Source organism: Borostomias antarcticus, assembly GCF_949987555.1.
Source record: "Borostomias antarcticus genome assembly, chromosome: 15".
Taxonomy (NCBI): Eukaryota; Metazoa; Chordata; class Actinopteri; order Stomiiformes; family Stomiidae; genus Borostomias; species Borostomias antarcticus.
In genome coordinates this window covers 1359341-1431429 of record NC_140248.1, presented here as the reverse complement: position 1 = coordinate 1431429, position 72089 = coordinate 1359341, and positions in this window count along the sequence as shown.

The following is a 72089-nucleotide window of genomic DNA, read 5'->3' as shown; positions in this document are numbered from 1 at the left end:
TTATGAGGACTTCGTGTTTTATGGCGAAATGTCAAACTTTGGCAGGGCGCCACGGCAAGGGTGTTTGGTGAAAACTCAATTTTTTTGATAACTTTTGATCACAAAGGTCTTAAGATGAAGCTGACCCGATATGAAGTTGATCGGATGAAATCTGTAGGAGGAGTTCGTCGAAGTACGAGGCATGGAAATGGTCAAAACAAGGACAAAATGGCACATTAAGAGCAAAATGGCGGACTTCCTGTTGCATGTTGGGTATAGCTCCAAGAGACATTTAAGTGTGGCTCGATGAAATACATATGCCCACCGAATTTCGTTAGCCTACATCAAACTGAAAGGTGGGGCTCGCCATTTTAAACTTTCCAGGGGGCGCTCTTGAGCCGTTTTGCCACGCCCATTTCCGTCACCCATGAATTATCAAATTTTTCACCGGGACTGACGTATCTGCAAAGTTTCATCCGTTTTCATCGATGTTCAGGCCGCCTAAAAGGCATTTGTTTGGAGTAAAGGAGAAGAAGAAGGAGAAGAAGAATAATAATAATCCTTCGAGTTTCAATAGGGCCTCGCACCGCCAGTGCTCGGGCCCTAATAATAATCCTTCGAGTTTCAATAGGGCCTCGCACCGCCAGTGCTCGGGCCCTAATAATAATAATCCTTCGAAATTCAATAGGGCCTCGCACCGCCAGTGCTCGGGCCCTAACTAGTGCTGCGAGCAGCAGTGAGCGGGCCCTCGCACCCCACGCGGGTCGGGGTGCGGCGCCGTTAAAGGGTGTGCTATTTCGGTGTCCAGTACTGACAGAAACTTCCTGTCACCAGTAGGTGGCGCTCTAAGCGTGACTCAATACCGACGCATAGATGTGTTCAGGACAGTACCTTGATGAAGCGTGAGAAATGTTGTGTAAATCGGACAAAGTATGTAGGAGTTATGAGGACTTCCTGTAAGCAGTAGGTGGCGCTGTAGGTATGACGCAATACTGACCTACAGATGTGTTCAAGATGCGACCTTCATCAAGCATGAGCAATTTGGAGTAAATCGGATAATGTATGTAGGAGTTATGAGTACTTCCTGTTTCACCAGTAGGTGGCGCTGTAAGTGTAACTCAATACCGACGCATAGATGTGTTCAGAAGGTGACCTTCATGAAGCGTCAGCAATTTGGTGCAAATCGGATGATGTATGCAGGAGTTATGAGGAATTCCTGTTTCACCAATAGGTGGCGCTATAAGTATGAAGCAATACTGACACATAGATGTGTTCAGGACAGAACCGTCATGAAGCGTGAGATAAATCGGACAAATCGGATAATGTATGGAGGAGTTATGAGGACTCCCTGTTTCACCAATAGGTGGCGCTATAAGTATGACGCAATACTGACACATAGATGTGTTCAGGACAGAACCGTCATGAAGCGTGAGATATATCGGACAAATCGTATAATGTATGGAGGAGTTATGAGGACTTCCTGTTTTACCAATAGGTGGCGCTATAAGTATGACGCAATACTGACACATAGATGTGTTCAGGACAGAACCGTCATGAAGCGTGAGATATATCGGACAAATTGGATAATGTATGGAGGAGTTATGAGGACTTCGTGTTTTATGGCGAAATGTCAAACTTTGGCGGGGCGCCACGGCAAGGGTGTTTGGTGAAAACTCAATTTTTTTGATAAATTTTGATCACAAAGGTCTTAAGATGAAGCTGACCCGATATGAAGTTGATCGGATGAAATCTGTAGGAGGAGTTCGTCGAAGTACGAGGCATGGACATGGTCAAAACAAGGACAAAATGGCACATTAAAAGCAAAATGGCGGACTTCCTGTTGCATGTTGGGTATAGCTCCAAGAGACATTTTAGTGTGGCTCGATGAAATACATATGCCCACCGAATTTCGTTCGCCTACATCAAACTGAAAGGTGGGGCTCGCCATTTTAAACTTTCCAGGGGGCGCTCTTGAGCCGTTTTGCCACGCCCAATTCCGTCACCCATGAAATATCCGATTTACACCGGGACTGATGTATCTGCAAAGTTTCATCCGTTTTCATCGATGTTTAGGCCGCCAAAAAGGCATTTGTTTGGGGAGAAGAAGAAGGTAGAATAAGGAGAATAATAATAACTAGGGCTGCGAGCAGCAGTGAGCGGGCCCTCGCACCCCATGCGTGTCGGGGTGCTGCGCCGTTAAAGGCTGTGCTATTTCGGTGTGCAGTACTGAGAGAAACTTCCTTTCACCAGTAGGTGGCGCTCTAGGCGTGACTCAATACCGAAGCATAGATGTGTTCAGGACGGTACCTTGATGAAGCGTAAGAAATGTTGAGTAAATCGGATAACGTATGTAGGAGTTATGAGGACTTCCTGTAAGCAGTAGGTGGCGCTGTAAGTATGACGCAATACTGACCTACAGATGTGTTCAAGATGCGACCTTCATCAAGCATGAGCAATTTGGAGTAAATCGGATAATGTACGTAGGAGTTATGAGTACTTCCTGTTTCACCAGTAGGTGGCGCTGTAAGTGTTACTCAATACCGACGCATAGATGTGTTCAGAAGGTGACCTTCATGAAGCGTCAGCAATTTGGTGCAAATCGGATGATGTATGCAGGAGTTATGAGGACTTCCTGTTTCGCCAATAGGTGGCGCTATAAGTATGACGCAATACTGACACATAGATGTGTTCAGGACAGAACCGTCATGAAGCGTGAGATATATCGGACAAATTGGATAATGTATGTAGTAGTTATGAGGACTTCCTGTTTCACCAATAGGTGGCGCTATAAGTATGATGCAATACTGACACATAGATGTGTTCAGGACAGAACCGTCATGAAGCGTGAGATAAATCGGACAAATTGGATAATGTATGGAGGAGTTATGAGGACTTCCTGTTTCACCAATAGGTGGCGCTATAAGTATGACGCAATACTGACACATAGATCTGTTCAGGACAGAACCGTCATGAAGCGTGAGATAAATCGGACAAATCGGATAATGTATGGAGGAGTTATGAGGACTTCCTGTTTCACCAATAGGTGGCGCTATAAGTATGACGCAATACTGACACATAGATGTGTTCAGGACAGAACCGTCATGAAGCGTGAGCTATATCGGACAAATTGGTTATTGTATGGAGGAGTTATGAGGACTTCCTGTTTCACCAATAGGTGGCGCTATAAGTATGACGCAATACTGAAACATAGATGTGTTCAGGACAGAACCGTCATGAAGCGTGAGATATATCGGACAAATTGGATAATGTATGGAGGAGTTATGATGACTTCGTGTTTTATGGCGAAATGTCAAACTTTGGCGGGGCGCCACGGCAAGGGTGTTTGGTGAAAACTCAATTTTTTTGATAACTTTTGATCACAAAGGTCTTTAGATTAAGCTGACCCGATATGAAGTTGATCGGATGAAATCTGTAGGAGGAGTTCGTCGAAGTACGAGGCATGGAAATGGTCAAAACAAGGACAAAATGGCACATTAAAAGCAAAATGGCGGCCTTCCTGTTGCATGTTGGGTATAGCTCCAAGAGACATTTTAGTGCGTCTCGATGAACTACATATGCCCTCCGAATTTCGTTCGCCTACATCAAACTGAAAGGTGGGGCTCGCCATTTTAAATTTTCCAGGGGGCGCTCTTGAGCCGTTTTGCCACGCCTATTTCCGTCACCCATGAATTATCAAATTTTTCACCGGGACTGACGTATATGCAAAGTTTCATCCGTTTTCATCGATGTTTAGACCGCCAAAAAGGCATTTGTTTGGGGAGAAGAAGAACAAGAATAATAATAATAATCCTTCGAAATACAATAGGGCCTCGCACCGCCAGTGCTCGGGCCCTAATAATCCTTCGAGTTTCAATAGGGCCTCGCACCGCCAGTGCTCGGGCCCTAACTAGGGCTGCGAGCAGCAGTGAGCGGGCCCTCGCACCCCACGCGTATCGGGGTGCTGCGCCGTTAAAGGCTGTGCTTTTTCGGTGTGCAGTACTGAGAGAAACTTCCTGTCACCAGTAGGTGGCGCTCTAGGCGTGACTCAATACCGAAGCATAGATGTGTTCAGGACGGTACCTTGATGAAGCGTGAGAAATGTTGAGTAAATCGGATAACGTATGTAGGAGTTATGAAGACTTCCTGTTTCACCAGTAGGTGGCGCTGTAGGTATGACGCAATACTGACTTACAGAAGTGTTCAAGATGCGACCTTCATCAAGCATGAGCAATTTGGAGTAAATCGGATAACATATGTAGGAGTTATGAGTACTTCCTGTTTCACCAGTAGGTGGCGCTGTAAGTGTGACTCGAAACCGACGCATAGATGTGTTCAGAAGGTGACCTTCATGAAGCATCAGCAATTTGGTGCAAATCGGATGATGTATGCAGGAGTTATGAGGACTCCCTGTTTCACCAATAGGTGGCGCTATATGTATGATGCAATACTGACACATAGATGTGTTCAGGACAGAACCTTCATGAAGCGTGAGATATATCGGACAAATGGGATAATGTATGGAGGAGTTATGAGGACTTCCTGTTTCACCAATAGGTGGCGCTATAAGTATGACGCAATACTGACACATAGATGTGTTCAGGACCGAACCGTCATGAAGCGTGAGATATATCGGACAAATCGGATAATGTATGGAGGAGTTATGAGTACTTCCTGTTTCACCAATAGGTGGCGCTATAAGTATGACGCAATACTGACACATAGATGTGTTCAGGACAGAACCGTCATGAAGCGTGAGATATATCGGACAAATCCGATAATGTATGGAGGAGTTATGGGGACTTCCTGTTTCACCAATAGGTGGCGCTATAAGTATGATGCAATACTGACACATAGATGTGTTCAGGACAGAACCGTCATGAAGCGTGAGATATATCGGACAAATTGGATAATGTATGGAGGAGTTATGAGGACTTCATGTTTTATGGCGAAATGTCAAACTTTGGCGGGGCGCCACGGCAAGGGTGTTTGGTGAAAACTCAATTTTTTTGATAACTTTTGATCACAAAGGTCTTAAGATGAAGCTGACCCGATATGAAGTTGATCGGATGAAATCTGTAGGAGAAGTTCGTCGAAGTACGAGGCATGGAAATGGTCAAAACAAGGACAAAATGGCACATTAAGAGCAAAATGGCGGACTTCCTGTTGCATGTTGGGTATAGCTCCAAGAGACATTTAAGTGTGGCTCGATGAAATACATATGCCCACCGAATTTCGTTCGCCTACATCAAACTGAAAGGTGGGGCTCGCCATTTTAAACTTTCCAGGGGGCGCTCTTGAGCCGTTTTGCCACGCCCATTTCCGTCACCAATGAATTATCAAATTTTTCACCGGGACTGACGTATCTGCAAAGTTTCATCCGTTTTCATCGATGTTTAGGCTGTCAAAAAGGCATTTGTTTGGGGAAAAGAAGAAGGTAAAAGAAGAACTAGTGCTGCGAGCAGCAGTGAGCGGGCCCTCGCACCCCACGCGTGTCAGGGTGCGGCGCCGTTAAAGGGTGTGCTATTTCGGTGTCCTGTGCTGAGAGAAACTTCCTGTCACCAGTAGGTGGCGCTCTAAGCGTGACTCAATACCGAAGCATAGATGTGTTCAGGACGGTACCTTGATGAAGCGTGAGACATGTTGAGTAAATCGGATAATGTATGGAGGAGTTATGAGGACTTCCTGTTTCACCAGTAGGTGGCGCTGTAGGTATGACGCAATACTGACTTACAGAAGTGTTCAAGATGCGACCTTCATCAAGCATGAGCAATTTGGAGTAAATCGGATAACGTATGTAGGAGTTATGAGTACTTCCTGTTTCACCAGTAGGTGGCGCTGTAAGTGTGACTCAATACCGACGCATAGATGCGTTCAGAAGGTGACCTTCATGAAGCGTCAGCAATTTGGTGCAAATCGGATGATGTATGCAGTAGTTCAGAGGACTTCCTGTTTCACCAACAGGTGGCGCTATAAGTATGACGCAGTACTGACACATAGATGTGTTCAGGACTGAACCGTCATGAAGCGCGAGATATATCGGACAAATTGGATAATGTATGGAGGAGTTATGAGGACTTCCTGTTTCACCAATAGGTGGCGCTATAAGTATGACGCAATACTGACACATAGATGTGTTCAGGACAGAACCGTCATGAAGCGTGAGATATATCGGACAAATTGGGTAATGTATGTAGGAGTTATGAGGACTTCCTGTTTCACCAATAGGTGGCGCTATAAGTATCATGCAATACTGACACATAGATGTGTTCAGGACAGAACCGTCATGAAGCGTGAGATATATCGTACAAATCGGATAATGTATGGAGGAGTTATGAGGACTTCCTGTTTCACCAATAGGTGGCGCTATAAGTATGACGCAATACTGACACATAGATGTGTTCAGGACAGAACCGTCATGAAGCGTGAGATATATCGGACAAATCCGATAATGTATGGAGGAGTTATGGGGACTTCCTGTTTCACCAATAGGTGGCGCTATACGTACGACGCAATACTGACACATAGATGTGTTCAGGACAGAACCGTCATGAAGCGTGAGCTATATCGGACAAATTGGATAATGTATGGAGGAGTTATGAGGACTTCCTGTTTCACCAATAGGTGGCGCTATAAGTATGACGCAATACTGACACATAGATGTGTTCAGGACAGAACCGTCATGAAGCGTGAGATATATCGGACAAATCGGATAATGTATGGAGGAGTTATGAGGACTTCCTGTTTCACCAATAGGTGGCGCTATAAGTATGACGCAATACTGACACACAGATGTGTTCAGGACAGAACCGTCATGAAGCGTGAGATATATCGGACAAATCGGATAATGTATGGAGGAGTTATGAGGACTTCCTGTTTCACCAATAGGTGGCGCTATAAGTATGACGCAATACTGACACATAGATGTGTTCAGGACAGAACCGTCATGAAGCGTGAGATATATCGGACAAATCGGATAATGTATGGAGGAGTTATGAGGACATCGTGTTTTATGGCGAAATGTCAAACTTTGGCGGGGCGCCGCGGCAAGGGTGTTTGGTGAAAACTCAATTTTTTTGATAACTTTTGATCACAAAGGTCTTAAGATGAAGCTGACCCGATATGAAGTTGATCGGATGAAATCTGTAGGAGGAGTTCGTCGAAGTACGAGGCATGGAAATGGTCAAAACAAGGACAAAATGGCACATTAAGAGCAAAATGGCGGACTTCCTGTTGCATGTTGGGTATAGCTCCAAGAGACATTTAAGTGTGGCTCGATGAAATACATATGCCCTCCGAATTTCGTTCGCCTACATCAAACTGAAAGGTGGGGCTCGCCATTTTAAATTTTCCAGGGGGCGCTCTTGAGCCGTTTTGCCACGCCTATTTCCGGCACCCATGAATTATCAAATTTTTCACCGGGACTGACGTATCTGCAAAGTTTCATCCGTTTTCATCGATGTTTAGGCCGCCAAAAAGGCATTTGTTTGGGGAGAAGAAGAACAAGAATAATAATAATTAAAGCTGCAAGCAGCGTTGTGGGGGCCAAGCTGACCACGCAAAAGATGAAGCAAATACGACTGATGTTTTGAAGGCTTTAGAGATATGTTTGTCAGACTGCAACTACACTGCAGACTTGGTAAACACAGCAAACGTTATAACCACTGTAAACTTCAACCACTGCAAACTATGAAAATCATTCAGCTCAATAAAACAAGAAAAGTAGGCTGGTCTAATACTCAACACTCGTGGGCAGCGGATGAGAGCTAAAGTCTTTCCCACACCCGTGTGGCCAGCCCGTTCGTGGAAATTCTGCCACACCTTCTCTTTCAAGGCTGTAGGGAGGACCAGCTGAAAGATGGAGTTTGCGGTGTTGGGGTCCCTCACACACTGATGCAAGACTCCCTCCCTCAGAGTCAGCCTCTATCTCTCCTTGAGGATCTGCCGAGTGTCACGTTGCAGGGCGATCCTTTCTGTTGCACTGGGCGGTTTCCCTGTCTGCAAGGATAACAGCATGTGGCGAATCATGTCATCTTTTTTGCTGGGCGTCCTTCCATTCTCCAGGGGGTTCGGCCCAGCTGCACTTCTTCTAGGTCAACTTGGACAGGAGAGTTAAGCATTTCTGGGCATGGGTTTTCCACCCCGGTGAGAAAAGTCTTCAGGGCCAGGATCTCCTCCTCTTCACCATCCTCTCCTCCATCCACAGGTACACGAGATAGGGCATCAGCATTAACATTGGTTTTGTCAGGCTGGAACTTGATGTTGAAGTGGTAGTTGTAGAGTCTGGCTGCCCACTGTTGCTCCAAGCTTCTCAGGTTCACCTCCTGTAAGTTTGCGAGAATGTTGTTGTCAGTGAACACTACAAAATGGGAGCCTAGAGTGGAATTTCTTGCTGCACCAGCGAAAGACGGCCTACCTTCTGATAGCAATGAAGGTAAACAGGAGTCTGGCCAGTGTTCTTCACTTCTTCACTTGCACCTTCCCATTCAGACAAACTAGACTCCATTGAATCTTCAAAACCTTCCCCTACTCCACAGAAGTCTACACCCACTCACTGCATTTCCTTTACCCACTTTGACTATTTGTACACGGCCATGAACATGGCAAACAATACGCAACCAAGTTCCGTCTGCTGCATTTTACACAAGAGGAGCGCATTACTGTACTATATGTGATTGTCTGTACTGTATGTGCTTGTGTCTATGTAATTGTGTCTATTGTATGTTATGTTCTCTGCTGTACTGTATGTCTGTGATTGTCTACTGTATGTGCTTCCGTCTGATTGTCTCTACTGTATGCAATTGTCTATGTGATTATCTTTACTGTATGAGCTTGTCTATGTGATTGTCTCTACTGTATGTGCTTGTCTGGATAATCGTCTCTACAACAAAACCCATGAATATGATGTACCGTACTGTAAGATGCCTCCCCCACATGGCAAACATTTGTAATACACACATATTACTTACTCTAAACAATAGGCACACGAGTCCCTGGTCTGTGAGCCAAATTTCACAACTTTTAACTGGCAGGAGCGACCTACAATGATTCTGTTGTCTGCCATTGACTTCCACAGCAGCATATTACAATAATTATAAGAATGCACTTTGGATGAACGGGAATCGAACCCTGAACTCGCTGCTTGCGAGACTGACGCGCTACCCGCTATGCCACAACGGATCTTACAAAGTGCGTCGCAGATTTGAGTGGATAATGTCAGCTTCTGCTTCCTCTTGGTAGAGTGAGTCCTGAGCCCTTAATTAATGTCACCTGGTAGGGTTGCTTCCTCTCGGTAGAGTGAGAGGGGGGGGTGTCTTTGTTTAAATTGGCACACAGCGAAAAGTATACATAGCATAGCTCAACTATTTACTTCTTCAGAATCCAGACAATCACGCGAACATTTCCATGTATAAAATGTCCTTCGGTCTTCAGAAGTGTAGGAGAGGTGAAGAGTTAGAAACAGTTAGAGATTCTAGAGCGAAGAGAGATTTTCTAGAGTGTGGCTCCATTGATTTCAATGGAGGGGGGGGGGTCATTATTCGAACTGTCACAGAGTGAAAAATATACATCGAAGAGCTTAGCCTTTTTGATTTTATGAATCCCAAGAGTCGTGTGAACGTTTTGATATATAAAATGTGTATGAGCTGTGAGAATTGGAAGAGGGATGGCAGTTTAGAAAATGTGTGACTTTTTCCAAAATGCGCCTTTCAGCACTCTGAAACTGGGGAAATTGTGCAGAAGACAAAAAGTGTTCCTTTCATTCTGCAATCAAACAAATGAAGTAATAATGACACCATGGGGTGTTTTGAACTCAACATGAGCCAGGGAATCCATTGTTACCATAATTTTGAAGATTGGACATACAGTTCAAAAGTTACTGGCATAAACGCAACTCCAACTTTGACACGCTGGTGGCGCTAGAGTGCACGAGATGTCAACATGAGGCTTGGTGACAGATGTCATGGGTATGTCCCGAATGAGTGTGCCAAATGTGGTTTTGATAGATTAAAACATTACTGAGATATGACCCCAGTTCCTGTTTTGCAGCTTTTCTGCCAATTTTGATTGGCTGTCACATGCGAACACAATGGATAATCAAAAATCCCTGTACATCCTTTGTAGACATTGGTGTATAGATGACATCCACCGATGTTCATGCAAATTGGTGAAAGTTCCTAGGAGGAGATACATTTTAAGGGTTTTGCACATCATTCAAAATGGCGGAGAAGCCAAGATGGCCACAATGACGTCATAGAGTGCGTTGAATCCGGCTTGAGCCAAGGAATTGAAGGACACCTGAAGTTTGAAAATTGGACTTGCTGAAGAAAAGCTGCATGCATAAATGCACCTCCAACTTTGACACGTTGGTGGCGCTAGAGAGGGTGAGGTGTGGACATGAGACTTGGTGAGGAGGGTCAGGGCACTGTCCCGAATGAGTGTGCCATTTTTCATAACTTTCTACCATAAGCTTCTATGGGCTGCCATAGACTACAATGGCAGAGGAATAATAATAATAATAAATATAGCTGCAAGCAGCGATGTGGGGGCCAAGCGGGACGCACGACCAGCGCATCAAAGACAACAAGCAAAACATGTCAAAAGCCAGACATGGTTGAACAGGATTCGATCTCTGTACCTGCTGCTTGAAAGGCCGACACGCTAACCACTGTGCTACGCAGGATGTTGCGAAAGTGAGCCACCCTAGTCCACAAGGCATGTGAGCCTTCCCTAACCCCGTGAGTCTGAGTCCTGAGCACTTAATTAATATCACCTGGCAGGGTTGCTTCCTCTCGGTAGAGTGAGAGGGGGGGGTGTCGTTGTTTAAATTGGTACACAGCGAAAAGTATACATAGCATAGCTCAACTATTTACTTCTTCAGAATCCAGACAATCACGCGAACATTTCCATGTATAAAATGTCCTTCGGTCTTCAGAAGTGTAGGAGAGGTGAAGAGTTAGAAACAGTTAGAGATTCTAGAGCGAAGAGAGATTTTCTAGAGCGTGGCTCCATTGATTTCAATGGAGGGGGGGGAGTCATTATTCGAACTGTCCCAGAGTGAAAAATATACATCGAAGAGCTTAGCTTTTTTGATTTTATGAATCCCAAGAGTCGTGTGAACGTTTTGATATATAAAATGTGTATGAGCTGTGAGAATTAGAAGAGGGATGGCAGTTTAGAAAATGTGTGACTTTTTCCAAAAACCTCTGAAACTGGTGAAATTGTGCAGAGGACAAAAAGTGTTCCTTTCATTCTGCAATCAAACAAATGAAGTAATAATGAAACCATGGGGTGTTTTGAACTCGGCATGAGCCAGGGAATCCATTGCTACCATCATTTTGAAGATTGGACATACAGTTCAAAAGTTACTGGCATAAACGCAACTCCAACTTTGACACGCTGGTGGCGCTAGAGTGCACGAGATGTCAACGTAAGGCTTGGTGACAGATGTCATGGGTGTGTCCCGGATGAGTGTGCCAAATGTGGTTTTGATAGATTAAAACATTACAGAGATATGACCCCAGTTCCTGTTTTGCAGCTTTTCGGCCAATTTTGATTGGCTGTCACGAGGGAACGCAATGGACAATCAAAAATCCCTGTAAGACTTTTGTGGACATCGGTCTATAGATTGTGCATACTGCGTGTGGTGCAGATTGGTGAAAAAACCTAGGAGGAGATACATTTTGAGTGTTTTACACTAAATCCAATATGGCGGGAAATCCAATATGGTGGAAAATGATGTCATAGGGTGCGTTGAACTTGGCTTGAGCGAAGGAATCCAACGCTGCCTCGTTTTTGAAAATCAGGCTTACAGGTCAAAAGTTGCATGCACAAATGCACCTCCAACTTTGACAGGTTGGTGGCGCTAGAGCGTTCAAGCTGTGGACATGGGTCTTGGTGAGAAGACTTTGGGGACTGTCATGAATGAGTGTGCCAATTTTCCCAACTTTTTACCATACGGTTCTATGGGCTGCCATAGACTCCAATGGCAGAAGAATAAATAATAATAAATAATAAGAAAAGGTACAAGAACAATGGGTGCCAGCGCTTAGCGCTTCGCTGCTTGGCCCCCAATAATCCTTCGAAATACAATAGGGCCTCGCACCGCCAGTGCTCGGGCCCTAATAATAATCCTTCGAAATACAATAGGGCCTCGCACCGCCAGTGCTCGGGCCCTAGTAATAATCCTTCGAAATACAATAGGGCCTCGCACCGCCAGTGCTCGGGCCCTAATAATCCTTCGAGTTTCAATAGGGCCTCGCACCGCCAGTGCTCGGGCCCTAACTAGTGCTGCGAGCAGCAGTGAGCGGGCCCTCGCACCCCACGCGGGTCGGGGTGTGGCGCCGTTAAAGGGTGTGCTATTTCGGTGTCCAGTACTGACAGAAACTTCCTGTCACCAGTAGGTGGCGCTCTAAGCGTGACTCAATACCGACGCATAGATGTGTTCAGGACAGTACTTAGATGAAGCGTGAGAAATGTTGTGTAAATCGGACAAAGTATGTAGGAGTTATGAGGACTTCCTGTAAGCAGTAGGTGGCGCTGTAGGTATGACGCAATACTGACCAACAGATGTGTTCAAGATGCGACCTTCATCAAGCATGAGCAATTTGGAGTAAATCGGATAATGTATGTAGGAGTTATGAGTACTTCCTGTTTCACCAGTAGGTGGCGCTGTAAGTGTAACTCAATACCGATGCATAGATGTGTTCAGAAGGTGACCTTCATGAAGCGTCAGCAATTTGGTGCAAATCGGATGATGTATGCAGGAGTTATGAGGACTTCCTGTTTCACCAATAGGTGGTGCTATAAGTATGACGCAATACTGACACATAGATGTGTTCAGGACAGAACCGTCATGAAGCGTGAGATAAATCGGACAAATCGGATAATGTATGGAGGAGTTATGAGGACTTCCTGTTTCACCAATAGGTGGCGCTATAAGTATGACGCAATACTGACACATAGATGTGTTCAGGACAGAACCGTCATGAAGCGTGAGATATATCGGACAAATCGGATAATGTATGGAGGAGTTATGAGGACTTCCTGTTTGACCAATAGGTGGCGCTATAAGTATGACGCAATACTGACACATAGATGTCTTCAGGACAGAACCGTCATGAAGCGTGAGACATATCGGACAAATCGGATAATGTATGGAGGAGTTATGAGGACGTACTGTTTCACCAATAGGTGGCGCTATAAGTATGACGCAATACTTACACATAGATGTGTTCAGGACAGAACCGTAATGAAGCGTGAGATATATCGGACAAATTGGATAATGTATGGAGGAGTTATGAGGACTTCCTGTTTCACCAATAGGTGGCGCTATAAGTATGATGCAATACTGACACATAGATGTGTTCAGGACAGAACCGTCATGAAGCGTGAGATATATCGGACAAATCTGATAATGTATGGAGGAGTTATGAGGACTTCATGTTTCACCAATAGGTGGCGCTATAAGTATGAAGCAATACTGACACATAGATGTGTTCAGGACAGAACCGTCATGAAGCGTGAGATATATCGGACAAATTGGATAATGTATGGAGGAGTTATGAGGACTTCCTGTTTCACCAATAGGTGGCGCTATAAGTATGACGCAATACTGACACATAGATGTGTTCAGGACAGAACCGTCATGAAGCGTGAGATATATCGGACAAATTGGATAATGTATGGAGGAGTTATGAGGACTTCGTGTTTTATGGCGAAATGTCAAACTTTGGCGGGGCGCCACGGCAAGGGTGTTTGGTGAAAACTAAATTTTTTTGATAACTTTTGATCACAAAGGTCTTAAGATGAAGCTGACCCGATATGAAGTTGATCGGATGAAATCTGTAGGAGGAGTTCGTCGAAGTACGAGGCATGGAAATGGTCAAAACAAGGACAAAATGGCACATTAAAAGCAAAATGGCGGACTTCCTGTTGCATGTTGGGTATAGCTCCAAGAGACATTTAAGTGTGGCTCGATGAAATACATGTGCCCACCGAATTTCGTTCGCCTACATCAAACTGAAAGGTGGGGCTCGCCATTTTAGATTTTCCAGGGGGCGCTCTTGAGCCGTTTTGCCACGCCCATTTCCGTCACCCATGAATTATCAAATTTTTCACCGGGACTGACGTATCTGCAAAGTTTCATCCGTTTTCATCGATGTTTAGGCCGCCAAAAAGGCATTTGTTTGGGGAGAAGAAGAACAAGAAGAAGAAAAAGGAGAATAATAATAATCCTTCGAGTTTCAATAGGGCCTCGCACCGCCAGTGCTCGGGCCCTAATAATCCTTCGAGTTTCAATAGGGCCTCGCACCGCCAGTGCTCGGGCCCTAATTAAACGTTATTTGTAGCACCTTTCATACAGATAAATTCAGCTCAAAGTGCTTTACAGCAGAGCATTCAAATTAAAGAATGTGAAATTTAGCCTAATAAAGCTTCATTCTTAGACTATAGGAGAAAAACACTGAGCCCAGCCTGCTAAATCTGTTCAAAGACGCCACCTGGCGGTGGTGCATCTCTAAAACGAAATAACACCCGTCTGAAATCCCACAAGATTTCCAACAGGATTTCCCTGCCAAATACCGTGAAGGTGAAATGCTGCAGCAAGTGACATTTCTATCTTCCCACATCTGTGGATAAGATTATCCTGCTAAACTAGATGGACAGCCTTTGGTGAGATAGTTTCTTCCTTTCAAATGATTGAAAGGGGTAAGGGACAGCTAGCATCATTTGGAGACAGATGCCATTTACATTTAAATTTAATCACTTTATTCGGAGTGGGGTTTTTGTTTTGGAGGGGCTCCAGTTTGGAATCACAGACACCATGGCTCATGTCCTGGTGGTGAGTGATGCTGCTGGGACAGATTCAATGTTACAGGCATTCAAGGTTGTTCAGTGACAGCAGCCTTCCATTTTTTCGAGGCAAAATACATTAATTCAGCAACAGCATCCTACACCTGCATTACACATCTCCACTGCACGCAAGATTGAAAAGTAGATGGTCACTTGATAATTATTGACAACATAGAGATTCGCAAAGATAACTACATCACCTTGAATGTCAGATGTGTACTCCCACACACCCAGAGCTGCGAGGCGCAGTGGGGGTACTGGCCTGCTTATCTCTCCAAAATGGAAATATTCTCTCTTCCCTCTTTCGAATTTCATGCTGTCTGTCACTTATTCAGTCCAAGCTCACCATTGCTGTCGTGTATCATCCACCAGGTCACCTTGGTGAGTTCCTGGAGGCGCTTGATACACTTGTCTTGCAGATTCCTGCTCTACAACATCAGGAGGATTTGCCCCTTCCTCACTGATGAAACGGTGCAGGTGCTCATCCAGGCTCTGGTCATCTCCCGCCTGGACTACTGCAACTCCCTCCTTGCTGAGGCCCCGGCGTCAGCCATTAAACCCCTGGACCTTGTCCAGAAAACTGCTGCTCTCCTGGTGTTAGACCACCCTAAGTTCTGCCACACAACTTCCCTTCTCCGTTCTCTATACTGGCTCCCTGGTCCTGCAGTGGTGGAATGAACTGCCCACTGACATCAGGACAGCAGTCGCTGCCCATCTTTTGCCACAGGCTCAAAACTAACCTCTTCAAGAAGTACTAGCAGGATTCTCCCTCTTAAACACCTATTGTATTTTTTGATTGCTATTCTTGCACTTTGCTTCCAGCTCTAAATTATGCTTTTTGTCACTGGTTTTAGAAAGGAGATGCACTTGTGACTTCTGGCAAGTAGTAGTACACTGACTTTTCCTATGTTAAATGCAATTATTAAGTCACTTTGGATAAAAGTCAGCTAAATGACTAATGTAATGGCACTCAACCCACTCCAAAGGCCTCAAAAAGATGGGCATCTCTACCTGTAAATAAGGGACACAAAAGGTAGCCTATATAGCTCTCAATCTTTCATCCATGTTGTCACAATTGTTATACTAACTAGCTTGAACACAGACGAGAAAGGTTTTCACTAACAGCAGGCAGGCATTCATTTCAAGGTCTGTCCATAAACACGATGGCTTGATAAGATTAGAGTAAATATGTCTGTGCATTACAGATAGATAAGAGGAAACAAATTCCTTGTTTTCTTTTCTTTCGCACCTCCTCTGGCGTCCCAATGGGCTGACATGTAACAGATGCTCTTAGATAGCTAGTATGAAAACTAGTGGTTAATACTAATCAAAGATGCTAACCCAGCTAGACTGATGCAGATGCACTTACTGAATGGCATACACAGACAGACAGACAGACAGACAGACACAGACAGACGCGCGCACGCACGCACGCACGCACACACAGAGAGAGTAGGCATGGCCTGCTTTTTACATGTCAATGTCATTTCTGATCATAACAGCACTACAACCCCCAGACACAGCACATGTATTTCTAACTAGCCTGAGTGTGGAGACTTGGATCGGGATCTGCTTTGCAGAGCTGACTCTGGATCTGATGCTGTGTAGAGGTGGAGGCAAGATGACAGGAGATCTCCCAAGAGCGCATGGCATGGGGGTGTGGCTCACTGCTGGTGATCAGGCTCAGGCAGCACACACACACACCTGCAGTTTGAAGGGATGCTGGGAACCAGAGGGTACGTTTCATCTGAGGGCTGGTACAAACTCTTGGACCATCAATGGGGCGGCAACAAACATAAAACAGACAAATGTCCAGCCAATTCGAGTATCTGATTTTATATCCGTTGTGCTTAAAGGACCAAACACCGGAAACCGCCCAAACAGTGACAAGTGCAGAGCTGATCATCCCTGGTGCATGGATCTGCTAAAAAATAAGTTATTTTTCACTTCAGGTGCACAGAGTTCTAGAGATATGTTTCCCCAAATTCACTACCAAAGTAGATTTCTTGTGTTACCTTTGAAATCCTGTGCCCTATGGGGCTTGAGGCCAAGGTAAAACATACTCGCTGAAGTACAAAAGCAAACATTGACAAACAATGCCATTCTCTATAAAGACAAAGTCCCCAGTATGCATTGTTCAATAAGCTTTGACAAGATGTCCTTTTGTGTGAGGTGGGAAAGTTCCAATCTCTTCTGTATTTACATCTCTCTTTGGGAGAAGAGTTCTCTTGTGAAATGGCGGGGGATGTGTCAAGTTGGTATTATCCCTGACAACTGTGTCCCTGTCTCTTGACATTGCTGTTATTTTTCACAGAATGAACAATGCTTGAATGCTTTATCATGCGTAATATAAAACAGTGTATACTAATGCATAATGCAACAGCCCTATTCAGCATTGTGTTAGTATTCCCACACGTTTCACATATGATGCAGATTCCAAGCTACCGGTGGGCACGGCTACATTTTGCATGAAGCAAATGATTCGCTTTGAAATCAAAGTATGCTACCTGCAAAACTATACACACCAACAACGGAAAAAGTCACTGTACCCTGGCAGTTGTTTATCTACTTTTCCAACTCAAATTAATAGGAGGCATGTTTGCGCTCCTGAAAAATTTGCATAAAAATAAACACCAGATTCAGGAGCTGTCAGACACTTTCATTGCAGTTTTTGCCCTGCACAGCATCTTCATTCTCTTTCATGTGGAACTAACCTCCTCTGAGGTGGAAAATTGAAATTTTAACAGTAGCAAATCACTGTCTCCACTTCTCCTTTCTCTCTCTCTCTCTTTTCTTGTCCTTGTATATTCCTTGACAGCCATTGCTGGCTGAATGCGCGTGGACGAGGGACTACGCTGCAGTGTAGGATAAATAACAGCAATAGGTTATAGATTATTTCACACTGATTAACATTCTGTGAAAACCACTATTAATTGAAAAGGGCCAACACATCCTAGCCATTCTTTGTCATAAGGGGCTGAGATTCCTTTATGATATGGGCCACATTCCTTACAGCAGCCCTAAGGCAAAGAATGCTTTAACTGTAGCGCAGAGCTTAACACCAGGGGCCTCATTTATCATTGAGGTACGCCTTCTTTTACACGGTCTTTTCCGCGATTTCAGGCGTACACCCTCTCCCCCCCCCCCCCCCACAGCGCGATCTATCAAGCAAAAATGGCGGATATTTAGTCGCCTTTCTACGCGCTTTTGTAGGACACCTCTCAACTTGGCGTACCGATTTAGACCCTTTTTGAACACAGGGGAAACTGGCGACGCAGGTGGTGCATCGGTGAATTACAATGTTTGATGGAGAGAGGAAGAGCGAGAGTTTATGAACACACAATCATGTAGGCTAATAGCCCAATTCAGCACAAACATATATCGCAATGCAAGATCGTGTCCTCTAACCGGCTCATTAATGGTCCGATATGGATTTGTTCCCCAAACTTAACCTATGCGCAATATGTCCTCACACACCTAATGCAGGCACTCCATCAAACGGCAATAATTGACCAATTAGATTGTCATTAATATGTGATGTGGACATGTTTGCTGTTTGGTAAGCATATAAATGACAGTCCTCCTGTGCGTAATGCGAGCCTAAATGAATCCGGCGCTACTTGGCCTACTGGCCGAGATAGAACTCCAAAGAGGTGGGTGATGGCGACTGCACCCACATATTGATAAGGGCACCATCAGAATGAATGAATGAATACGTCTATGTGAATCACAAAAATGTGCACACTATAAATACCCAAATCATATGTGATGCCGACATGCTCATCACAAGTGTAGTGGCATGGTGGCCTGGCTCCACGCATGACTCATTCATCCTGGCGCACAGCAGGGTAGGGGCTAGACTGGAGGCAGGCGCTGCGCGTGACGGCTGGCTTGTTGGTGTGTGCATCGCCAAGATTCTTTTTCTTTTTTACTTTAATCTTTATTTGCATTTTCCATCCATACAACGACAATACAATAAAACATAAAAACTAACAATAATGGCTTATGGGTACTTCCATCCATGCAGCTTTTTTCTCTTACTCAAATATTACAATTTCAATATTAGTGGTATCATCACACTTCCTTCTATAATCCATCAATTTTTCCCATCTTTCTTCAAACTTTCCTTCCTGCATCCTCAATGCATGCGTGAACTTCTCCATAACATAAATCTCCTCCACAACACCCAGCCACTGCTCCTTGGTTGGGGGTTCCAACTTATACCAAGCCCGCGTTATTGTCTTTTTACTAGCAACCAATAGTACTTTCACTAGGTATCTGTCCCCTCCTTGTACATCATCCTGTGTTATGTTTGCCAAGATATATATTCAAAGCTGACAAGAATGAGAACCAGTCAAGACCCCACCACAAAATGAGGACCCAAGCCCTCAGCCCCCTCCCTGTCATGAGGGTTACCAGCGGGGCCAAAGGGCACTGAGGTCATGCGCCAGCTATGAAGACACAAACAAGTAAGGTTCACATTGTTACCATTTTATTGTCTGATGGTGGGTGACTGTGTGAGGTGTGTGAGTGTGTTTGTGAGTGAATGTGTGAGGTCCGTGAGTGTGGTAGTGAGTGACTGTGTGAGGTCCGTGACAGCATGTGTGAGGGAATGAAGTGCAGTGAGGATGTCCTGTTGGCTCTGGTGGTGTAGTGTGTTGACCTCCACCAACTGCTGCACAACTGCCCCACAACTGCCCAAATCCCTTCTGCCATGTCCCTCTGGGCCTCTAGGGTCATGAGCCTCCAGCACAGTGTCTGAGAGGAAGCCCAGCCCTCAGGGACCCTTGAGGCAGGGACGCTGGCAGCCGGAGGTGGAGGCGTGGGCGGTGGAGAGGGAGGCGCTGGAGATGGCACTGGAGGTGGAGGCCGGCACGCTGGAGGTGGAGGCACTGGAGGTCGTGGCGCTGAAGGTGGAGGCTACAACCGGCGGGGGCTTGACCGTCAGGTCAAGGACCACTGCAGACTCCCCCTCCTCTGATTCCCACCCCACGTCAGAGTCTGGTGAAACAATTTCATTCATTTTCTTTGAGTTTGTCTGTAAACTTTATTATGCATTAAACATTTCATTGTGTAGCCATAATTATTTGATATGTGTTTCTGTTGGCAGCCACATAAATGCTTAAGTGCTTAAGCCCCTTTAATTGCTGAGCACATATCACATATTTTTAATCTGTCTATGTCTTCTTGTGTTGTCCCTAGAGTTTGGAAAACTGCGCAGGTTCTCCCATTGCATAAAAGCGGTGAAAAGAATGACCCTAATAATTATAGGCCAATATCTAGGCTGTCTTGTTTGGCTAAAATGCTGGAGTCAGTTGTAAATTGTCAACTCAAAGATTTTCTCTCACACCACTCCATTTTATCTTTGCACCAATCTGGTTTTAGATCCAACCATAGCACTATCTCAGCCATCACTTTGGTTACAGATAACATAGTTTCTTCCTTAGATAAAAGAAAACATTGTGCTGCCCTGTTTATTGATCTGTCTAAGGCCTTTGACACTGTTGACCATCCTTTACTGTTAAATCGATTATGTAGCATTGGCCTAGATGGAAATACATGTAACTGGTTCCAGAATTATTTATCTGATATATCTCAATGTGTGAAGTTAGGGGGTGCCCAGTCGGACCTTTTGCCTATAACTAAAGGTGTTCCTCAGGGGTCAATTTTAGGTCCTGTGCTATTTACCATTTACATCAATGATATTGTATCCTCGGTTAGTGGTTGTCAATTTCATCTTTATGCTGATGATACCATTCTGTATTGTGTTGCTGACTCTGCGGAATTAGCTATTGAAAAATTGCAACTTTCTTTTAATGCTGTTCAAGATGCTCTTGTGTCTCTCAAGTTAGTTCTTAACAAGAACAAAACCAAATATATGTTGTTCTCTAGGGCAAGAGATCTTGACCATAATAGTCTGCGCATAACTGCTGCAAATGGATCCTTTATCGAGAGTTTCAGAATATAAATATCTGGGCATTTGGCTCGATGATAAATTAACATTCAAATTTCATATTGATAATCTTGTGACCAAACTACGACAGAAAATTGGCTTCTTATATAGGAACAGAACTAGCTTTCCAATGCTTTGTAGAAAGAGGATTATCGAAGCAGTCTTTTTATCTGTCCTGGACTATGGTGATGTAGTCTATAGACATGCCTCTGCTTCTACTCTCAGATCTTTAGACACTGTCTACCACTCAGCTCTTAGATTCATTACAGGAGATAGCTATAACACGCATCATTGCTCCCTGTATGAAAAGGTTGGCTGGCCGTCCCTTTCTATGAGACGTGAGAAACATTGGTTTTTATTTATTTTTAAAGCTCTTAAAGTAACCTTATATTACTTTTATGCTGGATTGGAACTCTGGGTCTTATCTAACCCGTTCCAGTGAGGTGCTCCTGCTCAAGGTTCCCAGAGCTCGTTCCAACCTAGGAATGACTGCTTTTACTGTCAGTGCTCCAAACTCCTGGAATGCCCTCCAAAGCACTTTTAAAATGGCTACCTTCCCTTCGTTTGGTCATTTTAGAACTATGGTTTCTGAATTTTGCACATCTTACTGTAATTGTTTTTAGCTGTATTTCTTGTTCTGTTCTTATTTATTTTAACTTATTTTACTCTATTTTCATGTTGTGCTTTTAGTGTTATTATTGCCTTACCTATGTTTTATTCATGTTTATCTTTATACTATTTTATCTCTTTTACTCGTCGTCACTGTAAATGAGGGCAACCTCAGTGTCCTTCGAGTTTAAATAAAGGTTATTGAATTGAATTGAATTGTGTGATTTACCGGGTGATTTAGATGCGAGTCTTAATTTCCCAGAGGGGAAAATGTTTAATGTGGTCCAACATTATGAAGTGATCATCTGTGTTATCGTTCCCTGTTTTTGGTCCTAAATCAATCATAGCCTACCACAGAATGTTTGGAATGTTTGCTTTCCTCACAGCCACATAATACAGAATGTCCGTGTAGCCTACACCAAATACATGATGCACGAAACGTACAGTAGGCTACCTACACTGTAGGAGCAATCAGACAAAGGTAAGCTAGTACAAATACCTTCCGAAGATTTTTTTTTTTTTCCTCGCGTGGACCTCACCAACAAGCACATGCACCTCCGTCTCCGAAAAGTTTCTATTCTTTCCGCGTTTTTCCATAAACGTAATTGTCTTGCCTTTGCTCCACGCTATATTATGTCGGTTCCTTCCGGTAAACCGGGTAGTTTTGACCATATATGGTTGAATTTGGGCGTGGAGAGGGCGGAACACGAGGCGCGTGCACGTCCGCTGTCTGCTACGACACCGTGGGATTTATCATTGAGAAATTGGCGCAGCAGCGTGTACGCCATGTTTGATAGATCCGAAAAGCGTGTGAATATTCTCGTTGTACGCGGCAGTCCGCCCTTTTCTCGTTTTCGTCGTACGCCCTCTTTTACACCTGAATTTACACGCTCTTTGATAAATGAGGCCCCGGGGCAAAGCACAGTAAACAACTGGCATTTCTACTTCTAGATCAAACACTAGGGGGGCTGTAGATACTTTGAAAAAGTCCACAAGACATGACAATCAAAGTGGGTATCACCCAGCACTTATCCCTGCACAGCAGTTCACCATCACAGTATTTCACAGGGAAATCCAGCAGGATTTCAGCCTGAATTATTTAATTTCAGCGATGAACCACCACCAGGGGGCATCTCTGAGCAGATTTAGCAGGCTTAGTTCACAGTGTATTTCTCTAATAGTCTACGAATGAAGACAAATCTGATCATTGGATCGTTACATTTCACACATTCTATGAAGGCCAAGATACACGGCACGCAATTAGATGAGTACCTTATTCTCAAGCTCATCCTTGTTCTCCATGTGGATGAGTTTGAGAATGGTGGTGAATTTAATTATTACAAATGTATCTATAATCCACCAATTCAACATTGGGACAAGACACCCTTTATCCGTCAACTCAATAGGAATGAGGTAACATTCAGGTCAATGCATATTCAATAGCTCAGTTGGTTAGGAGCATGTCTCCAACATGATAGGTTCCTGGTTCATTCATTCATTCAATCTTTATTTAACCTCGAGAGTCAATGGAGAGCAAGCTCTCATTTACAATGACGTCGAGAATACAGTATATCACATAAAAGTGCCGAGCGCAGGGCAACAATAACACAATAACAAAGGAAAGCAAAACAAAACTAACAAGCATTCAATAATTCTGAACAATTTGCAAGTACAAGCAATACAATAACTAAAAGTGATTTTAAAAACAGTTGCAGATTGTGTTATGGTTATTGGTGATTAAAGACCTAAATTCACTAGCGGATACCAGTGTGTTGAGTTTAAGGGTGGTTTTGTAGATTGTTCCATGCGTTGGGGGCAGAGAAAATAAAAGTGGTCTTCCCAAGCTCAGTGCAAGTTCTAGGGACCTGTAGAGTGAGCCAGTCTTTGGAACGAGTGTGATGGGATCCGACCGACCAGTTCAGTAGTGTGGAGAGGTATTGTGGGAGTTCACCAATAATAGCCTTGTATATGAACAGATGCCAGTGCAAATTACGTCTCTCCATCAGGGAGGGCCACCCAACCTTATTGTAAAGGACACAATGGTGGGTGCTGTAGCTATCCCCAGTAATGAACCTGATGGCAGAGTGGTAATCAGCATCTAGAGGTTTAAGGACAGAAGGAGTAGCATGTCTATAGATTACATCTCCATAGTCTAAGACGTAAATAATATATATATATATATATATATATATATATATATATATATATATATATATATATAGACATATAATGTGTACGTTTAAAGTAAGGGGGGAAAAAAACATTTTTACAGCTTTAATTACTAGGCATGTGAGGCAAGATAGTAGGATTAACATATTTAAAATCTCATGTAACAGTAACAGAAATATAGAAAGAGGTCATAATTAACTTTTTTTTTATTATACCATTAAAACAAGGATTATTAAGCAATTACAATCCAATCAAAGCAATACAAGCTCTAAAGAAAGAGCTTGTGAATAACCCAGGAGGAATGTATTCATCTTGAATGATCACTGTTCAAATATGTTGCTCAAGTAGACCACAACAAACTTGCGACTTGATGGGAAGACAGGCCGAGACAATAAAATCAACACAGAAACTAGAAAATGTACTAATAAGGTTTCACAATATGCTGCTTTTTTCCGGCTACAGCCAAGACAACCATGGAGTAAAAACACCCTTGCTATGAGAAAGAGTTCTCATCTGAAAATAAGTTCCTACAGCAGTTCCTTACCATCCTCAACAAGTGTTTTACCATCGTGAATAGATTTCAACTTGCAAGCTCTAAAGCACCAGCTTGTGAATGAGTCAGGAAGACTTTTCAAACTGGCGAGATCTGTTTAGATCTGTTGACCTCCAATGTCACCAAGGAGGCGAGACACAAGGTCAGCAGTGTTGGCCTTATTTTCGGCCTCATGCTCCATATGGCAACTGCACTCTGCCATTTAATCAATCCCTGGCCTTTCATACGGTTATACTTGTAAGCCTTGTTCCACTGAAGACCTGAGGCAGAGTCTGGATTTGGGAAGCAAATCTTCCCCCGATCTAGTGCCTGAGCATCGATCTAAGGCTAGTTTTCATGCAAATCTCTTTTAGGTTAAAAGCTTTCAGCCACCTGTGTTGGCTTTGGTGGTTATTCAGATATAACCTTTTGCATTGCTTGTGGGAATACATTATATATATATATATATATATATATATATATATATATATATAAAGTACCATTCTGTCTAGCGTCTTTCCAAGTGTAATGAGTGCCAGGGGGGTGTAAAACCAGGAGTGAAATATCACCATGCTCTGCACACCATTGCCAGAGAGAATTGCTAATTGTGTTGAGATTAAAATAACGCAGCTATGACAAATCAGAAATGAGGCATGGGCAGCAAGCGTGTGGTGAGAATGAAGGTGCCAGAGAGAGAGAGTGAAAGATGGAAGTGGGCAAGAGCTAGGGAGAGAGACTGAAAGAGTGCAATAAATCGAGTACAAGCACTGACTGCAGGGTGGGGAGAGAGAGAGAGAGGAAAGGGAGCAGGAAAGAAGCTGGCTCATCCTGCCTCTAAAATGCTGGCGCCTGGCAGCCAGTCTGAGCCCCGAGATTTCAGATTATTACACAAAAGCATGATATCTGCCAGTCTATAGGTGTCCAATCCATAAAAAAGGCTACCCATTTGAGCAAAAATACCACAGGTAAAGGGGGCTGTGGTGGTGTAGCGGTATAAGCATCAGGTTCCAGTGCAGCTGCCCACCGGGGACTGGGGTTTACGTCCTATAGTTGCTGTATAAATTGACTTAGTAGTCTCACCAGATCTGAATATGGCCGGATCCCATGCAGAACTGGCATATTTGGGCGCCACTCCTGAGGTTAGTATTTTCGGCAAAAGGTTCCGCCAGTTCACGGTCACAGGCTTGAGAGAGTTAGTTAGCTGGCAGATCACCGACCGTGGGGTTGTGTGATGGACCCTCCACCGAAGCGATGGCACAATCGCCCAATAATTCGGGTGTGATTGTCTTCCAAATGGGATAAAATCTTCTTTTTGTAGGCACTCTTTATATTTTCATCCATAAAGGGTACCTCATTAATCCACAGCAAATAACTTTTCATAAAATGTCCGAATAACAGAAAATGAATAGAACAAGTGGCAGCAATTGGCCTACAGTATACTAAAGACATAAACGTTGGCTGTGTTTTATAATAAAAGAACAAGTCTAGCAATTGCACCACTCCTAAGTCAAATCCATTTACAAGCTATTGTGATCAAACAATGCCTTAGATCACCACAAAGCAAATAGACAAGATTCAGTGCAGAGGGAGGCCGATTAACGAAGCACTGGTTTTTGAGATTAAAAAAAAAAACTTTCATAATTCTGTGTACGTGGCCACCTTCTGCTATTATATTAATTAGTGAAAGATTGTCAGGGGATGCTAGTGTGCAAGTAGCCTACAAGCCTTTGCCTTGTGAGTAATGGCAAAAAAGCAGATTTGCAAAAACAACAGAAAGATCAGGCTCACTCCCTGAGGAGGGACCTCTATTAGCATATCAACAGAGGGAAGAGCACCAGCCAGTTCATCATTTTAAACTCCCAGGCCTAGTCACACACAGGCCTACTGCAAGTCATTTAAAAAGCTACTGACTCAACAGCTAATTCCCAGGTGTCAAGTTCAAACTCCTGTGGATTAACTAAAATATCTGGGAGGTTTTTGGCATGCCATCAAGTGGAGAAACGAAATGCCATCAAGTCAACAAATGGCCGAGCATTCCGTCACCTACAGGTATGCATGTAGCAACGGAAAAGACGGATGCACCACAGCATGGTCGGCACTGGATGCTTTCTGGTGTACCCGGCTATTGACAGAGCCTTCCCTCACCTATGCATGTAGTGACAGAAGGCTCTGTCAACTGCTGACAGAGCATCCAACACAGAGCGAGCTGCTGTGTTTTTAGAACATGTCTACAACCGACACCTCTCGCCGTCACACCAAGAGGAAGAAAGATGAACACAGGAAGCCAGCGTGGGAAGAGTTAGAAAGTATACAATAAAATTCAACACAAAAAGGAGAACATGTACTAATGACAAACTTTAAAGATAGCTCCAGCCATTGACAGCCATAGAGTAAGAAACACCCTTGTTATGAGGATGCCTGAGATAACATCTGAATTAAGTTCATACAACGTCTTACCATCCCCAGTAAGTGTTTTACCATCGTAAAGAAAGAGATTCACTGCTGGATCTTGAAGCCCATCAAGTATATAACAGGAAATGATGAAGCACCTGTGTGAGATAATTAGAACTGACGGCATCAAACCCAGGTGAAGCAATTACCACTTAAACTGAATAACCTGGTTCCCTGATCTTAACATGCATAAGGGAGATTAACTTCCTGTTGATCACAGTTACTCAGACTGAACAACATTTTATTACTCATTTATTTAAACACAGTCATATAGCCTACAACAAACTGTGACACGGAAAACAAAAGTAGCCCACACACCTTTCATTTTTCACAACAGCCGAGCGATCAGTGAAGAAATTAAAAAGAAAGGGGAGCTACATGAGAACTCAATTTTCTGAGGTCAGAAGCCAAACGAAAATGTAGCTGGCCTATTATAGGCTATACGCACATTTCTTAATAAGAGGCCGAAGAATGAGAACGATGAATCGAATTAGGCCTACGTTGGCTTCTCGCCAGGCCCGGCCTGTGCATTTCTGCCGCTCTAGGCGAAAAGCAATTATGCTGCTCTCTATTAGCAACGTAGGCCTACCATACCGACAACAACACAAAGGCCAATATAAAGCGAAAACCAGCAACAATACACAAACACCAATATGCCATACATATGCCTTATAGGTGCTCGGTGTCAACAATATTAGCTTCAGTATGCATGACGCAATATCCATACAAATAACACCAATGTCTACATAATAAATATAACCTGTTTACAAATTATTTACAGCAGAGATAACAGCACATCTATTTTCCAAATAATCCAATTTCAGCTCCTCAAGCTAAATACCAGTGCAAACCTCTCCTATGTGCGTAAAACAAACACATACACGCACACACACGAAATGTGCGCATTTGCGCAAGCACATTATATCAGCAAATTCTCCAACTAAATAATAAATCTCAGTCCTATGCCACTTTATCATGTACGTAAAACACACACGCATGAATGTGCGCATTTGCGCAAGCAGTTTAAACGACTAGAGAGCAAATGAAGATTAGCTTCATATTTATGATTAGCCTACCTTTCAGAAGCGGCACGACGTGCCTTCATCGCAGCGAAGGTCAATTGCATCCTCGACTTCGATTCTCTGTGCCAGTTCGTGTTCTATGGAGAGCGTTGCAAGACCATTTCAGTGTGTCCTTTGTCATTGTACTACGAAGGTAGTTTTTCATTAGTTTCAACTTTGAGAAACTGCGTTCTCCAGAAGCCGGAGTCCACTCCGCAAAAAGTTGCTTGTGAACTTGACGGTAGATCTGGTCCTGCAGGCAGGCTAACGTTAGCATCTGCTCTCGTCATGGTGCTGCTAGTGCTACAGCTAGCATGCTGTTTCTTCTTGTGGACAAATGCCTGTTGTTGGTAGTATGGCAATCTCCTGACATTGTGGGCTTGACGGTAGATTTGAAGGCGGCCTGTCTGCTCTGATGCTGCTAAAGCTAGCACCTGCTGCTTCTTCTAGAGCAGGGGTCTCAAACTCGCGGCCCGCGGGCCATTTGCGGCCCGCCACACCACTCCATCCGGCCCGCGACTTGATGTCAGAAATATAATGTAATCCGGCCGCAAAATAATTTCTTGTAAACGGCGCCGGCAGGCAGGCATATAATGCGAAATTCAAGTCACTCAAATGTGGGCCGAAATTGTTATTGTGCGCAGCACGCAAGGTGAATGTTGCATACAGTCACAGGTGCAATCAATCCCCATGCGACTATGAACTATGAACGGAATGCAGCTCGCCACTGAGAGGCTGTTTTCATGGTTATGATTACGTTAGGAACACAGACGGTTTCAAGAAAGATGGACATTGCAGTATTTTTTGTGGAGTTCAATGGAAATGCTACCTGCCTGATATGCAAGAATAAAGTCGCCGTTCTAAAGGAATATACAGTAATGTCAAGAGCTATTCATTACTAAACATGGGGAACAGTGTCATAGGGAGACGAGAGGAAAAAACGAGCCACACAGCTGAGAGGGCTAATGTCTCAGTCTTTCAAGATATGTCCAGCAAGAAATAGAGTAGTAGCCTACAAATGTATTCATGTGTCTGGTAAGAAATGGAAACAAACTTGAACTTTAATAAATGCAGGTCCATGGCAGGCTTACAGTAGTGATGCATCTTGCAAGTACAAATGTAGGCTATTCAAGATAAAATAAAAGTAAGGAAAAAAGATTTGCAGCACTAACTGTTAACATAGAAAATGAATGGAAACCGGTTTCAATTTGTATGATGAAAATGTTAGTTATGGAATAGTCTTGCAACATTTAAAGACTGAGTTGTGAGTCTAGTTATGGAAATGAAAAATGACATTTTCAGAAATATTGCACTTTCTTATAGTTAGTAGTAGTTGAAGTTGACATTGAAGTGGCCCTCCTATGAGTTGACGATACCAGCAGTGGCCCCAAGCCAATTTGAGTTTGAGACCCCTGTTCTAGAGCAACGGAGGTAGTTGTGCTAATGTTACTAGCGCTAGCAGTCTCTTGGTTCGGTGGTGGATTTGAAGAAGGTTCCTCATCCTTGGTACTCCCGGTGGGATCAATATATTTAAACAACGAACCCCTCTGTTTTTGGAGTGCTTGGTCCTTCAATAGTCTCTTTTTTTGTAGTTGCTGCCAGATAATTTTTCTTGTTTGGACAACATGCTTCCATTTTCCCTCAGTCATGGCTCGTGAGAGCTGGGGGCGGGGTTGGCTCACATTTTGCCACCCTTGCCAAAGTGCCGCTCTAGGCAATTGCCTAGTCCGTCTATACATACGGGCCGGCCATGGACATTGTTATCCCAAGCAGATTTTGAGTTTTTTTTTCTTTCTGCGACTAAGCCACTAATGAAAACTTGCTCGACTAGGACTCTTCTAGTCGACTCACGTTAAGTCGACTATTGGGGGGCAGCCCTAGTTTTATGCTTCTCTGTATTTTGTATATTCTGCACAATTCAATTTGTAAAGATTGTGAGGCAGAATTATTAAACTCAAACTCAATTAAAAAAAACTGTTAGCTTATACAATGGTGGTCTTGTATTATACAGCATCAGCTATTGATCACGACTGTTTAGCAGTTGACCCAATGTTAATTAATCAGGTCTGGTCAGACTGGCCATATATTCAGTAATATACACTGACTCTGACAAGACGCCACATCTGGACGACTGTCTCCTACAGCGGGGAGCCTCTAGGACGTATCCCTGCCGCAGCATTTCACCATTGTGATATTTCACGGAAGAATCACGTGGGATTTCAGCCGAGCGTTGTTTCATTTCAGTAATGTACCCCCACCAGGTGGCATCTTTGAGCAGATTTATCAGGCTTGGTTCAGAGGAGAAATACACTGATATCTAAAAATACACTGATACACAGCACGATATTAGATAAGTACCTTCTTCTCAAACTCATCTTTATTCTCCTTCTGGATGTAATTTAATTATGATGAACGTATCTATCTAACAATTCAACATCAAATGTTCAATAGCTCAGTTGGTATGGAGCAAGCCAACAATATGAGGTTATAGTCGAAGCCTACCTCAATGAACTTTTTTTGCATTTTGTTTGATGTCATTAAATGTAATGTAAATTAAAAAATCCAAAAACTGTTTTCCGAACAGTTGTATTGTGGTACTATTTCTGGGGCCTATTACAAATACTGAGACATGTGGCAAGCGGACAAATTTTGGCATGACACGGCCCCATATCACTATCTTCAAGACTTTGTCTGACCAGAAGAAGTCTCTATAAATTGCATGAATACATAAACAAAAAGGTCAGAGCTTGTGGGTGAACAATTTCTCTCTCCTCTGCTGAGCAAGTTGTGTTTGCAGATTCAATATTATTGCACTTATTAAGGCCCAAGCATATTTTAAAAGTGTCCTATTATGCTAATTTTCAACAATTTAATATAAGTCTTTTGGGTCCCCAAAACATGTCCGAGTATATTTGCTGAAAATACCACTCAGAATAAGCGTTCTAGCATGTCTCTACCTCAAATATAGCTGGCTAGCCTGGACCATCCACACTCGATGCCAATGTGACACATTTCATCGTCCTCTCTCCCTGACTAAACATGATAGGGTTAATGCTCATGTCATCTCCATGGTTGCATGCTGTTACCTCTAGCTACATTCGCTAGCTAGACACCAGGCTATATGACACCATTCGACTACAAACAATACAAGCTAGATTCCGTAGGCCAAGGGGAATCCAATTATGTCCACTTCTTAACATTTGATCATTTTTAATGACTGCTCAATGAACTAGAAGTCTACCAATTTCATTCCACTAACGTTACTCTAACATATATGATGAAACAAGCATCCGGGTTTAGGAAAAAGGGGAGTTTGTTCATGTTAGCTAGCTAGCATTAGCACTATATGAAAACAAACACCATGATTACTTACAGTTTGTGCATGATTTCCACGGACAGTTGGTATTGCTTGATCATTCTGAAAGAGTTTATCTGTAAATCCTGCATTGTACTGACCTAGGTTGGAAAAGCAATCGGGCAATAAATGGCTAGAACACACTGCCAGTGATTTGCCAATTTCAGCGGGAACGTTGCCATCAAAAATAAAATGTATCCACTTGGCTCTGCTATCCTTTGAGCTTGGGAGATGGTCTGAGCTGCTTAGTACATCCAAGAACAGAGCATTTTCCATGCGAAGACACTAGCTAGCGGGGTCCCCTCCTGTGACGTAAAGTAACACGGGAGATTTGAAAGGCTTGCAGGGACTGACTTTTTGTGCATGGCTGGAAGCCAGCACCATAGATAGCGTTTGTCAGGTTGTCACTCCCTCCCTCCCGTACTCCGTTGAATGTTGACCTGCATTTCTCTGTTGGCACCACAAGAGGCAGTAGTCCCAGCACACCAAAATAAAGAAGGACACCAAAATCAACCCGCCGGATCTCCACTGCACAAGTAGAGTAGCGGTGAAAGTATTGGACTCCCACCCGGGAGATTGGGGACCCGATGGGGATGATTTCATGGGACTATACCCCAAACCTCCACTCGTTAATCCTTTCACTCCCAACCTTTTCCCAGATAGCACACAGATATCATTCCTCAATCGGAATCAGAGCGACAATCTGCTGTAGTGTTTCTACTGGGGGGTGTCTAGAGGGGCACCGTTGGTTAACAGCTGGAGGATTTCTGCTGGCGAGTCGGTAGTGGTCTCTGAGCGGAATTCCACTCGCATTTGCACGCGCTGACGCCCTGCCTGCCCTGTCACCCTGCCCTGTCGCTTTTTTTGATGGTAAAACTCATGGCCTCTGTTGGGATACTGTCGGAATTCCGCTGGCAAGGCATGCCCTCCCCTGTCCCTTTTCCCATGGTGGAACTCGGTTGGGATACCGTCAAAATTCCGCTTGCAACCGTCACTGGAGGGTAGTCTTGAACAACCTGACGACAACTGACGACCAGCTCAACACGACGCCCCGGACAGGTCAGGTAAATTCTGGTTCAAAATGTAAAGCTGTGCACCATCATAACGTAACGTTAGACTAGCCGCCAGCTACTGTGTTGTAGCTCTTTAGTTGTAAGTCTTCTATTAGTATAGAGATGAATAACAGTGTGAGGGATAATTATATTTGAACAATGTAATGAAAGTGTACTGGTTCAATCCCTTAATGGTGAGATTCTACCACAATGTTTTATCATTGCTTAGAAATGCCCGGTAGATTAGTGTTAGCCCTATGTTGCTAGCTATATTAGCGTGCCTATATTGCTAGCTATGGCATCGGTAGGGATTTTGATAGCCTCTTCATACTATTATCATATAATCTCTATAGGTATAGGCTATTGGTAGCTAAGAGTAACTGTACGTTGTTTGATTTGTATGTTCATTACATTCTGTTGACCAAATATGATTTAGTCCATGTTCTTGTTAGTTGGCTACAACATGTATTACCGGTGATACATGTTGTAGCCAGCATTTACCGGTGATACATGTTGTAGCCTGCATTTACCGGTGATACATGTTGTAGCCTGCATTTACCATTTTCGGCCACGGGAGGGCAGCAACAGGCTTAGATAGACTGTGTTCCTTGTTCAGTTTCAGCAATTCAATGAATATTTGAGCTAGGCTATTTAGTTATTTGTGTAAGTATTTGTTAGTTGTATATTATATTTCTTTATTATTTCAGAGACCACACACTCACTGTCTGTTTATGTAAGTGAAGAGAATTGAAAGGAAATAATGCTTATTAAGGGGTTAAAAAGTAGTAATATTGTCACAATACTGAAGAAAGCTTGCGTGCAACGAGCGCAAGTATGCTCTACTCTCACGTAAGAAACTGGGCTCAGCATCATGATCAGGATCACAAGTTTATACAGTTTACATATTTGTAAGCAATGGTAGTGTCTTCTTTTCATGTCAGTGAGTCTAATAAAATTGATAATGCATGAGTTGTATCTTTTCTTTTTCCACATGACCTTCATTCCTGTCTGGGCTGATCATCGACCGCTATGTTCCTGTGATCTGGAATAAAACAAGTGCAGAGGTAGTGTTGTTTTCTCTTCCAATGTCTAGTTAATGGAGTAACCAGTGAAAACTTCACCAAGGGGTGGATCAGGATCTGCTTCAATCCTCAGAATTTTAACAATCAGAAGTGGGCCTTACAAAAGTTTGAGAATCCCTGGTGTAATGTAATAATCTGTTGTAAATAAATCATGTTTAGAATTTAAAGCATGCCCCAAATGAATGGGTACCTCGGAGCATGAAGGTGTCAGTCCCCTCCTCTCCCAACTTTCCTGTCCTTTTCTACTGTCGCTGTGCCATTAAAGCAGAAATGGTTTCGGAGCTAATACCTTCTTTATCCCTCTTAGGGGCTACGCGGAAAAAAACAGTCACAAGGGGATCCAGTGAGGAGGCACTGCAGCAGGAGGCTACCAAATACCTGAAGAGGGCGTCAGACAGGGAGGGTGGCTGGAGCAACTCAAAATATTGAACTGCTTAGGAGCACCTGGTTCCATGGCCCCAGACACTGGGCTGACTGTGATGTAAAACAAGTCTGCAAGTTTTATTTTTTATTTTTAAGGACATGTACAATATTTTTTGCAGCTGATTAAACTGTGTCAAACTGATTGCAGAAACTGGGTGACCAATTATAAGTCCCATTGATATACTAGACTTGTGCTTACTGTTATGTTTCTCTGTGCAACTCGTGTTTTGTTTTCTGCTCCTCCTGTTCTCAGTCCCACTCCCAGATTCCTGAGTGGATCCAGTTATAATTAATATAATTCAAAGCATTTTAATAAATATGAGCATTGTGATTTTGTCATTTGTGTTTGTCACTGGATGTTATAGAAGTTAATGTAAAAATGTGGTTAACTGATGGTGCTGTCAGTTATTGAATTAATGTGCAGTAATTTAACATTTGAAATACTCCTGTTTTGAAATTATACCTACAGTATAGGCGTGAGATTTTTTTCACAGTAAGTTAATTTAGCAATAGACATCCATAAGCCTAGGGCCAATTGGCCTAGGATATAGACAAACTACCGGTGGAATGGTGGTGGAGCAATAGCGGGAGCATTTCAGATTACTTACAGACCGCTGTCCCTGACGCTAATATTCCGCCAGAGGTCCGCTTGCCATTCGATGTGCAAATGGCCAGGAACCCGCCAGCGGATTCAGCCGGAGGTCCGCCAGGTTGTCCATCGGGGACCCGCTGTAGGTCCACTAGCCTTGTGTTATCTGGGCTTATCCCTTACCTTTGTCCAGAAACAGATGAACCAATTGCAGCAAAATAGCTAACGTTACAGTGTAACTACTTTAGCCACTGACCGCTATCATTAATGGTATGGATGCTGCTGCTAGTTGTTGTGAGCTCATGAGCTAACTGGCTACGATATACTTTATTGTCCTCTTAGGGAAATTTGTCTTGGACTCAATACTGCGCATACATACCAGAGATTGCCTCTATACAGAAACAGAAAACACATATCCCACATATTGCACATAATACATATATTGCACATAACCCATATTGCACGTACCTCAATGAATAAAAAACCCTGACCTATTGCACAACCCCTACAACCTCACTTAACACCATTCACAATTCTGATTGAGGTCAGCACAAATGAATGTTTGAAACTGGGCGCTTTATACCATCTGCCTGGATTAGCATTGGAACTTATGTGTCCAGGCGACACGACCCATCTTAATTTATCAGACATTTATTATTATTTATTTCATGTCATTTCAATTCACAGCTATTTCAGTGGCATGACTAGCTTCCGTCCTACCAGTGCTAGCCGGACGTGCAGGACGGCTAGAACAGAAACAAGCCAGCCACGCACATAAGCCAGGCTAGACCTGGCCTGGTTTTCTAATGTTTTCATTTCGGCTGATGTAATGGATTTTAACTGATCTAGTCAAAAAGGATTTACCAAGATTCGCTCAAAAGGTTAAGTCTGGTTTATTGAGAAAAACAAATACGGGCGCAAGGACTTCCTGGACAACGCAACAAGAGTGGTTTATCCAAAGAAGTGAAGCCTCCTGATCTTGTGCTGACTTATATTCAAGCAAAACACAGGTACGGCGCTTCCAGGATGTGATTGGCTAATCCATTGTACGTCATGTGAAATGGCAGGCGTGGCCGAGAATACAGACATGTGACATGAGAAAAGGCGGCAATTTCTTGGAGACAAAAGGCAAAGGATGGTTATTCTGGAGTAGACATTTCTAGGTGTGTGGACCTCCTGGAGGCCACCCTGTCTATGTGAACGGTTGAGGGAGGTGGTGAATTACAAAAGGAGAGAGAGAGAACAAAGGTTTAAGGTGTTTGGAATAGAAAGGTCTTGAGGCCAGATGTAAATTCTATAACAATCCCCCATTTGTGCCTGACCTGGCACATAAAAATCTAATATAAAAATTAAAACACAAAGTGTAAACATTCAGCTATGCTATACATGTGGAAAGGAAGTAATCTCTCCACTAGGTGGAGCAAAAATAAAAAAAAGAATTTTATTGTGAAATATTTAACAAAAAAATAGATCATTTTCTTTCCACGTGCAAAATCATGCACCAAAACTCCCTTGTTTCAGAAATATGACAGGAAACAAGGTAAAAAAAGATGACATGATTACTAGTCTAAAAGTGGTCAACCATTCACCAAAAAACCTTGATTTAAAGTTTGACAGAAACAAGGTAAAAAGATGACATGGTTACCAGTGTAAAAAGGGCAAAAAACCTCTTGGTCAATTTAGAGGAAAAACCCAAAGAAATAACTCTTCAAACTCATTTATCAACTTATCTTTCAACCATTGTAACTCTTGTAAACAAATATGATATTTTTTCAAGATAATTTCAAAGTTCATTCACTCCTGTTGTGAACAATCGAATGTAATTTCTTCTGGATCGTAGCTTCCATGTTTGCGTCTCTGAATGTCCAATGTAGGTTCCAGTGTGTGGGGTTAGAGGTGCAGTCATTGCTGTTGAGCTTGTCCACGTTGTCATAACAACAACCATGAGAAGGAGGTGACCGGCAAGGTCAGTGTCCGATTGCTCATCAGAGGAGAGGACAGTGTGGCGGCGACCGGCAAGGTCACTCTCCGATTGCTCATCAGGGGAGAGGACAGTTTGGCGGCCCACTGCTTTGCCCTTGAGATCTCTGGTTCGGCTGTATGGGCCGTCCTCTCAGCTACTTTTGACAGCTATTCCACACAGGCCTGAATGCCATGGTCCTGATTGTTCCATCTTTGACGGGTAGGTTCACCCCGCTACTTCTACTTCTCTTCCATGTTTTCTGGCCTCTTCTCAGGCTGCTCATCTGCTCCTTGGTTTGGGACGCAACGGCTCTAATGGACCCACAAAGTTCTCTCAGCTACTCTGGCAGCTGTCTGCGTGGTGAGTTGAATCTGGTACGGCCCCAGGTCGCGGATCAGGACCCACTGGCCTGGTTGAAGATGATAAGAAGAAGCCCTCTCTGGCGTCCGGAATGGTCGCCTTCGCTTAGTGGGGACTTCATACGGGGCAGGTCGGCAATGTCTGAGAGACATGGGAGGAGAGACCTGTGAATCCACAGATGAGAGAGACAGCAGAGACAAAACAGAAGAGCAAGAGGAGAGTCCTCTGGTCTGGTCTCCCTGTTCCCCTCTTTGGTCAGGAACGGTTATCAGCAGTCTGTTGAAGATACTCAGAAACATCGTTAAGTGCAAGTCACATTCTATCATCTCCTCTTCCTGGCAGGAGATGATCCTGCTTTGGGGAAAAATGGTGTTAATCAGTCAGGAAAACTTAAACAGGGTGTCTGTTCAAGTGTCATTAGAGCCAGTCGGGCTCGTCAGTCTATGTAGTTTGTCAGTGGGGACCTAGCTTTTGTCCATTTACCGAATCGGACAGTAGCAGGGATCTAGGCTCTGCAGTAGCCTACAGTGACATCAGGGGCAGTGTAAGAATTACTTTAACACGCCAAGTCCCCAGTCGTGATCAAGGCAATTGGATTTTGCTCTTAGAATTTCTCTTGCGATTTTATGAAATAAAAATAAAATAAAAACATTCTTGTCTCAACAAAATAACACTAAAATGAACTCGCTTCATTTACAATTAACAAAATATCAATTATATTGAGTATTTGGCACGCTTCGGAAAAAATGGTCTCTTCCCTTTGTCATACTTATCTGTCGTTCACGGTGAGTCGGTGACATGGCGTTGGCCCTGCATCCCACGAACCACAGGTGTCGCCCATCTGTAGGGAAAACAGGCCGGTAACCTCCATCTCCACCTCCGGTCCTGTGCCCGTCTCCTGGTTCGGCATTCACCCATCACTCCCGGAACGACAGTTGTCTGTAAAAACACTCAGCCCCGATGAATGTGCCTCAAACTATAAACATGAGATATTTAACATAAACATTAAAAATATATAATTGAGTTAGGAGATGCTGTATTCAGATTAAGACACTGGCAAACATTATCTATCCCCCCACTATCATGTACAAACCTTACGTCCTCAGCTACATCTGTCTTGTCCTGTTTATTTACCTTAAAAAAATGGGTCTATATTGGCTATTTAAAATCTACCTTGTGGGTTGTTCAAGGGAACCCCAGCAGGTGGAGCTGGACCCCAGGTCTGAGAATTCTCCATTTCTTTTATCTTGCGGTAACTGTGACACTGTGCCATCCAGTGACCATATTGTCCAGAATGGAAACATGCTTCCTCCTTCCCACTCTGTCTGTACCGATGAATATGCTTAGACCTACTACTACGTTGTCTATTCTCCCTTTGTCGTCCTCCCCGTTTTTGTTTCACCCCGGCAGAGTTGGGAGGCGGGGCGGCAGCTACAACAGCGGGTGAAACAGTCATAGTCTGGGAAGGATGTGTGAACTCTGAGTGCCGAGTCGGCGTGATAGAGTTCAAAACGGTATGACTAGGAGGGGGAAGGGACCCTGAATATTCATCTCTCTTATTAACTTCCTCAGCTACGCTTCTTTCTGACTTGAAAAAAACACTCATGTGCGACTATTTCCCACTTCCTGAATGCATTCCAATCTATCGCATTTCCAGGCTCCCTTCCTAATCTAGTCATCTCAAACGCCTGTAACTGAGCTCTAACAGTCGCTAACTCGAGAATCGAGAGTGTACCGGACAGGGGGAAATCAGAATATCTCGCCTATAGAAAGAAAAGTATAGTTAAAACAGGCGGGAAATAAACAAAGGAATACAATTTTGAAAGACATATTAAACCACTACATAACCCACCCAGCAACTGGTCCTTTGTTGTCCCTCCGGCTCGGGCAGGATCACCGGGAGAGCAGAGTAGTTGTTGTTGTTTCCTTTGTCTCCCAGACAACCAGCTACCGGAAACCTAGCAGTTCCGATTTATGGCAGTCGAAACAGTGTCGAAAATGTAAACAATACTTACCTGGATAATAGGCGCGCTTAACAAACAATACAAGGCAAGAGCCGAAGCTCAAACAGTAAACAACAAAACGAACAACCCCGTGTAGGGACACGGAACACAAAGGATGAACAAAGGCCCACGTTAAAACAAGCAAAAAAACATATGCCTGCCCGGCTGAATCACCAGCCTCTTGGTTGGAAGCTAAAACTCGTTTAGGCTATACCAACCACCCGGGATAAAGGGGAAAACGTTTCTCCAAGAAACGCGGATCGGACACTACCAAATCACTCCCAGTAGCTACCTTCGTTGAGAAAACATACAACGGCTTGCGGTTTTAATTTCACCCGCGACCGGCCAAAGGGGAAGCCCGTTCTGTGCCAACTTTGACTCAACACCAACTCAACCGTTCTAAACTGCAACCGATAAACAACCTAAACTGTACATCAACTGCAGGGGAACAAATGAGTCACAAGACCAAAATCACACTTCTACTGAAAGGCAAAACCCCTAGTAACGAAACAAGGACGAAGTCAAAGAACAATACAATATATCGCTATTGTTGAGTTACAACTACTTAGATCGATACCACCTACCCCCCCCGGGGAGTTTGTTTCCAACAATACTCCAGCCCAACCACACAATTCGAAACGAAAACAAGGCAAATACAACTCAGAACCATAAGAGGGTTCGTTCAAACGTACCTGTGAGTTCCAGAAGCCAGTGGAAGAACTGAGGAAATAATCTCAGCGTGCGCTCTGGCGCAAGAGAGAAAATTGACTTTCCGAGCCCACTATGGACCGACACGTCTGTCGACCAGTTCATCCACTGGAATCCCGAAGCAACACAACAGGCAGTCCTCCCATTTCGTCATCCGCGTCGCCAACTGTAATGGATTTTAACTGATCTAGTCAAAAAGGATTTACCAAGATTCGCTCAAAAGGTTAAGTCTGGTTTATTGAGAAAAACAAATATGAGCGCAAGGACTTCCTGGACAACGCAACAAGAGTGGTTTATCCAAAGAAGTGAAGCCTCCTGATCTTGTGCTGACTTATATTCAAGCAAAACACAGCTACGGCGCTTCCAGGATGTGATTGGCTAATCCATTGTACGTCATGTGAAATGGCAGGCGTGGCCGAGAATACAGACATGTGACATGAGAAAAGGCGGCAATTTCTTGGAGACAAAAGGACAAAGGATGGTTATTCTGGAGTGATGATGATGATGATGACATTTCTAGGTGTGTGGACCTCCTGGAGGCCACCCTGTCTATGTGAACGGTTGAGGGAGGTGGTGAATTACAAAAGGAGAGAGAGAGAACAAAGGTTTAAGGTGTTTGGAATAGAAAGGTCTTAACCAGATGTAAATTCTATAACACTGACCACAATAAAATGACTGGGTTGTTTCACTTCATAATTTGTGTGTTAGTAGGCCCATTAGAGACTGAAATGTACATGCAAAAACAATGACAAAGTTAGTTTTGCAAACATGTACCCCTTTAACAGAGAAATAACTTTGAGCTGGCAAACAACTTTGGTCTCCAGCTTTATTTACACACACGAAGGATTCTGAAGACTTCAAATTGGGGCTAATGCCAGTTTATACTGAGATCCTATATGCTATAATGAAACGCTAAGCGTGTGCATGGCCAAACAAAATCCTTCTAAAGGTCACAGAGTGAGCAAGCTGCACATTTGGCTCCATGTTTCACCGTCACGCTGCCAAATGAAAGAGAAAATCTTTGTTTGTGTGGTCATGTCCATTCTGTTATCCTCAGCTAAAACCCTCTAATTAACAGCATGCCTTCAGGGAAAAGGGAAAATACAGAAGAACAAATGTTCACTGGCTTTGTTAGATACACTTTCATTCGTTGTGAAGGCAGCCAACTATTATCTCAAATGTTTTTTTGCTGTGGGAGCACTGATGAGCAAGGGTAAGGGAGGTTCATGAAAAATCTCTCCTCAGAGCGTGGGATGTGTGATTTACTGTAATGCAGCGTCGCCGAGACGCATGTTGCTCTCCTAGTTGCCTCAGAGTTTGATTTCCCAAGGGTGAGTGCTTATTTCAGGGATCTGGAGCACTCATCTTTCATTCCAGAACATGCTTGTCTCGGGTTAATCCATTTCTTCCGTAGGGGTGTCAGGATCTCAACACGGCCACATCTTTACTCAGCAATAAAATGGCTCATAATATGGCCTGTCCTTCCCAGAAATCTATTTTTTTGGTAAGGTCGTCCATCTTACAGTGCACACACCATTTTCCCTACTGCCCATAGGAACTGCAGGCTATGGCTGAGCAATCAATCATTAGTTGTCTTTGCAGACATCACCAGAGTTCGAAACTAACACCTGCCTCACGCCAAATGCGGGTAAAGTTCACCCAATTCCGCCAATCACTTTGCAATTTAATTATGATCACTAAAAAATAAGAATCACTCTGAACCATCGTTAGCCATCGCTTAGTAAATGGATGTACAGTAGCTACCTTTCTAGTCTATTATGCTTAGCTTGCTTATTTTGCTTATCCTACTAACCAAATGGATAACAACTTGTTAGTCATGCAATGACTGCAATGTGTGTCATGCAATGAGGAACTCTCACTGGTCTGGGGCCTCATTTATAAACATTGCGTAGAATCCACGTAACTAAGTTAGCTTAACTAAGTGATTACTAAAATATACGCACAAAAAAATTCCGATTTATAAAACGCTGCTTATCACAACCCCTGTTCACTCAGGCACGCCTACGCCAGCTGCCCTTTATAAATCACAATCAACACTTAACTTGGCGCACGTGAACGCGCGTTCTGATCACACCCCAATTAACGCCCACAATTGCCTATAAATGGTCAGTGATACGCCTATACATATGCAACGACAATGGAGCCGAGTGCAAAAGGCAGAAAGAGAAAGATACATTTTACCGATGCGAGGTGGAGGTATTGGTCAACGAGGTAGAGACGCCGCAAAAGTATCTTTTCGGAACGATGATTTCACATGTGCACGACTGATAAGAGCACCTGTTAGGCCTGAGCGGTCTGTTAGATAATGACTTATCTATCATGCGGGCTATATTGGCATTCCTTTAGTGCGGTAGGCCTTATTAGGTGGCTGCTTATATCCAAACTGATAATCATTATAAGCCTATAGTGTTGTTGCATGGGTAATGGGGTTTGGATCTATATTGCACGTAATCTAATGCTTCACAGGGTGGCCCATGAATAAAATGCCTAACTTATCAACGTATAAACGGGTCAATTTACAATGACATCCATAACAATGCAAACATGTAGGCCTATAGTGACTACTTAAGGCAAGTATCCCCAATTTAACTGTACGACAGATCTGAGGGTTCTTTGCAGCATCCAATTTGTGTATTTTCCGGGATATCATGCATTTCACATACTTTCTCAAAACATTCTGTAGGCATATAGAAGCTGCGTGTTCTAATGGATGTTGCGGGATAGCCAAGCACATATTAGAACATCTGTGCCAAGTCCCGGCATATCCAAGACCCCGTGCGTCATGGCCTACTATAATCCAGCTATATCAGTGCCTGTATCGAGGTCTTGTAAATATATGGGGTCCATGGATGAGTTTCATGTGATTCTATAAAGGGTAATTATTGCTACACACATGACGATTCGGCAAATTAATAATCTAACTTGCTCCCTTGTGTTCTTACAACTTGGAGACGCATCACCTATGCGCTGTTTTGCGCACAGCTAATTCTACCAAAGCGGCATGTGAGCTTTGGGATGACATGCGATGGTCACGCCCTGCCTGGGTCTTGAATAGGTCACGCCCTGCCTGGGTCTTGACTTGGTCACGCCCTGCCTGGGTCTTGACTTGGTCACGCCCTGCCTGGGTCTTGACTCTCTGGATCTCAACCCCTCAAAGTCTTGATCTTATCTTGGTTTAGGTGGCCTTGACTACAACATTATTGACACCACCCACCTATCCAGTCAAAGAAAAAACATGTGGGAGAAAAACATGTGGGAGAAAAACAGAACTTGGATTCCTCTAATGGCCTATCCTCTTTCAAATAAGTCAGTTACTTACCTATTCCACCTCTGACTGCTCTCTGAAGTTCCTAAGTGTAAGGTACACACTCAAACATATTTTTGATGAAACCTATTGATTGAGGGCATCACTCCAGTTTCAAAGAAGCCATGTTTACATGCACATGAAAATGTGATTGCAATGTGATTAAGACAATAATGTGAGTACGGCAGAACTCAATATTATACTATTGATTATTTTAATGCAAATATGCTCTTAGTCAAAGTAAGCAGTAATCACAGTAATATTGTACATGTACTCCATATTATTTTGGGCCAGTCAGAGCATGTATAAATCAATTTTATTTTCTCTCTGATCAAGCAGTACATGACAATTTTGATGATGATGATGGGAAGTGTGGTATGATGGGAAGTGTGGTGTGGAAAAACATTAAAGATAGTGAAAGAGAATTTAGATTTCTTTTCCCACCGCACTTTAAAGTAGCAAAAAAAGGAAGCGCTTTATAGTAACCATCCGTAATAAGCGTTAATTAATAGTAATAAGGACCTTAAGTCCTTATAAAATGCTTATGACATTATTATGTATCAATAAGACTATATTAATGTTTAATAATAGCATAATAAACACGCTTATTGATAGATTATAAGCGTTAGTTAATAGGTAATAAGGACCTTATAAATCCTTCTAACATGCTTATAAGACAGTGTAAATAAGACTATACAAGTGTTTAATAATAGCATAATAAACACGTTTATTGTTAGATTATAAGACATTTATAAGCACTTATAAGAAGCTTGTTAACTGTTTATAGACTGCTATTATGCACTTATTATGCATTTATTAGCAGTTAAGTATTTATTAATAAGTAATTATTATGCAATTTTGCAGTAGTGGATCTAAAGCGAGACAATGCATTATTAAGGTTAATACATCCTTTATTATGCACTTATTAAACATTAATATAGTCTTATTAACACAATGTCTTAATCATCTTATAAGGATGTATAAGGTCCTTATTACCTATTAATTAATGCTTATTACAGATGGTTACTATAAAGCGCTTCCAAAAAGGAACCATTTTTTGGGTGTTTACCATTGCACAAAAGGTGAGTAAAGTCAAAGCTATTTTTTTCGGATCACTTCCTTCGAGGTTCCGAGCGAGTGAAGCAAGCTAAAACCCTGAAAACACTGCAGAATACTGGCCAGGCAAATGAGGAAACTCCAGACAATCCAGACACATCCAGACCACTTGTAAATGACTGTACATGGGAAAACAAGCGCAAATTCACAATAGCTGTGACTAGCACCGCACCTAACATTACAGTAGGACCCCACTTATCCGAACCCAACGGGACCGAATGTCGTTCGTATCTCTGAAATGTCCGGATGACTAAAACTTATGTTAAAATGCACCAAATTCAATAAGTGGTATACTTTCATAAGTGGTTTCATATAGACTCATAATAGTAGGCTGTAGGCTATTATTTAACAAATACAGTAGGCCTTGTAGGCTAATCTACATGCTCACAACGCGTCTGTGTTCCTGAAGTCCATTAACTGGGAACGAAAAATGACTCGATGCTCCTCTGCTTCAGGTTGCTGACGCGGAATGCAGCTCTCGCAGCACTCGTTTGCGTTTTGCGCTCGACATTAGAGTAACAAATAAATGAAACGTGACAGTAGGCTACAGCCTACAGGCAACATGTAGGTCTACATAAAGTTCTGTTTTTATTCACAGTAGGATACAGTACTGTAATGAAAATCCCACCAGTAACCAGATAGCAGGCTAAAAAAAAGAAGACGTTTTTAAGCCTGTCCGGTAGACCGGGAGGTTCGGATCTCTGAAGTTCGAATGAGTGGGGTCCTACTGTACATTGAAACAAAATATTTTTAACCACCCAATTGATTAAGCTGTGTTGAACGTGCCTTTTAGTCTTACATGCCACATGAGTGCTCAGACTCCTAATGACAATGACGCACAGCAGCTCAAAACAGTTGCTACAATCGACTGACACAGATAGTTAAATTAAGCAATTGACCACTCGAGGCAGTGGTTTACAAAGGATTTTACAACAGCTACGGGGCTAACCCTAAAACCCCCGTAGCTGTTGTAAAATCCCGTGTAATCCACTGCCTCGAGTAGTCAATTGCTTTTCTACAACGGTGACTACATAATATATATTCACAAAAAACACAGTAGTAAATGGTGCAGTTATTAAAACAGTTCTCCAGAGCACTCGTTTTTGCTGGTAGGGATGTGGAAGTGTTGGAGTCGGACTGATGAGTGCCTTTTTGAAATAGGATACCTACATAACCTATAAACATGGGTGTAATTAATAAAAAGGTGAGGTTGCTGAGAGTGGTTGCTACACAAAGCATAGTAGCCTACTGCTAGATCTTATCAATAGAGGGTTTTCACGGCCCGTCAACTGTCAGCCATGTTGGAGGTTGAAGCTACTGAATGTAGAGAGCTAGCTAGATAGATAGATCAATAGATAGGTAGATAGACCTATCTATCTAGTCGTTAGCCTAAACCTGAGCTTACACCTGCTAAACCTAAGCTTAACCTCCAACATGGCCGGCCGTGAAAACCCTCTATAGCCTTGTCAATGAGATTGACGGCGCATTAATACTAATTGTTATGTGGTCGCAGCCGTGGGTTACAGAGTATTTTACAATGGCTGCTAGCCAATCAGAATCAAGTATCCAAACTCTCCATTGTAGAATCAATGTTTAATCCCCATGCATAGTTTCAATTGTTTGTTTTCAGATTGGATTCGATGTTAAATGAAATAACTAGGGGGGAAAAAAATCTAATTAATTACATTATCTGATTAATTACATGATCTGTAATTAATGAATCACGATTAATCACAAATTGCATTTCCTTTTTTTGCCGGCAAAAGCCCCAAAATGAAGATATTTAAATTCAAAGACATTACATTAGTGACTTTGTGATTACTGACCGACATCCAGTCAGAGCAACGCCAGTCAGAGCGCCAGTGCTTCCATTCTGGTCATCTTTGATGTCATACAGCTGGACGCTGGTGGATTTGTGTAACTATGGTGCCTCTTGAAGGTGGCTTGTAAATTGCATCGGAGGAAAGAATTTGAAACGCCTCCATTAAAGGAGTAGTAAAGGGAAAATGCATGTTCAGCCCTGTTTTAAACTAGCACTTTTGAGAAAGTCTGATAGTTGCTCAACCACCGTTTTGGAAATATGTTTTTCGCCACCTGCGTTCAGCTTTTCAACACTTTTTTGTGTTCTGACCAGTGTGGCGTTTCTCCTGTAGGTAGCATCGTTGCTGCGTCATTGTGTGATTTACTGTAACATTATTGAAGCGACAACCTTAATTTGGACCTGAATGACCCTGTTGTATGTAACGCAGAACCATCATTGCTTTCAAACAAACTCGAGGAGGCGGATAATCACTTTGCTTTGCCCTTCAAACGGAAAGTTTACTTAAAAAGAAACTCCCAGATAGGACACTTAATAAGAGCATGGTTGTGTGCAATAGTTGCAAGAAACAATTTGCATTCCATCGGAGCAGTTATAGCCTAACTTATCATCTCAATGCTAAACATGTCAGCCCCAGTAGCCCACTAGCAGGCTTCGCTAACCCACACTCACTGTGGCCACTAGCTGGCTCCGAATGAGAAAGTCTACCTCTGAAAAATTGACACATTCTATTGCAAAGTAGATTGCTGTGGACTGCAGGCCAATTTCAATGGTAGAGGACAAGGGCTTAAAGGAGTAGTAAAGGGAAAATGCATGTTTAGCCCTGTTTTAAGGTTACTTATGATCATATACAATGGTTCAGATCAAAACGTTGACAAAACTAGCACCTTTGAGAAAGTCTGATAATTGCTCTATCACCGTTTTGGTCATACAATGGATGTGGGTGGGCACCGTGAAAAATCATTCAAAAAACATGTTAAACACTCAATTTCAAAGACAAGAAACTCACGGAGGTGTTAGTTGGTGTTCTGACATATAATTCACCATAAAGTACGATTCTAGTTCATCTGTAAAGGCTTTTTTAAATATTTAGCATAGAACTATTTAGTCGCAGCACATACATGTGTAAACGTCCGCAAACTAGGTAGCCTAGCAACATAAACAATAACAATAGCTACCGTAAGTAGGTGCGCTTCCTGAATCCCCTCTGCGGATTGATCTACACATCTACAACGGTCACGTCAATACAAGTCAATGGATTTCATAAAATGATCAATAAAACCCTACAGGATTCATACTTTGCGGCAAATTTGATGTCAGAACACCAACGGACACCAATTACCCACTCTGTGAGCTTCTTGTCTTTGAAATCGAGAGTTTAACATGTTTTTGAAAGATTTGTCAAGGTGCCCACCCACATCCACAAAAATGGTGGTAGAGCAATTATCAGACTTTCTCAAAACTGATAGTTTTGTCAACGTTTTGATCTGAACCATTGTATATGATCATAAGTAACCTTAAAACATGGCTGAACATGCATTTTCCCTTTACTACTCCTTCAATTGGATGAATGCATTAATCGCAGTATTGGAAATAATCACATTGTGTGCATGTTAATGTGGCCATTGACCCCATCTTGACCCCATCTTTCAGACAGCCACAATCAAAGATGTCATAAACCAGGCAATGCATGCGACATTCTATGAAAAAAAGGAACTAGGCAAGTTTAAAACCTTCGCAGTGACAGCACAGTACTGTGTCCTTTAAGACTGGCTCTTTACATTTGGCTTCTCCAGGCACACTTACAACAGCCTGTGAGATTCTTTGGATATTAAGCAAATTAGGTTTTCTGTTTCTAAGGCAAGTATCTCATGCTCACACTGCCATACTACTGGTACTTAAATTACAGTGGCACAGCCCTCTCCTGGCAGCTCGTAACTCTAATCTGGGCGTTAGTTAAGGATACTGGCATGGAGCAATTTAATTGCAATTGACCAAATGAAAAACAATCCAGGAGACGGGCAGAGAAACACTTACAGACATTCTTGGCACTCTTCATATTTGGAGCTAGATGTTTTCACGCAGATGTTCAATAGGAAATGGCCAAGTTCAATATGTATCTCTGAGTGTCACATTCGGTGATCTAGATTGAACCAAACATACTACAAAAGGATGGAGAAGGCCCATATTCTGGGGCTCGGGGGCATTTCTGATGTACCATTTTCATGATTTTTACTTGCTTGGTTCTCATTTTCAGCAGCCTAACTGCTGCACATAGCACAACATTGTTGCTGCAATTGCTAATTGCAGAGTAACTGTGGTTATGCTCAATCATCCATCCATCTTCATCCGCATATCCGGGGTCGGGTCGCGGAGGCAGCAGTTCCAGCAGGGGGCCCCAGACATCCCTTTCCCTAGCAGCATCAACCAGCTCTGCCTGGGGAATCTTTAGCCGCTCACAGGCCAGTGCGGAGATGTAGTCCCGCCACCTAGTCCTGGGTCTACCCCGCGGCCTCCTCCCAGCCGGACACGCCTGGAACACCTCCCTAGGGAGGCGCCGAGGAGGCATCCTCACTAGATGCCCGAACCACCTCAACTGGCTCCTTTCGACGCAAAGGAGCAGTGGCTCTACTCAGTCTCTCCCGGATGACTGAACGTCTCACCCGATCTCTCAGGGAAACCCCAGCCACCCTCCGGAGAAAACATTTCGGCCGCTTGTATCCGTGATCTCGTTCTTTCGGTCATGACCCATCGTTCATGACCATACAGATGTGAGAACATAAGAATGTAACTTGACCCGCGGTATTCTAACAGGCGCTTTACGGCATTCCGCACCACCGTTCGCACGCCCATAGGGGCGCAGTAATACCACTCATTGACCCATTGCTGTAGCTCATCTCGCACATTAGATGAGCCTACCTTGTTCTCAAACTCCTTGTTCTCTGTCTGGTTGTAATTCAATTATTACGAACAAAGCCTATCCATCTATAGCTTATATCTCTGTAACTGTCGCCGGGTCTATATCTGTTAACTCATGTGTCGGGAAAAGTAGAAATTTAATACATTAGGCTAACTGAGTGTTCTCATATGGAACATGGCATCAGGACGAGTAAGATGGCTAACGGAGCTGACCAGAGATGTGTTTGAAATGGTTCACTCACTCCCTATTCCCTATGTAGTGCTACTCATAGTGAACTACATAGGGAATGATTTAACAGTTTTGGGACACTACATGGAATGTCATTGCGTAGGATATTCATGACGCAAACAAGCAGCGAGCCGATCACTGATGGCAGCAGGTTGAAATATCAGGTAGTATTCAGGTTCCATGTTTAGTTGAATGATAAATCCCATATAAATGGTTGGAATTCTAATGATGTGCAAGTGTGATTTTGTCAACTTTAGTGCTGTCTGCTAATAGCAGGCTGTGAAGCTGCACAATAAGACCATGATAGCAAGTTAGCTCACGACAGCAGCTTCCATAATATTAACGGTAGCTGTTGGTGGCTAAAAAGCAGATAGCTAACCTTACAACGATGATTCCTGTAGCTATTTTGATTTTGATGCTATTAGTTCAACTTCTGTTTCTCGGGCAGGAACGGAGACGAACTCGCATTAGCAGCAAAGCAGCTACAGGAATGATCTTAACATTAGCTAACTGCTTTAGCCACTGATAGCTACCGTCTTCTTCACTTCTCCTTCGGTAAAACATGACACCGTTGTATTGTGGAGTGCTTAGGCAGAAGCAGGAAGAGAAACCCGTCATGGGACCTTAAATCAGAAAAAATATGGAATGGTAGTGACAACGTGAGAAGCTATTGTAAGCTAGACTGCAACATAAACCACCATTCACGTAACACAGGGGACAGACGTCAGGGGTCAGCTAGCTAGCTAACTACTGTACCAGTTAGCTAACAACTATGTGAACTCCTTGTTCTCTGTCTGGTTGTAATTTTAATTATTACGAACAAAGCCTATCTATCTATAGTAGGCCTATCTATCTCTGTAACTGTCATCGGGTCTGTATCTGTTAACTCATATGGAACAAAGGTATCGGGACAAGTAGAGGTTTAATACAGTAGGCTAACTAGCTAGCTAGCAGAGTGTTCTCATATGGAACATGGCATCAGGACGAGTAAGCTAGCTAACGGGGCTGACTAGAGATGTGTTTGAAATGGTTCACTCACTCCCTATTCCCTAAGTAGTGTTACCCATATAGTGAACTACATAGGGAATAATTGCTTCGGATAGCAACTACGTGGACACAGGCTGATCTACTATACGGAATTGTACCGAGGAGTGTTCTCATATGGAACTAGGCTAACACAGTTGTTTCAAGACCAGCAGTAACGTTTGTGGTTGAATTTTTGTCCTTCGCTTGGCTATTCTTGTTGCGGTGAATTGACCAGCTGTTTCAAATGGCCGGACGAGATGCCCGCTTCTATGACTGGATCTACACAGCAAACAAGCATAACAGTACGTCATGAAGACCGACGACTTGCTACATTAGGCTACCTCCTGGAATACCCCACTTAAGTAAACATGTCATAGGCTAATTCAAATATGTGCTTTAATTAGCCTATGACAATGTAATGGCTAAGCTGTTTTTAAGTGTTAATTTACTGAAATGAGGTCAGGGTGAGGCACAGTATGTATGCAAGGAGTGAGCTAGGATGAATGTAATTGTTTTGGAGCGTATATTTTATTAAAAAAAATACACTGTAGTGTCTGTAGCCTACTTGGCATTTGGGCTACTGATCTTTGGGTTGTTGACCACAACATATTACTAGGCCAACTGGAAAACTGGCTGAAAATTTCTGGCACAGAGCTATACTGGTTTGAATCCTACTTGAAGGACAGGGACTACTTTGTGTCGATTACAATTACAAATCTGAGCAGACAAAAATGACCTGTGGAGTTCCCCAAGGCTCCATTCTAGGGCCTCTTGTTCCCACTAGCTCAAATTATGGAAAACAACAACATATTATATTAGATCACTTCACTCCAGTTCTGAGGTATTTACACTGGCTTCCTGTCTGTCAAAGAATTTACTTTAAAATACTGCTGTTGGTTTATAAAGCACAATGGTTTAGGGCCAAAATATATTTCTGATCTGCTGCTACGTTATGAACCATCCAGACCTCTCAGGTCGTCTGGCACAGGCCTGCTTTCTGGACATGGAGAAGCAGCGTATCTGGAACAAACTTCCAGAAAACTAAAGGTCTGCAGTTCTTTTAAATCAAGACTGAAGATTTTTCTATTTGCTGCTGCTTTTTATTAAATCAAATAATAATTAATTCATACACTGCACTGTAACTTTTATTTTATATTTCCTGCATTTTGTTTCAAATGTACTTTTTTACATTGCATTTTATGACCATTTATGTGTTTCTTGCACTTTGTCTTGATGCTTTTAATGTCTCATATAAAGCAATTTGAATTGCCTTGTAGCTGAAATGTGCTATACAAATAAACTTGCCTTGCCTTTACATGAGCAATTATTAACTAAAACAATTCATGTATTGAATTTTAAAATGTGCTGTAGCATACTGTGTTTTCTCATTTGAGAAAAAAACAACTCACCATGAGTGGCTACTTTGGAAATAAAGCTGTTCATTACAGCAAGCAGCTGTTTTGACACCGTCTGTCCTAAACATGATCACAGACATGAGGCCACTGTCAATGTTGGAAGATGATGGCTTCAGAGGAATGGTCAATACCTCCACCCTGGTTACAGTCTCCCCTCAAGGACCCATTTTATGTTATGTTATTTTTATTTATAATGCGCCCCCCACTCAATTTCAATGTATACATAGCTAGCTATGTATTTTGGTATCGCCCCAGATAAATGACACCAACGGTATGTGCAAGCTACCCTTTTGTAATGATTCTCTTATCTGCAGATGCTCTCTTTCCAATGTTAGCTAACTAGCTAACGTGATTAGGCTTTTTCTGTATGGCTAGCTAAGTAGCCGACGTAAAATTACTCTGTCGCAATGGTTGTTATAACTTTCGCTTTTGTGTTGCTTAAATTGTAATGTTGGCTTGGCAACTTGAGAATATTTCAGTTATGGACACTATAACTTTTGTGAAGTGTTGTCGTGGGCCATTGTTTCCTAATTAAGGGCAATGGTGGAGTCTTCTCGAGTCTAGCAGACTCGCTCGAGCTCCTGCACGTTCGTACTGTTTCATCTCTTGGAATAAAATAGAATATAAAATATAGGATAACTAGAATGTAGATTTCCTGGAGAAAATGTGAGGTGGGCTAGCTGCTGCAGCTGTATGTAACAGCGACTGCTAGTACTACTACGGACCGGGCAATCTCCATGCACCCACCGGCGAAGACCGTGCGTCTCTAGCCCACTCAGGGGCTGAATTGTGGGGTCCGTGGCGTGGACAGTGGCATGGTGGCGAGACACCATTCCCTCAGGACAGAGCTGGTCAGGGACAGTGTACCCCTCTCCGGGCCACCTACCCAACCGCACTGTTGAAGACCATGTGTCTCTAGCCCACTTAGGGGCTGAGTTGTGGGGCCTGTGGCGTGGATAGTGGCGTGGTGGTGAGACTCCGCCCCCTCAGGTCACAGCTACTCGGGGACAGTACAGTGACCTCTGGGCAATTTCCATGCATCCACAATTGAAGACTGTGTCTCTAGCCCACTCAGGGGCTGAAAAGTGGCGTGGTGGCGAGGCTTCGCCCCTTTTGGTCATAGCCAGTCAGGGATGGTGTACTCCTCTCCGGGCTACCCACCGGCCCCCACCAGTGAAGATCAAGTGTCTCTATTACACTTTGGCTGAGTTCTGTGCTACCACATTAGTTATAAAAGGGAGCCTGTAACTTTAAGAGAGGCTGCACATGCACACACATTTTTTTTTTTTAAATCAACAGCTGCCACCACTCTAATCCCAACTGACAATCTGATCCTAGACATGGTCCGGTGCAGACAGCTCTATCGTGAAAACTATAAATGTTACAGCTTATATATTGACACCATAGGAATCCTGAGAACTTGCAGAACATTTCTATGTATAATATGTCCGTATAACTTAAACATTGTAGGCTTGGCAACAAGTTAGAAAAAGGGTAAAAATAAAAAATTAGCAGCTCAAAAGTTAGTGCGGCACCATATGTTTCAATGGGGAGCACAGTTGCCGAACAAATCGTCATACCTCAAAAACGGTAAGTCACAGCTTCGATACTTACATTGTACGAATCAGCACAGCTGTGTGAACGTTTCGATATATAATATGTGTATGAGTTGTTAAAACTAGGCATAGCGACAAGTTAGAAAAAGAGTAAAAATGCAAAATTAGCAGCTCAAAAGCTAGAGTGCGTTGCCATACGTTTCAATGAGGAGGGCAGTTGCCGAACAAATCGTCATACAGCGAAAACTATAAGTCACACTGCTTAGATACTTACATTGTACGAATCAGCACAGTTGTGTGAACATTTTGATGTATAATATGTGTGTGAGCTTTCAAAACTGTAGGAGTGCCACCAGTTTACAAAATGTGTGAATGTTTTCAAAGCAACTGCTGCCACCACTCTAAAAACAAAGTTTCTGAACATTCCAAAAGCAGTTTCAAACAGTTTCAATGGGACAAAAAATTGTTTTAAAAGTTAAATTTCTTCAATTCCGTTCAAGAGCTGAAGTTTCTAGCACAAAGTATGAAGAAGTAGTTAAGGAGACAAAAAACGGGGAGAATAAAAATAATAAGAAAGAAAGAAAGAAATTGTGGGAATATCACAAGTTGGGCTAGCTTTTACAAGCTACCCCACCTAATAAGTAAGAAAGAAATAGTGGGAATATTACAAGTTGGGCTAGCTTCTACAAGCTAGCCCACCTAATTAGCTTACTCATTGATTTCGCATTAACCCACAACACCGTTAGTAGGTGTTCATTTTTAGGCATTCATTTTTCCGAAGTTAACGTTAACAGAATACTAGAAGCCCCAACAACTGAGCTAGGCTAGCTAGCAAGATTTGTTATAGCAGCCATCTTGGCTTTTTTGGTTACAGCAGCCATCTTGGTGGTTTTGGGATGTGATTTCATGTTACTCTTAACTGTTGAAATGGTTGCTCATGCCGTCAAACGGGTAAAGAATTGTGTACTACGTTTTGACTCGCATACAAATCCAAATTTTGCATAATAGGTACTCATGATGTGGACTACTAATATAGTGTCTTGCAAAATCAATTTCATTACTGAGTGTGAAGGGTGGTAGACATGTTGCCCTGTTCCTCTAAACGTGTCAGAAATCACGTGGTCCTGTGGAGTGTGCATGTCAGCCAACGAGAGGGTCACCCACTCTCGCTCTCTCTCCCTCTCTCCCCTCCCATGCTCTCAGTTGCCAACCTACCAGTTCTTGTTTGAACTGAGCAAGAAGCAGGTGAGCGGGACAGGAAGAGGCGCTAAGACGGGGACAGGCGTGGCCAGGGGCAGTCCTGGGACAGCACCACAGGCTCTGTGAGTCTTGTTCAGTTAAATGCCCTCATGAGTATCAACAGAAGAGCACCATATACATATGCGCACACACACTCTAACATGTCGCTCTCTCCTCAGCTCAGCCCAATGGTCTCTGATGGTTCTGTCTGGCCAGCCCTGAGGTGGAGAAACACCTGATCATCAATATAGGCACACGTTAGTACAAATGCACATACGTTTCCATAGACGGGATGAACAAATGGGAATATTGATATTGAGTTAATGTTAGCGGTAGACATGTGAGATTCATAAGACACATCACTGACACCAGTGACACCACAATATCAGGGAAATTGAGCAATTGCTTCCCTGTAGTGCAAACTTGCAAGATTCGCTCAGTTATTAACCCTTCTAGCCTTTTTTGTTGTTGGTTTTCTCTCTCCTCCTTCCTCTCTGTGCACAGTTCTCCTGTGTGCTGAGCCGCTATCCCATGTATCGCCACTGCTGACTGGGCCTCCTCTTCAGAACAGCCAAACTGATGGAGCTCTTCCACCTGCTCAACTTCCTCCCTCCCAAGAGATTCAACTCAGTACACCCGTGTGTGTGTGTGTGTAAATAAAGTGAATTAGACATGAATTAAAAAGTGCTGTGTGAAATTGTCTGCTGGCAGGAAGTGGATTAGATGTCAATGGAAAAAGTGTTGTGTATGAGAATGTTGTTTCAAACACAAACATATCCAACTTCATGAATGTCAACATATCTAATAATGTACAAACTGAATCATTCTACCCAGGCCCTTAGAGCTAAGGCGCTGTGAGCGATGGCCCTGTGAGCCAGGCCCTTCAGCCCGTCTGACCTCCAGGCACAAGCAGCATCCATCGGAGATTAGCACCCCGGCCAGACCAGGTAAGGGTCTGACATGTCTACCTGTTTCATGACTAGTTGATTCTTCCCCTTATGCTAGAAGCCGTACGCCGCCAGCACCTAGTTTCCTGCTAATCCCTTTATCCTTTTTGGTTTTCAGTTAGTCTGTGATGCCATCGCCCGTGAAACCAACAGGTCCAGCAGTATTGCCCTCCACATCTTTCCGGAGCCCCCCGCTTACCCCTCTGCCATCAAGCTCTGCATGTGCTGGTATGCAGAATTTTGTGAACTACTTCATGTTGCATGCAGGGATATACTTTGAGTTAAATTTCCATTATGTGACAGTACCATTACTCATAGCCACATCTGTGTTAATATCCAGATTGCCAGAGGATGGTAGTTGGTCCAGCTTGACCAGCATGCTCGGTGAGCTCATGCAGAGTCTGAGGGAGCTAGCGCAGAGACTATCCGGGGAGTCTGATGGGGTTGCACGAGGAGCAGTATTAAATACACTGGATCCTGCAAAAACGGAGGTGGTCTTGGAGGAGCAGCTGAAGGACAAGGAGCATCAAAGGAAGATGGTGAGTAACTTCAGGGCAGAACTTTGTTCCTTATTTTTGCAGGGAAGTGTTAAGGAAGTGTAAAAGTGAATGATTGTCTTTATGTTTTGCAGACATGATATCTGAGTTCCATAGGCGGCAAAGATCTGCCAGATGTGGTCCGGCGGGTGCTGTCAGCCATTGCCATACACAGAGTGTGGTGTGTCTACAGCGTCCATGGGAAGAGGGGGAAGAAGCCTCTAAAGAATATGACCCTCTACAATGTCATATTACGTAAGGGATTGTTCATATTTTCGCAAAATAATACATTGTCTTTGCTTCATGCCATGTGCATTGAAACCATTCCCTTTTTGGTTAAAAGGTGCAGTTATGGCCTGTAAGACAAGTACCACTGTGACGGAGGTGTCTGCCCAGCTGCAGGAGACGCTGAAACATGCCCCTGCTCGATGAAAAAAGGTATGTGATGTCAGTCAGTTAATTTTCTCGTATCCAGTGACATGGCATGCTTCCATTGAATGTATGCGACTTGCATTTACAGCCATTTCATTATGTCTTAGGCATCTGCTCCAGCCCAGCTGACCTCCCCAGCCCAGCCCCTGACCGCAGCTCCAGCCCTGACCACAGTGGAGTATTCAGATGAGGATGACCTCTTCTGCCCAGACCCTCGATTCAGATGTGGGTGACCTCCAGCCCAGCCCGTCTCCCTAGACCTCCCTTCCCTGATGGATGGATGCCTTTTTTGTAAATAGTTTTGCACTTTGTTTCATTTTTGTTTTAAGAACTTTTGCAATTGTCAGATAATGGGTTGCTAGCCAGAGCTTGTACATACTTTTTTTTTTCTGACTATGCGTAATGTGACAGACCGTAAACCTCATCCTTGTAAATATGTATACTTTTAATCTGTTTCGCAATGTACTTTTGATTGCCTAATAAAATGTTCTAAACTGTTAACGGTGTTCAGTCTCATCTTAGTTTGTATCATAATGCTTGCTGCCATATCCCCATATAGCATTAATTCGTTTTTGTACTGCAAATGCACCGTGCAAAAAAGACGTGCAGACAAAGTCATATAAATACCTGTAGATCTAGTCTGAGCCAAGTCAGTCTACGACGGTACTTGCTGCTCACGTGTAGATCAAGTCTCAGCCAAGTACGTTTATTACGGAAGTTCCTGCCCACGTGATCACGTGCGTCTTTTGCACGCGGCCACGACTTGACGACGTGCGGTTCTTACGTAGCGGCTACTAATCGGCAGATCTCGCGTTTCCGTAAATGGCCGCGTAATTTCCGCACGTGGCACAGATGAATCGTCACCTATAGCGGCCGTATGTAGAACGTTTGTGCAACCTGCGTGTTAGTAGGGGTATTCTAAAAGGAGGGGAAGTAGCTCAAATTTCACTGATCAAAAATTCAACCCGAGTGGGCTAGAGACACACGGTCTTCGCCAGTGGGTGCATGGAGATTGCCTGGTCCGTAGTAGTTCTAGCAGTAGGTGTTACATACAGTTGCAGGAAATGTACTTTCTAGTTTGACATTACTGTTAAATAAATCAAATTCATTCACATCCTTTATTAATACCGCTTCCCCCAGGTCTTCACACACCTGTCAGACCACTGTGTAAAATGTAGGCGTGTCGTTATAAAAAGGATCCTTAACAGCACAAAGATATGTAAACCTAAAAATGATGCGTCTTTTAGCCATATCGACTGCCTTGGGCTTCATGGCCTAGCTGATTTGTAGATAATGCTATAAACGGGTCATTTTGTTACCAGGCTATTGTACTATATTTTTGTTTTGCTATTTTATGTTATTATTATTGTCATTATTATTATGATGTTTTTCTAATCCCCTTTCTATATGCAGTAGGTCTCTGCCTCTGCAGTCAATAGGTCCTAGGTCTAGTTCTGAATGGTATTGTAATGCCCACTGGGTCATTTTGTTACCAGGCTATTTTATTGGATTCTGTTATATTATGTTTTGCTATTCTATATTATTATTATCATATTTATTATTCATTAATATCATTGTTGTTATTATATTATTATTATTATTAATACTATTATTCACGCATGCCTATTAGGCACGAGGTGGGGCCGTGTTGTCACCATTTTCACAAGAATTGCGTATGGCCAGTTTACACGGCAACGATAAGGGTGGCGTTCTTGAATAATTCCACTCTGGAACCCTGTTTCAAAAGTTTGCTGTTCCAGGCCCCCAAAACGCCGTTGTCATGTAAACGAAAGGCCACACCGCAGCAACAGTTTGCTGTTTTATGCAGGGATCGTTGTCATGTAAACAGGGCCTGAGACTACACTAGCCCCCTGAACATGGGGAGCCAGCATCTTCCTCAGGCGACTTGAGGACAGTATCAAAGTCAATCACCAATAGGTTGGTTCCTCCACCCACTCTCCTCCAGCAGAGCCAAGTCAGCCCATTTAGGGCCTCAACCTACCAATGCAATTAAATTCTTTATTTCGGACCCAGGGGGATCCATATCACAATAAAACAATACAGTAAAATACAGCACATTAAAAAGATAAGAAAAAATAAGTTAAAAAAAACAACAAAGCCCTCCACATAGCCCAATTTCTGACATGCAGGCTTGTTCACCAATGGTTCCAGAGGCTGGAAGAGAATCTGACAGAACTGCATACCGGGTTAGTTATGACAGTAATGATGTGATTATCTGACTCAGATGCCCTACACATAAATCTATACATCAAATTACGAAGCACAGCAGAACAGGTAGGTACCCCTACTCCTGACAATCATGATCTTACTTTTCATATCAAAATCTGCACCATACATCGAGCACATTCTCAGAAGCTGTTGTAGCCCAGCACTATATGGGCTGAAGATGACCAGATCATCCGCATACATACTGTAAGGTGATTGATTTGCGAGTCACCAACCCTACAACCTGTACCACATGCATTTAAGATCAACGACAAGTCATTCATATATAAATTAAAAAGAAAAGGAGACAGAATTCCACCTTGGCGAACACCATTGGTCACATGGAAGGGAGCAGATGTTACATTCCCCCATTTCACTCTCATTGTCTGATGAGCATATCAATAAGCCAGGATTCTGATTAAATAACTAGGGACCACACCTTTACTAAATTTTAGAAACAGTTTCTCATGATTAATGCGATCAAAAGCTTTTGAAGCATCAATGAAACACATGAACATTGTAGAGTTTTGCCTGTGATATTTATCTAGAATTTCCTTGAGTGCAAAAATGCACATATCCGTGCCGTGCTTTCGTTTAATCCCAAACTGGTTGTCAGTAGACAGGATGTACCTCTCAAGTCTACTCAGTAGAACTGTCTCAAACACTTTGGACATGACACTGGCCAGAGCTATTGGCCTGTAATTATCTGAGCTGTTAAGCTTCCCCACTTTATATTTGATAACTGGCACTAGTACAACAGAGAGCATAGAGTCAGGTAGCACACCATGGACAAGAAACCCTGTGAAGCACATCGCCACCAGAGGGCACAGTTTCTTACTGGCAAATGTAATGTGTTCAGCTGTTATAGTATCCAGCCCACATGCCTTACCATCTCCCAGCTTCCCTATTGCTTCATGGACTTCAGCAGGAGTGACAATGACCTCATCGTTAGACTCCATATTTCCCACTACAAATAGCTTACTTTTTATACAGTTAAATAGCTCATAATACTGTTTCTGCCATAACTGATATTTGCTCAGGACCACTCGCACCATCGATATTTGATGGGAGAGGTGTTTTACAATTATTGATCGTTTTTATCTCTTTCCAGAAATCATGAACATTATTATTTTGTAGCTTCCTCGCCAGTGAATCTGCCCTCATAGTATTTTCATTTCTTTTAATATAACAAAGTGCATTTTTAATTCAGCACATTAGTATGTTTTTTATTTTCAAACAGAGGGCCATGCCTACATTTGCCTGACTCTGCCCACTTTTTAAAGGCATGTCGAGCGCCTCTGTGCAGCGTTTCCGCTGGTAAGGTTTTGCCGTGGGCACCGCCACTGCAAGATCCTTGCCGCCACACCAAACATTTGATACAAAAAACAATAATACAAATTAGGCTATATATAAATAAAACTTTCTAAATATTTAATTCCATGCTGCTCCATGCTGCTCCTTTCTGAGGTGATCGGAAGACTCGGCGCGTGAAGGGATTTTTTCTTCAGTGAGCGGCATGAGGTTACAACGAAAGATAGGATTGGGCCAACACTGGTGCTGGCACCTAGGCCTACTTCTCAAAATGCCTAGCCTACTGTCTAAAATACATTTATGTTAGTAATCTAAGTGCCGTTATAGCTACAGTTAGACGTGCCGACAGCTCCTGCCCATCTCAAGAACGTTGGTAAAGCCTTTGGTTTTATAATTCCCTGATGACAACTAGCGGATCCTATAACCTAATATATCAATACAATTTAACAGATGGACATACGACGATTTTTGAAGAAGAAGAGAGAGGAGAATGATGAGACCAGTCAGGTAGGCTAGGTTATTGCCGGCTAGCAGTAACAGCTGCTGTTATTATGGTAACCTACAATACATCTGAATAAAATATGTCTATAAACCATGATTTATTAAGTGCCTGTGTGGTTACTGTTTTATCCCATCCAGTTACATGTAATTAATTACATTTTAAGCTCTAGGACTTTTCCAGCCTTAAGAGATAAGTTAGGCCATCTTTATAGGCCTATAGGAAGGGGACCGGAGAGAGGAACAAGGGAGGAAGAAGGGCGGTCTCCGATCCCCTGCTTTGGTTTCAAAATCGGACTCTTTTTTTCACACACCACCACACCAAGAGATCAGTTCCACAGGAAACACTGCTCTGTGTGGAGCTCCTCTACATGTTCGTTCCAACCTGGCTTAGCATTGTACATTATGTTTGTACAGAGGCCTGCTCGAGGTACGAGACTCCACAATAGCATCATACAGGGTACATAACTCATCACCGTGTTGCAGATTCTTACAGTTGATATCCCGACACAAAAGAATGTCTCTGAAAATGCTCAAGGGATATCACCAAGCACCCTCCTGTATTTTGAAGAGGTACCCCCAATATCTTTCTACTGAGGTGAATTCTGGGGGAACATGTGTAGTACAGATGTGAGAACATAAGAATGTAACTTGACCCGCGGTATTCTAACAGGCGCTCTACAGCATTCCGCAGCACTGCTCGCCTGCCCATAGGGGCGCAGTAATACCACTCATTGACCCATTGCTGTAGCTCATCTTGCACATTAGATGAGCCTACCGTTCTCAAACTCCTTGTTCTCTGTCTAGTTGTAATTTAATTATTACGAACAAAGCCTATCTATTTATAGTTTCTATCTCTGTAACTGTCGCCGGGTCTATATCTGTTAACTGTCGGGACAAGTAGAAGTTTAATACATTAGGCTAACTGAGTGTTCTCATATTGGACATGGCATCAGGACGAGTAAGATGGCTAACGGAGATGACCAGAGATGTGTTTGAAATGGTTCTCACTCACTCCCTATTCCCTATTACCATGGATGTATTGAGTGCGACTCATAGTGAACTACATGGGGAATGATTTAACAGTTTTGGGACACTATATGGAATGTCACTGCGTAAGATATTCATGACTCAAACAAGCAGACGCGCCGATCACTGGTGGCAGCAGGTTGAAATATCAGGTAGTATTCAGGTTCCATGTTTAGTTGAATGATAAATCCCATATAAATGGTTGGAATTCTAATGATGTGCAAGTGTGATTTTGTCAACTTTAGTGCTGTCTGCTAATAGCAGGCTGTGAAGCTGCACGATAAGACCGTGATAGCAAGTTAGCTCACGACAGCAGCTTCCATAATATTAACGGTAGCTGTCGGTGGCTAAAAAGCAGATAGCTAACCTTACAATGATGATTCCTGTAGCTATTTTGATTTTGATGCTATTAGTTCAACTTCTGTTTCTCGGGCAGGAACGGAGACGAACTCGCATTAGCAGCAAAGCAGCTACAGGAATGATCTTAACATTAGCTAACTGCTTTAGCCACTGATAGCTACCGTCTTCTTCACTTCTCCTTCGGTAAAACATGACAACATTGTGGTATTGTGGAGGGCTTAGGCAGAAGCAGGAAGAGAAACCCGTCCTTAAATCAGAAAAAATATGGAATGGTAGTGAATGGCGTGAGAAGCTATTGTAAGCTAGATAGAAGCTTCGGATATTCATGGAATGTACACACCAGTTAGCTAGCAACTACGTGGACACAGGCTGATCTACTATACGGAATTGGACCGAGGAGTGTTCTCATATGGAACTAGGCTAACACAGTTGTTTCAAGACCAGTAGTAACGTTTGTGGTTTCATTTTTGTCCTTCTCTTGGCTATTCTTGCTTGGGTGAATTGACCAGCTGTTTCAAATCGCCGGACGAGATGCCCGCTTCTATGACTGCATCTACAGCAAACAAGCATAACAGTGTGTCATGAAGACCGACGACTTGCTACATTAAGGCCGTTTCAGACGAGGAGCGATATCCGCGCATTGCAATTCATTTTCGATGAGAGAGGCGAGCGGACAATTTGGGAGCCGCGGACAATCTGGGGCGGAGCGGCTGAATCTGAAATTGTCGCACGCGTGCTCGTTTCGTGCACACGCCCGCCCGCGATAAGAGCTGAATTGTAGTCAGCTTTCCCCGCTGCGCGCAGGACGCGTCCTGATCCGAGCGATAACGCAGGCTGAATATCGCTCCCCGTCTGAAACGGCCTTAAGGCTACCTCCTGGAATACCCCACTTAAGGTCTTTCATATTGAAATTCTCTTGATGGTCTGGGGAGTTGTGAGACGTGTTAAGGGAGTGCATCAGTCGTGATCCTTGACAGTAGGCTACCAGCCTGCGCTGCGCTCAGCACAAAGTTGGATGAATGGATGGACTTATTGGAATCCTGGAAAATGTTTATTGCGCTCTAAAATCATGAAAGCATAAATGTAAAAATGCAGCAACAGAAGTAGTCTAGATGAGATGGTGGTTTAAATGAATGGCAACACGTAGCCTAGAGGAAAACATAAATTGAGACTGGTGATAATGCTAATAATCTACAGTAGCTAGGGCCTACCTCTGGCTGAGTTCATGGTTACAACCATTCATCTCTTACACATGGGCCTATACAATACTTGCACAATCTACTTTGGATGTTAAATCCATCTATCAATCAAACTAGCGAATTCAATCCAACACCTGTGGAATGGCCGGTCATGGCAAAGCACACGCTAACGTAGGCTACCCCCCTCCCCACGATCCAGGGCTAGGAAACCGGTCCATCCAGTTTATTTGAATATAAAAGAATTTGGGGGGGGGGGGGGGGGGGGGTTACAATAGTCTAGTCCAGGTTCGCTTGCGAGTGGCGAGCTAGTCAGATGGCGCATGCATGTGTGGACATTGTAGGCCTGTTCTCTAAAACCTAAAGAATAAAAGTATGCTATGTTCAACATTCATTGAGTGGTCCAGTTGGATAGGCTAGTCTAATCTAAATAAATTGAGGACCTGTATTTTCAGTGTTTGCTGGTAGCGAATGCCACAGACAGACGGGGAGGAAATCTATTCGTTTCATTGTTTCATTGTTTGTGCTCTGTATGCACAAAATAGTTAATGTTCGGATACAATTGGCAGTAGGGCGGGAAAAAACCCTATCAAAGGCCAAGATTAGAAGGGATTTGAAGATGTAATTGGTCATTTTAAATGGGCCTTCTTAAACTTTTGATGCCTATTTGAACGGACTGCATCGATCAATGCAATGACTTAACATGTTCTTCAGTTTTACCCTTTTCATCAATAAAACATCATTTTTACAACCATGTCTCATTGATTGGGAAGGCATTTAGAGCTGCCGGTCTATTAGCCTGCTTATTCGGACTCAGAGGATGGCATAACTGTTTATTAAGAAACAATTGATAGGCAGGCTGGGCTATATAAAGAAATACCACATTGCATGTACAGATATATTACATTATGGTTAGGCTATAGCCTACACTTTATGGTAGACTGCCCTCTCGCTCGCTAAGCAGGCTACATTGTGCCTGTTTTGTTCATCGCAGAAGCCTATAGCCTAGGCTACACATAAAAAAAAAAAATTTTTATGTAGGCCTAGAAGGAATCAGAATATGTGGAAATTTAATTTTAGCCTATTTTAATACAATTCAAATTCTGCTTAGAGGGAATTATTTTCAACGGACATTTTGACCTGAGCATAATTAATAATTATCTAAGTTAAAATAGGCCTATGAGAACGCAACACTTTTTACGGTAGGCTAGGCCTATGCGTCTTGTGATTGTACTGTAGCGTAGGCTACAACTTAAGGCTTATTAGGCCCTATTGAATTCTTTTTATAGCCTACTAGGCTACTCATTATTATCGAATTATCTAGTTGATATATGAATAAAACAATAAGCCGTTTTAATGGCTATGGGCTACTACTTGTAGCTATACACGAGTTGATGCGCTCTGCTCTTACGCACGGTTGAGGCCGCAGCTCAAATACACTTCGCACATATCCTCTGCACCTTGGCAGTGCAACTGCCACAGACAGCTATGGTGCACTTCATACATTGGTAGCCAGTTCTGTTCTTGCTGCAGCTTGTCTTCACCATGCAGGTATTTTGGTGGGGGTATTCTTCTGTGGACACTGCGAGGGGCGCCGCCGGTGGCTGTTTGGACGCCAGAGCGTGCAGCTCTTCAGCCAACTGGAGGATGTCGCGTCTGGGGAGGCTCTGCGTCTCTCCACCAGTCCCCAGCGAGTCCAAGCTCCCCCAATGAATAATACGTATTTATAATAGCCTACATAGCGCAAAACTGTGCATATAATAGGCTGTAGCCAGCGCGAAACTGCGCATTCCCTATAGCCGTTCATGGAACGGCTGGCGGCCGCTATAAATAAATAAAAACATAGGCTACACGATATTTTCTTATTTGAATGATCTTGAATATATTCAAGATCATTCAAATAACAAAATATTGTGTATATTGTGCATGTGAACGCACCCACTGTCAAACCTGCCGCTATCCATGCACAAGATAGTTAGTGTCCGGATATGATTGGCAATGAGTGATCTTTACTCATGGCGACTATGTCAATTTTGTATGGATCCACAAGGCGATCAAGCTTATTTTGTCTTTGTATCGTGGTGAAGCCATATAGCCTACTGCGCTCAGACTTTGCTACATTAGCTGGTGCCCCGTCTTCAAATTTACTTCCGGGGTTTACGAGTAGCCTACCAGTTGAATGCCACACACATTAGTTATGTTTTTTTTCCATACTGTTTTTGTAATGCACATGTGCATAAGTGTGGGTGCATATTCACTAAAGTGTGGGTGCATATTCACTAATTTGTACAGGTCACAGTGATGGGTGATAAAACGCAGTGCACTATGATATACAGCATCAAGGGGCCTTAAGGTGGTATTTGCGGCATGCATGTACAGGGTGTCACCATAATCAAACACAGGCATTACTAATGATTGTACAATAGTTTTCTTGGTGTGAGTGGAAAAACAGGACTTCCAGAACACGAAACCAATTTTACACCTCAAAGATTTTGTGAGTGCTCCACATGTGGCTGAAATGATAGTCTACTATCTAACCAAATACCCAGATACTTTACTATAGAAGTCAACGAGTTCAATTTGCTCACGCTGTAGGGTAAAGATACCTGAACTGACATTTGTCCTACATGACCTTGAAGAAAAAAAACATACATTTTGTCTTTTTGGGGTTCAACACAAGTTTGTGAGTAATAAGAGACAGCTGAAAAACATTAAAAGCAGCTTGGAGACTTTGGACAGCAGATACAAGAGTGGGCCCCATGGAAGAGAATTGTATCATCTGCGTAATAATGAATAGAAGTATCTCGAAGTGGAGGAACAAAATTATTGATATAGATCAGGGGTGGCCAACCCGCGGCTCGCGAGCCGCATGCGGCTCTTTGCCCGTCAATGTGCGGCTCCTCCATCCATCCCCCCAAAAAAGTTGGCTTGCGGCTCTTCCATCCTTTCATTAAAAAATAAATTCATTCATTCCATAAGAACGTTTCTCTCTCTCTAGTTTCGCTGTGCAATTTTTCCCGCCCATTTTAGTTTATTGCAGATTTGTCATAAAATCATGATTCGTTTCGCTAGTGAGGAAGTCGCGTGAGAACCACTTCAAACCAATCATATAGGTAGCAAATCACCTTGGTAACAAAATTATTAGGTGCGTTTACATGGACAGTTTGAATCGGTTTCAAATAGGTTTGGAAGACCAAACTGATTGAAAATATGTCATATAAACACCTCAATCCGACTGATAATGGAATAAGTAATTATACGATGATACCCTGACCTGAAATGCCCCAACCCGATTGAAATTCCAATCGCTTTCAAGGAGGTAGTTTAAACCTTTTCGAAACCGTTTGGTCCGTCATGTATACTACCTTGAAACGGATTGATGCTGCGTTCTGCGTTCATTTTGCGCATGTTCAAGACTTGACTAATCAAGGCACGCTCGACAGTTCCGTAATCAGCTGTTTGTAACCATCGTAACGCAATCACTCACGGCTGCGTGCGCGTTCGAAACATTTGTTTCGTTGTCGCATGTAAACATCCAACCAGTTTACTTTGTATCCCATGTATACGCTCAAGCTGAAATCAGCTTGAAATCAACCAGATTGAAAAATATTTGTCATGTAAACGCACCTATTGTAAACAAAATAATTTGCTTTGCGTGGGTCATTCTCTTTTACGACAAAAGCTAACGTAGCCTAGGCTACTGTACACAACCAAAGAATGGCTGGAAAGAAATGCGCAGCTAAAAGAAAATATGAAGACGAACACAGGACATTTTTTACCCGAGTGGGAGAGTAATTTTTTCTTCATAGAACGTAATGGTAAGCCATTCTGTCTGATATGCCAGACATCATTGGGACATTTCAAAGCCTCAAATCTCAAGCCCAGTCCAGTCCAGTCCAGCCCAACCCAACCCTGCCCAGTCCAGTCTAACCCAGTCCAGCCTAACCCAGTCCAGCCCAGCCTAACCCAGCCCAGTCCAGCCTAACCCAGCCTAGTCCAAAATATATTATGTCAGAAAATATCTTGTATGTATTAATTTTAAATAAATTAACTTTAAATGTATATTTAATGGACAATAATGTTTTTCTTCTTATTTTAGACTGGGGTGCCTTGGGATTTTAAGTACTTATGAAGGGTGCGGTGACTGAAAAAAAGGTTGAGAAACGCTGGTATATATGGTGTGGCTCTGGGTGGTACCACAGTAATTTTTGTGGCTCTTAGTCTCTGACTGGTTGGCCACCCCTGATATAGATGGTAAATAACAAAGGGCCTAAAATGGATCCCTGAGGGAGCCCGTTAACAACAGACAGAGAACTCGATCTAAACCCATCGGCTACAACAGGTAATATTAGGTCAATAAAAAGTGCGGCACAGTATTGGTGCTTGTCGAGGCTATTGACAATGTCATTCACTACGAGAGTTGTGGCAGTTACAGTGCTATGACCCGGTCTAAAGCCTGACTGTTGAGGTTGAAGAATATTATTTACATTTAAAAAGGCTCGTAGATGACTAATAACTAGGGATTCAAGAACTTTGGCTTGAAAACACAGCTTTGAGATAGGGCGATAATTATCTAGAAGGTTTGGGTTTCCGCCTTTAAACAAAGGAACAACTTGGCCTGCTTTCCATACCGCAGGTATTTTACCAGTGGTGAAAGTCAAGTTGAACAGATGCGTGAGTAGAGATGCAATGACATGGGCACTAAGATGGAGGAGATAGGGATTAAGATGGTCCTCGCCTTCTGATTTCTTTGTTGTCATATGACAAAGTGCATTGAAAGGGAGGGAGGGAGAGTTGAGGTAGATACAGCAGTAAGTGCTGGACAGGGAAATCTGGCCATCTTTATTCAGCTTTCACTGTACTGAAACCGATCCCTCTAGTAGAGGCAAGGCTCTTCCAGTTTGTGATGTCTTTGATGCCCAAGTTGGGAGGTCTGACTCCTCAGCCCCAGCCCCTGTTGGTTGACTACTCTGCTCTTCTCAGGATGTGGGAGGTTACAGGTTTTCTAATGAAAAGTAAACAAATGTTGTGGTGAATGCAGAAATCCTGTACCACACTGGTGGCAAAATTGTAACACTTGCTTCTTTGAAGTGTCTTGTATAATGATAAATCTACACTAAAGGGAGGTTAGCGTTGCTTTGTTTCCCTCCAGGAGTGTGCTAATTATTGCCCTCACCGACTTACCACAACCTAACAAAATCAGCCATTTCACATTATCCAATGGCAATTGCAAGTGTGCCATCATATTTTTCTTTTACCCAAAAGAGATGGATCTCTTTTGTCAAGATGATTATTCTCATGATCTGGAGGGCCCAGTACAGCAGAGCACAATTGATGCAGTTAATGAAGGTTCCATAGCTTTGTTGTAAGAAAGTAATAATGTACAAAATCACGATCAATGCATTAATTGGCCAACCCCAGATGAAAGCTGAGGAACATGGCCACAGATGTTAAGTAGATGTTACCTTTCTTCTACAGGGCGGATTAGAAAATGTTTTCATACACAAGTCTTTTATTACAGCCTTGACTACCATGAGGGGATGGCAAATGGCTACTCAAAGCACATTTTCAGTATGGAGAGACTGTCGTTGATTGTCATTAAGACCATGTTCACTGGCATAAAAGACTACTTCATGAAAATTATTCATCCAGGATGTTCTTCTGCATAAGAATCTTTGAGATGAAAAGGTCTACCATGAAAGGGTAATGTGCAACGCCTGTAAACAATTTGTGTCCTCCTTTTAGAAAGAAGGCCATTAAGCCCTCAAGCACTTGGTAGGGGGTCCACAGTCACGCCACATTTGAAGGGACCAGAATGTCAAAAAGATCTCTTTAACCACATCAACGGCATGTCCTCAGAATTAAATATTAAGTTGTAATTGTACTATGAAATATACCAGCATTTGTGTGTTACAGCATATGGTGGGAGATTATGCACCTAAACAGGAAATAAGGCCCAAGATTCAATGGTACAATCGCTGTGCTTGGCAAGATTTTCAAAGGGCATTTTTGAGAAAAAAAACAACCTTAGGAGTCAGGTTTTGTCTATTAAAACCATTAGCATTTGATGAGATTGAAGTCCATAATGGATCAGACACATCTGTCATCCCATCTGGAAATGAGTAATTATGGTGCTGATCCTAGCAGGTGTGAAGTCAGGCCAGCATGTTGCCCTTTATTGCCCATTCAAATGGCATAGAAATGACTCACAGCTGTAATGTCCAATGTACACTCTCTAGTGCACAATCTCAACAATGTACCCATCAACCCACTAACTGACAGCATTGGGGGGAAAAAAATAAAAGCAGAGTTCTAATGGGAAACATTGGGGTTTGGACAGTTGCACTGTAGATTAGTAAGAAGCCTGCTCCATGTCCCCAGTGTCTGTTCTGTCGGATGGGCTACTGCTTGGACGTCCTCTAATGCTAAATCATGACTTAGCCATGTTATGCAATGGAAGGAGGAATCAGCCTTAGCCAATCGATAAGGTAGATATAATCATAGACTAAGTTTACATGATCTAGAAAGAAGCCTACAAGCTCAAAGTCAACAGATGAGATGAACATGCCCCCATTGATGATCAGTTTGATCATGGTTTGGAAATGCTTGACAGCATTCACAAAGGTAGGTCTCTTAAGGAATTACTTCGAACAGAGTGCAGATTGCTTTGACACATGGGATGTTTCATTTTACTGCATGTGCAACCTATAGAAATAGGCCTATGAGTTGAGATGAAGAAATATGTAATTTCCTGTATACCGCTAGATATTTTGGATCTATCTTTAAACACATCTACTGCCATGATCTTCTGGCACTTACCTCTCTCATAATGGGATCTGATGTCTAGGCATGAAGGACTCACTTCCCCTTCGTGTCTCCTCGCATTATCATCAACCAATGACAGATAGGCTGTCTAGAGAAGGATTGTGTAAGATGTCTCAAAATGGCATCTTTCTCAAAACAAGGCCCATATAAGCTACCAATGTCTGGCTACTGTCACAGAGTGGTCGTTGCAATCAATATAAGGAAGTTCCCATCAACACTAATAATCTGAATATGATTTAGCCTAGAGTACTTAATGAGATTTAAGCAGAGTGTTGACGACAGAGGAAAATGTCTGCTTATTTTTGTGTGTTGGCTGTAAGCCGACACACCATGAAGAGGGAATGCCGGGCTATGCCTTTTTCCTTCCATCGGGTTAGTGACCTGCAGTTCTATGTTGCTACCACAAGAGGCAGTGGTCCCAGAACATCAAAACAAAAAGACTCCACAGATTTCCCAGGTCAGCGGTGGCCGAGTGGATAGTGCGCTGCCTATCACCGTGAAGGTTGTTCAATCCTTGGTGTGGACATACCAAGGTACCATGACATATTTTGTCACTATGTTATAGAAGTTATGTAACGAGCGTGGGTCATATTTGTTAATTATAGACCCTTTCACAGCCTAGTCAGCACAAGTATGCGCACGCATTCTTGAAAAAGTAGCAGAGGAAGACAGACAAAATCGTTATTAAGCGTACCGACTGGACTGAGGAAATCATCAGAAATGCCCGCGTTTGCAGTGCCCATTTTATATCAAGTAAGTTATTTTGACTACCTGGTTTCACTGGAATGTCTGGTTGAAATGTAGCCCTTCTCAGTCCCGTTGTCGCATTCCGCTCGCTCATGCCAGACAACAGTCCTTTGCTGGTCCATTCACTTTTTCGTCAAAATAAATCGGTGTCGGCCTAGTTAGGAGAGGCGCTCATATTTACAAGTGTCAGATAAACATGAAACTTCACTTACCTAAGCAAAAGTGTCTATTTTAACAAATGCTGGGTTGAAGCTTCAAAGCACCGCCACCACCACAGAAGAAGACTTCCTCGGAAAAATAATTTCACTCGGACAGAACGCGTCTAAATAAGTTATTTATTGGTAGCGCTGAGGCTTCAAAACCCAGCATGTTAAAATAGACCCATTTGCTTAGGTAAGTGAAGTTTCATGTTTATCTGACACTTGAAAATATGAGCACCTCTCCTAACTAGGCCGACACCGATTTATTTTGACGGCAAAGTGAATGGACCAGCAAAGGACTGTTGTCTGGCATGAGCGAGCGGAATGCGACAACGGGACTGAGAAGGGCTAGTTGAAATCATCGGCGTCGCTAGACGTTTTTTACTGGGGCACGTGCCCCAGTATTGATCTGCTGTGCCCCAGTAAAATCACGTTTGAGTTTTAACACACGGTTAATTAGATTGATGACAATAACCCACAATGTCAAAGCAATGCAGTTTAACCCCAAAATACATGTTTAGGCACGCGCTTTATGATCCTTGGCCATGCACATGACTGTCCGAGGCAGTAGGCCAGGGGTGGCCAACCCGCGGCTCGCGAGCCGCATGCGGCTCTTTGCCCGTCAATGTGCGGCTCCTCCATCCATCCTCCCAAAAAAGTTGGCTTGCGGCTCTTCCATCCTTTCATTAAAAAATAAATTCATTCATTCCATAAGAACGTTTCTCTCTCTCTAGTTTCGCTGTGCATTTCTTCCCGCCCATTTTAGTTTATTGCAGATTTTTTGTAAAATCATGATTTGTTTCGCTAGTGAGGAAGTCGCGTGAGAACCACTTCAAACCAATCATATAGGTAGCAAATCACCTTGGTAACAAAATTATTAGGTGCGTTTACATGGACGGTTTGAATCGGTTTCAAATAGGTTTGGAAGACCAAACCGATTGAAAATATGTCATATAAACACCTCAATCCGACTGAAATGCCCCAACCCGATTGAAATTCCAATCGCTTTCAACGCTCGACCGTTCCGTAATCAGCTGTTTGTAACCATCGTAACGCAATCACTCACGGCTGCGTGCGCGTTCGAAACATTTGTTTCGTTGTCGCATGTAAACATCCAACCAGTTTACTTTGTATCCCATGTATACGCTCAAGATGAAATCAGCTTGAAATCAACCAGATTGAAAAATATTTGTCATGTAAACGCACCTATTTTTAACAAAATAATTTGCTTTGCGTGGGTCATTCTCTTTTACGACAAAAGCTAACGTAGCCTAGGCTACTGTACACAACCAAAAATATGAAGACGAACACAGGACATTTTTTACCCGAGTGGGGAGAGTAATTTTTTCTTCATAGAACGTAATGGTAAGCCATTCTGTCTGATATGCCAGACATCATTGGGACATTTCAAAGCCTCAAATCTCGAGCCCAGTCCAGTCCAGCCCAACCCAGTCCAGTCCAGTCCAGTCCAGTCCAGTCCAGTCCAGTCCAGTCCAGTCCAGTCCAGTCCAGTCCAGCCTAACCAGGGTTGCCAGATTGGTGTGATGTTTTCCAGCCCAATGAGTGCTCAAAATCCACCCAATGTGATAAAACACCGCCCAAATATTATAGTATATAACATATAGCAGTGCATGCTAAGAAAAATGCCTTTCAGTTGAAATACCGAAAATAATAATAACTCGTGGTAAACTGCAACACACGCCTACACGTCACACACAGCCTACGACAGAGAGAAAGATGCGTAATCCCATCAAATAGTCAAAGAAATGATAATGCAGGCAACAAATTATAATAACACATGAGAAGCATGGCTATATCATGAATAGAGGACAAGATGACAAGCTAGATAACAAGCTTTAGTGGTGACAAGAAACCGCTAGAGAATGTGACAAGTGGACTAGGCTACACAACTTCCAATGGTAGGCCTATATAACCACCTGTATAACCACCCATGAATAGCCTGCCTGCTCGCCTACAATAACCGAGTCAGGAGTGTGACGCT